At 31.9% G+C, this 55664-nt stretch overlaps 5 protein-coding genes and 1 non-coding gene across 6 annotated transcripts in view; 3 read left to right on the top strand and 3 right to left on the bottom strand.

Annotated features, from left to right (window-relative positions):
• Positions 1-3198: 3198 nt before the first annotated feature.
• Positions 3199-12451, bottom strand: LOC107839928 (importin-4). The gene is made up of 21 exons (XM_016683598.2): positions 11804-12451; positions 11046-11178; positions 10038-10174; positions 9892-9937; positions 9432-9644; positions 8793-9296; positions 8581-8715; positions 8275-8490; positions 8105-8194; positions 7779-8026; positions 7606-7694; positions 7252-7292; positions 6193-6223; positions 5986-6108; positions 5684-5901; positions 5471-5566; positions 5245-5357; positions 4977-5112; positions 4784-4888; positions 4206-4529; positions 3199-3592 (listed from the first exon to the last, which is right to left on the bottom strand). Exons 1-20 carry the CDS (start codon positions 12076-12078, stop codon positions 4329-4331), a joined length of 3150 nt encoding a protein of 1049 aa, XP_016539084.2. The 5' UTR covers positions 12079-12451; the 3' UTR covers positions 3199-3592; positions 4206-4328.
• Positions 12452-13254: 803 nt separating this feature from the next.
• LOC107839929 lies at positions 13255-23862 on the top strand. The gene is made up of 7 exons (XM_016683599.2): positions 13255-13623; positions 21393-21492; positions 21611-21731; positions 21829-21950; positions 23129-23250; positions 23336-23495; positions 23574-23862. Exons 1-7 carry the CDS (start codon positions 13497-13499, stop codon positions 23686-23688), a joined length of 867 nt encoding a protein of 288 aa, XP_016539085.1. The 5' UTR covers positions 13255-13496; the 3' UTR covers positions 23689-23862.
• A 5563-nt stretch (positions 23863-29425) lies between these two features.
• Positions 29426-29510, top strand: TRNAM-CAU. Its single transcript is given in 2 exon segments — positions 29426-29463; positions 29475-29510. It is a non-coding gene; the product is annotated as a tRNA-Met (tRNA).
• A 23-nt stretch (positions 29511-29533) lies between these two features.
• Positions 29534-32792, bottom strand: LOC107839930 (pentatricopeptide repeat-containing protein At1g20230). The gene has a single exon (XM_016683600.2). The coding sequence runs from the start codon at positions 31808-31810 to the stop codon at positions 29933-29935; it is 1878 nt and encodes a 625-aa protein (XP_016539086.1). The 5' UTR covers positions 31811-32792; the 3' UTR covers positions 29534-29932.
• Positions 32793-41461: 8669 nt separating this feature from the next.
• LOC107839931 (cocosin 1) lies at positions 41462-43816 on the bottom strand. Its single transcript, XM_016683601.2, has 3 exons — positions 43256-43816; positions 42154-42877; positions 41462-42007 (listed from the first exon to the last, which is right to left on the bottom strand). Exons 1-3 carry the CDS (start codon positions 43452-43454, stop codon positions 41857-41859), a joined length of 1074 nt encoding a protein of 357 aa, XP_016539087.1. The 5' UTR covers positions 43455-43816; the 3' UTR covers positions 41462-41856.
• Positions 43817-54887: 11071 nt separating this feature from the next.
• The window catches only part of LOC107839932 (RNA demethylase ALKBH9B), a 9035-nt gene continuing 8258 nt past the window's right edge, over positions 54888-55664 (top strand). The window contains exon 1 of the mRNA XM_016683602.2: positions 54888-55432. Coding sequence (XP_016539088.2) covers positions 55276-55432 — 157 coding nt within the window. The 5' untranslated portion in view covers positions 54888-55275. The remainder of the gene's footprint in view (positions 55433-55664) is intronic.

Here is a 55664-nt window from a genome sequence, read left to right as displayed (position 1 = left end):
CTTCGCCGGCCGGTAAGCTAAGTGAGGGAGTCTATCATTAGCAAGAATAGATGAAGAAGAAGAAGAAGAAGAAGAAGAAGGAAAGAAGATGTTTGCAGTGTAGCAATACGCCATCTCTCTTGAATCATTTGGGATTTGACAACACCCACTCCACTTCCTTTATATACCAACGGATACGGGTGTACTTATACTGTTCGATTTTTAACTAGGCTACTTTTTACTTTTCCTGTTTGGTTTCGTACCTTTCTGTTTGATTTTTTAAGTATAAGCTGAAATTGTATTTTGTAAGACTAACTTCAATTGTCTGGAATTTATTTCCAACACAAGAAAATGCCTAAAGAGTTATTGATAAAACTTTGATTCCTGATCACAATGTTAGCTTTTTTCATTAACCAATATCGATTCTCTTCTACGGATAACTTTACTACTTGTTAAAAGTAACCCCTTAGAATTTTAATGATAGTAGAATTTTTATTTGATACATAAAATTGGTGGGATATTATTTTAACTTTCTGATAAAATTTTTAAGAAATACACAATCTTTTAGATACTGCATCATATTTCTATATAATAGAAGCACTGACTTCGACCAGTGCTTCATCAATTACTTTGACCAGTGCTTCATCAATTACTATACTATCCCTAATTATTTCGTGATTTACTATATTACTCCTAATTAATTATTATAATTCATTTATATATTAGAAATAATAATATTTTTTTATTATATTACCCCTAATTAATTATTATAAGTCATTTATATATTAGAATTAATAATATTTAATTAAAAAAATAGATATTTATGACGTTTGTTTCAGCTGTTTTAACCATGATTTTACTATATCATTACTCATTAATTATTATAAGTCATTTATACATTAAAAAATTAATAATATTTAATTAAAAAATCAGCTGCTATGTCATTTACTATATTATCCCTAATTCCTCCGTAATTTACTATATTACCCCTAATTAACTACTATAAGTCATTTATATACTAAAATTAATAATATTTTTATTATATTACCCCTAATTAATTATTATAAGTCAGTTATATATTAGAATTAATATTATTTAATTAAAAAATAGATATTTATGACGTTTGTTTCAACTGCTTTAACTGTGATTTTACTATATCATTTCTAATTAATTATTATAAGTTGTATTAAAAAATAATAATATTTAATAAAAAAATAAATGACATGTTTATCTATGGTTTCGACCAGTGCTTCGTCTATATTACCCCTAATTAATTATTATAAGTCATTTATATATTAGAATTAATAATATTTTTTATTATATTACCCTAATTAATTATTATAAGTCATTTATATATTAGAATTAATAATATTTTTTTTTACTATATTATCTCTAATTAATTATTATAAGTCATTTATTTATTAGAATTAATAATATTTAATTAAAAATAGATATTTATGACGTTTGTTTCAGCTGCTTTAACCGTGATTTTACTATATCATTCCTAATTAATTATTATAAGTCATTTATATATTAAAAATTAACAATATTTAAATAAAAAATCAGCTACTTCATGATTTACTATATTACCCTAATTGCTCAATGATTTATTATACTACCCCTAATTAATTATTATAAGTCATTTATATATTATAATTAATAATATTTTTTCATTATATTACCCTTAATTAATTATTATAAGTCATTTATATATTAGAATTAATAATATTTAATTAAAAAATAGATATTTATGATGTTTGTTTCAGCTACTTTAACCATGATTTTACTATATCATCCCTAATTAATTATTATAAGTTATTTATGTATTAAAAAATTAATAATATTTAATTAAAAAATAGATGACATGTCTGCCTATATTATCCCTAATTGCTCCATGATTTACTATATTACTCTAAATTAATTATTATAAGTCATTTATATATTAGAATTAATAATTTTCTTACTATATTACCCCTAGTTAATTATTACAAGTCATTTATATATTAGAATTAATAATATTTAATTAATGATTATAAGTCATTGATATATTAGAATTAATAATATTTAATTATAAATAGATATTTATGACGTTTGTTTTAGCTGCTTTAACCGTGATTTTTCTGCATCATCCCTAATTAATCATTATAAGTAATTTATGTATTAAAAAATTAATAATACTTAATTAAAAAAATAGATGACATGTCTGCTGCAGCTGCTTCAACCATAATTTTGCTAAATATCACTTATAATTAAATATTATGAGTCATCTAAGTGTTAAAAATTTAATCATATTTTTTAAAAAATAAAATATACATAAAATGATAAATTAACTCTTGATGTATTAAATTAAGTTGACCTCCTTCAACCGTGATTTAACTGTATCATCCTAATTAATTATTATAAGTCATTTATGTATTAAAAAATTTATAATATTTAATTAAAACATTGGTTTCGACATGACTGCTTCAAGAGCTGCGCCGTTATTTTAATATATCACCCCTAATTAATTATTATAAGTTGTTTATGTATTAGAAATTTTTTAGTATTTAATTAAAACAAGAAAAATATGCGTTTATGACATGTTTGTTGCAGCTGCTTCAACCATAATCATCTTTGAGAAGATGATCCAAGACTTTATTGTTAATTGAAGTATCTTTTATTCCAGTTTTTATATGAAATAATCCTATGAATATTAGTTTTACATATTTTCTATATTCTGTAACAGGTCTCAATCTTATCATCAAACAATTAAAATAACCCGACTACACGACACATCACACTTTTTTATCATGTGGAAAAAAACTATGTTATAAAATTTCACTTCTTAGCAAGTACCGTCAAATAGTTATTATTTAAAAAATTATCGTTTTAAATCAATGTGCATTTATACTTGTATCTCATCAATATCGAATATTGGTGCTAAAAAATGTATAATATTAAACCCGTGCTGACACGGGCCATGCACCTCTAGTTACCAATATAAACAATGGTTTTGTTCGTCTTGGTTGGGTCTGGGTAAAGGAAAAGATATGTGTGAACTCTTTACTTACAATACCACACCCACCCGTGTCAGATTTTTCACAAAAAAACACTACTTCTAAAGAATCCAACACGCACCCATTTACATTTTTGAAGAATCCGAGCAGCATTTACACCAAGATTCATGATGATCTACTTGCAATTCAAACAAGAAAATAAAAGAAGACATTCCGAAAGATCTAAAAAAGATTGGCCTATAATGTGAACACATTCACTATGACAAAATTTTGTTCCAAACAATAGCAAATCATAAATTATACAGCAGCCCCATCTCAAACAACAAAGAATTGTGGATATACACGCTGAAGTTTTTCCAGAAAAAAACTATGTATAAGAAACCTCACACAAGAAAACTTCCAGCAGCTCTTTCTTTTTCTAATTTCCTTCTATGACACCTTATAACTAATAATAAATAAAACAATCTAAAAATGGCTAACAAACCACCACCCTTCTCCTCCATCACGTCACCTTGGAAGTAGAAAGAAGAGACACTCTTCTGTGGAATATGTCAAAATGGAAGATATTGCATCTCCATGGAAAACTTCGACATCTGACCAAAAAATAAAACGCAAACCTGCAAAGTAACAAATTTGCAGTAAATTACCTCTGATAGACGACGAAAGAAAAACTACGAATCCATTTACGACTTGTATGAAATATGGAACACTACTGGAGAAAAAGAGAATGCAACAATACACGTAAAGGCCTATTAAACTTTAACTCAAGGAATTATGAGGGTAACAACGCATAGAGGAGACACAATATCAAAGCAAACTTGCTTACAACCATTATTACAGCTTCAATTAGATATTTAGAGGCAGAGACTAAATTAAGCGTGACATTGCTTTGGGGGGAAGTTTAAGAGTACAAGAGGCAACCATGAGCAAAAACTGTTCATATATGCATACTTATATGAAACTTTTTTTTTTTTAATAAAGTGAACAAATCATGCACAACAAATCATAAATAGATCCACCGGACACAAATCAAAACAAATCACCAGTGCGGTAGATGACAATAGCAGAGTTGAGTAAGGAAATACGGATATCTTAGGTTTGTTTCTACATAAAGATACAGAATTAAAATAATGATATATGAATTGCCGGTTGAGATGGCATTACTTGACATTTATGTTGCATCTTTATTAGAAAGGAAGAATGACAACAATGGTCTAGAAAAGGCTATACCTGGAAGTGATAAGCCTAATTAGCTGCTCTTCCATCATGGATGCATGTCCAAAGAATATTATGATTTTCAATATTTCAAGAACATAGATATAAAACTAGCGCTTCTCAAAGGCACTTTACATATCAGCTTTGAGGTGCAATAGCCGCAAGGGCATTAGCATGTGCGGGTGAAAGATTACTCAGAAGGGGCTGCATTTGATGACCATAAATCGAAATTAGGTGAGTAAATGCTCTACCAACATGCGCCTTGACTTCAGGGGTTTCAACAGGTGACATGGCAACCTGCGCAAAAACATTTACCAACTCCGGAACCAAAGATAGGATCTGCATATTCACAAAACAAACAGAAGCAAAGATGCATTTAATATTACATTCCACAGAAGATGAAGACATAAAGGAAACAAGAATGAAATTAACGTGATTAATAAGATACAACAACATACCCAGTGTAATCCCACTAGAGTTGTGTGTAAGCAGCCTTACCCCTATCTTATGAAGGTAGAGAGGTTGTTTCCGATAGACCCTCAGCTCAAGAAAAGCATATCAGTGTGACAGATAAGATGGAGACATGAAAATACCTGAGAGTTAGACGACAAAACAAGATTGCCTATGCAACTGTAGACTGCCATGGATTCTTCATGATCTTCTTTTAGAGGAAGAACTTTCAAGAAAACAGGTAGCACCTAAAGAAAGTACAACAACATATAACGACCAAAGCAAATAGAGGGAAACCTTCAACGCCAAAAACAATAGGAAGGGCAGATCCTACACCTGATCCAGTGGGATTGTCTCTGGATGAACCATTATCATCCTTGCCACCGCACCAGCAGCATTGTCTCTCACCGCATTATCTGGCTCCGTTTCGCCAAATAATGGGTAAAGGGCCCGTAAGGCATCTCCATAATATCTAGATCAGATTTAGGTGTACCAACAAAGAAAGTAAATGGTAAATAAATCAGTGGCTACAACCCCACAGACTCAGAACATATATTAGGAACGGAAGTAGATAAATAAACAAGGTGTGCAAGAAAAAGCATACTTCAAAGCAGCATCACCGCCATTTTTGCACAACTCTCCAACACAAAATGCTGCATTCCTTCGGTTTGTAGCATCCGCTGAAGCTAATTCTTTAAGTACCAGGGACATCACAGTCTGAAGCATGATTAATATTCCCCAATTCAGGTGCAGAACTATCAAAAAGAGTGTGTGTGTGTGTATTGGAGAGGACAAAAAAATAACCAATTAACTAGGTTTCTAAATTTTACATCAATATAGCCACCAATAGGAGCACCCATGTGTTGAGCAACTTCTGCCAGGGTTGCAACCACCATGGTCCGATCTTGAGGTGGGCGCGATGCTTTCTGCAATTGCAGGGGTTATGACATGAAACACTGCAACTAAAGCTAATGCCTGAGTTTGAAGAACTTGAGAAAAAAAGTGTGTTTGGTGGGTGGGGGTGGGGGGATCCCCAAACTCACTGAAAATTTCATCAAAGGTTCGAACAGCTTTGAAAAGATGGGAGCAAAATGGGAACCCATGACCTTCGCAAAAGCAGGGAGGAGATCAGAAACAGCATCCATTAGCACTTCGTCATGTTCAGTGTCATCATCATCAGCTTCACTATCTGATTCTACGAGCTGACAACCAGACTGCTCACGTAACAAAACTATAGTTGCCTCAACAAGTTGAGTGATATCTATAAAGACGGGAAAAACAAGTTAATCCTGAATATATTTTTAATGACTGGAGAACCTGATGGTACCAAAATGTGCACACTTACAGGGCTCAACAGCCATGTAACCAAAATCCTTCATGATGTCGGCAACAGCCATACAAGCTTGCGCAACAACTTCTTTGTCGTCATCTTCAGTCATTGTCTTTATATAAATTTTCATCACAGTATCTGCAGAGTAAAACATTTTTAAACACTGAGATGATAGACTTGTGCCACAGATTACATGACTGACATGAAGAAAACAAATCATACCAAGAACTTCTTTTGTCTTTGTCATTCCTTCCTGCCACAGAGGAAAAACAAGAGATGAAGCAGTCATTAACATCATAGATATTATCATACATCACTAATTTCATTGAAAGCTCAAATATAGTAATTAAATCGTAAAATGTGTAAAACTTCAGCCTAAGGCAGCACAATTATTTCAACGGCTCAACCTATAATAAATGAGTTTTCAGATGCTCGTTTCTATCCAGGACTTACTGTGCATTACTACGGGCTTTAACAGTATCACTGCAGATTTAATAGCACCGCCGCAAAAAGTAGCGATGTAATACCTCAACTTCTATATTTCTTTGATGAGGAAAGCAGTTCTTGAAGTTTCATCTACTAAAAGAGAATTTGCATTTCTTATGTGGAAATCACTGTTTAGAAACTCCAGGAAGTCGCAAGATGCAATGGTCCCCCCTCTAAGGGAATGTAGCTTTCTATCTTTTTTTTTTTCAAGTTTAGGTCAAAGAGTGACGATGTTTATAAAAATAGCTTACATTAATATCTAGCTTCAAGACTGAACGAGACTACAGTCAAGGAATATGGTTACACTTCTGTAAATGAAAATATTCGGCAATCTATCTACATATGCGGATATTGAATCATATTTAAATGTGTTTTTGATGCAAAGGACTTGCAAGAGAGTGCTGTCAAGGAAATGGAGCATTCTAACAGTACAAACTAACCACATATAGATTGATTCATAGGATCTTTGGAGCCTCATGGGTTTCTCTACCAAAATTTTGTAACCTGGATAAACTCCTCAATCTAAATGCAGGACTAGCAAGAAGAAAGCTAAGAAAGTTTAAACTAACTCAACGAAGAGCTCGTCGAAAATAACTGATAATTCACCAAAATCTTTAGCAGATTGACCACAACAAACATGAAATTTATAAACTATCACAGCAGATGCATCATTAGAACTTTACAGCTGTCAAAAATCCATTGAGAAAGGCCGGTCGACAAAAAGCATCAACTGCTTGCAGTTATAAATGATTAACTAAACAAAACAATGATGGACAGAGATAGACCATTACTCACATTATGACCTTGCACTGCTGCTTGTGTAGCTATCAAAATATCTGCAATAAAAGAGATCCAGAAAAGAGCACTTACGGACTAGCTTTAGCTTGCACTAAATAATTTTCAAAATAAAATGGCATCATCCTATAAATTACCATAGTATTTAAAACTAGTATCAGATATTTATAAGCCATGTAAACTTCACCGTATATAGATATTCAAAATCAAGTTTCTAATAACAGATGAAATAGCTATATACAGATTGACATGTTATACTACATACAAACATATATACCCCAGGTCAAGCATTCAACCAGAAAAATGCTAACATTAAGATGAGATCTTCGGACAAAGAAGCCCATTACTACTCACATTTGAGAGAAATAATGGCCTGCATCCTAACGTCTTCATGGAAATAGCTAGAGTGTTCCACTAAAATCTTCAGTGACTCTTCCAAGTAACTTGAGTTACATTAAGGAATCCAGAAAACCGTTAGCATTAATGTCACAAAAGACAAGCTTTAGAATGTATATAGAGAAGGATACGGCGCATAAGAACTCTTTGCATGTAAAGCAAATAAGCCAAGGGCTTGAGTTGCAGCTGCCTTTTCATCTAACACACCAGTTCTTATACTGATATTACGAACCCTTGGTTCATCATGCGCTTCATCATCAGATGAGACACCGCCAAATCCATTAACATTTTCATCGTCATCGGAATCATCAATATCAACTGCAGAACCATCATCTAGGTTGCAGGAGGTGAACGCCAGAGGAACAACATGAGGAAGGTACTGTTTCAAAAAAAAAAAAAGAAGTTATAGAAGAGAAAACAGCATGCAATGTATAAAGATCCAAAACATCAGTGTTACCTGAGCAAATCCTTCATCTAAAATTTCTGCTATATTGCTAAAGAAACCATGAGTGTATTCCCGAAGCTCACTGAACTCCAAACCAAAACCCTGGTAGCATCAAAACCCATCAAAAATTGTTTGTAAATTTGAAAGAAACCCTAAATGTAAGAGGTTGTAAAGTTTCTCACTGAAATTGCAGCTTCAATGAAAGGCGGCAAAATTGGTTCCATCCTTGACCTGCCAACAGACATTGCAAGTATCCCAACCAATTCAGTAGCCCTAGCTCGTGAAAGGAGGTCTTCATCATTTGTAAGCACCATGAAAACTTTCATCAACTCTAGAACTCTTTCAGCATAGGGCACAAATGCTTGTTCAGCAGCAGATGCAACTGAACCAATAGCAGACTGCAATAAAAGGAGAAAATAGGTTGTCACAAGGTGACGCACCTTCAGACTAGAAAAAAACTATTTTTAAGCATCTGAAAAGACATTTACCATGCAAGTTTCCTGCAATTTACGAGGGCTACTTTGGAGAGCACCAAGTAATTTTCCCATCAAAGGATCCAGGAAAGGAAGAATTTCTTCACCCATGTTCTCACAAAATGCAGCCAATGCATAGTACGACTTCTCCTGCACAGGAACAGAAACCATTCTTTTAAGAAATAGGCACCAGTGGAAGGAATTAACTATTCTTAGCATGTTCGCACCTTAACCTCATCAGATACATCCTCTACAGCATTTAAAATGCATGGGAGGACACTTTCATAGTGAGAAACTATCTCGGGCTGCAGATACTCAGCAAATTGGCCCAAGGCAAATGAAGCAGCTCCTCTTACCATTTGTTCAGGATCTCTCAGAGAACCCAAGACAATGTGTAGAATGGGTTCCAGTTTATTCTTCATAAGTTCCAAACAACCCTCAGATATAACGCCTAAAGCAGTAACCGAAGCTTCCCGAAATTTCCCATTTAGGCTTTGACTGCTTAAAGAAGCAAACTCAAGAACAGGTGGGAATACATGTTTAGACAAATTCAAAGCCATGGTATCAATTACTTCTGCAGCAGCTCGGTCTGGAGCAAGATCATCATCTTCATTTCTGTCTGTAGACTCAGCAAGCAATGGACACATAACATGCAAAATTGGTGTTACTAGCTTGTACTTTTTAAGAGAATTAGACTTGTACTTTGCAAGCCATGAGATTATTTGAATAGCCTGAAAAATGAACCAATGATTCAGAGTAAAACACTTAAGAACCAATAACATACGTTGAACAGGAAAAATTATGCAAACATCACAACATCCAAGTACCAACAATTTCACTAAGCTGTAACCATGTCATGTTCCTACCTGATGGCGCGTGTTCGACTCCAAATTTGGACTTGAGCAAACTTCAAGAGAAAATTGCACTATTGCTTTAACTGAATCTCCGAGTAGAGGTGCTGGAGATTCTATTAGCTCATCAAATATTTCAAAAGCAAGCACGGCAACATCTTCATCGCCTGAAGCAAGACACTGCCTTGACACATTCAAAATGCTAGGGATAAACTCACGAAACTTGATCTGTGGACAGGAAATGGGAGCAGACACATTTTCAGAAGAAGATGGCAGCCAAGATATGTAAAAACTAACAGCATTGTTAATTATTCTCAAGACACAAAAACTTTTCACGTGATCCCAACAATTTCACCCAATGTCCCGTCTTTACCCCAAGTTTTCTCTAACGATATTTTTTAAAAAACTTAACAATAATTTGAAACATGGAAGCTGTATGAGCCATAAGATAGCATAATGAACAAAACATACTCACCACGTCTGTCTCATCATGAGTAAACTCTAGAAAAGATCCAACTGCCCTGTTAACATGATTTAATTCCACTTGTGGTTAAGAATTATAATATGTAGCTTCTGAATCAAGAAATTCAGCAGTTCTAAGGGTTTTCAAACAAACATTACTTGAGAGCTGCAACTCTGACACGATTACTTGTTTCATCTTGAAGGCACTTGAGCAGCAATGATTGCAAATCAGAAAAATATGGTTGAAAAGAATTCCCAATAGTTTCAGTCAAGGAACTGAAAAGAATTAAAGCCACCTTGCATCATCAAAACAATGAAACAACCCATTAGTCCTAAAATACATAATCCTACAGGTAACTGCAGCAGATGGAACAGAGGGCACCATTATACCAATCAAAAGGGAGGGGAAGATTGATGACAGCAAGATTTCTTTACCTGGATTGACAAATAACTGATGCTCATGTTTTCTAGTTGAGGACATTATTCACTCCAAAAGATATTACACAAACAGTTAAAATGGCTAATGCAAACAACTTTTAATTAAGAAACCTTGATCAGGCATATTGAATTCAAAACATCCAAACTTGCACTGAATCAATTCTTTCAGCCTGTTTAGAGATGTAGTGACAATACAACTCTTTACCTTCTAATAAAAAAGTTGAAAGTTTTATTTTGTTGGCATTTTCTCACTTCCCAATTTGAAACCCCTCTCCCTCTCAGCTCCACGGCATCAATACCTTTTTCCATTAGTTCCACCGAATGATCCCCACTAGGAAAGATAAAAGGAACTGATAAAGGTTTAACAGGCATCCTACCTCAGTGTTACTTGAATTCAGACAAAAGCTAACAGTATAATGGAACTGCCAAACACTTTGAATTTTCAGAATGAAGTTGCATACTCAGTCTGAGGGAAAAATTAAGTACTATTTTCCAAAGGGTAGGAGTGTTTACACGGACACTTGACATTTACAAATGGTTAATGGAAATTGAAACATAAGGGTATCATCACAATTCAATAAAGCTTTAAAATGATAAAATCTAACAATTGCAGGGAATTCATTTATGCCGACCCAGAAGCTACATTGTAGCACTAGTAACTGAAAAGAAACGGATCATATCAAGTGTTCATCTAACCAAAAAATGAGATGGAAATCAAGTATAGGATACCTCTCTGTGCTCTTCTTGTGCACTTTGACTGCACTGAAACAAATATGGCAACAAATCTGACCACTCTCCAGCCGGAACCGCATATTTTGCAACTATACTAATCACATTTGCACTAGCTCGCCTCACCGGAGGGCTGAAAAATAAGCATCACATTAGATCAGTATGATTTGCAGGCAAAATATCATCTTTCTAAGCTTCCATTAGAGGCCTAATAACAGCTTCTAACTAAAGCCATTTAATGCATCTCTGGAGGAAAAAAATGTAAAGGTCGTGTGATCTAATTTTTTTTTCCTCACACAGACACACACATATGTATCACTAAGTAAATTACTACAGAAACTACAACTCTATTTCAATTAGTTTACTCGACAAATCAGTGATTCTTCCATTCATTGTTATGAGAATATTCAGTTAACAAAATGGACTTCATCAGTCAAAATATTTTCTCTTTCAAAATGAATTAAAATCTCAACAAAAAAGTCTGTTAGTTCAGCAAAACCTTGTCTACCGTTACAATAGTTTACAGTGCATGCGTTGTACTCTACATTTTGATCAGAAACTCATTGGCAGACATAAAAGCAAACAAATTTACTCAAGAAGAATTGAATAATTGTACGAACTCTCAGTTCATTCTACAGTGTTTTCTGAAAAATGTGAATACAAAAAACGCTTGTAAACTCTCATAGAGCAGCTAGAAAATTAGCTGCGGCAAATAAAGCTACAATACTGATCAAAGTGAGAGAAATGAACCAAAGCACCTGTGTTCCATAGTGATGCTCTCAATTAACGACTGTTTCACGAGCTGACGGAGTTGAGGAGACAGTTTAGCCCAGTGCCCAGTGATCTTCTTACGGAGAAGTACCGCCGCAAGCTGCCGAACATTAGGCGTTTTAGCAGTACGGAGATGATGAATCAATGAGGGAACCACTTGAGGATCCTTAGCAAGACGCTTTATTTGGTCCTCAGCTTGTCTTCTAGCGTCATTGTCAGGCATCAGAAATTGAATCAATAATAGCTCAAGTGACTGAGCCATGATTAACCTCGCTCGCTCGCTCGCTCTTCGATTGCTTGGAGTGTTGGAGGAGGAAAGTGAAGGCGGCTGTGGAGGAGAGGAACCCTGCGGCGGGTGATGAGGGTTTTAGTTGGTTTATATATCGAAGAGAGGACGAAGGGGGAATATTGTGAGTTTTGGTGTTGTGGGGGCTATGTGCTGACGGGGCTTTGCTTTGTCTACATTGCCGGAAATGTCGTCGGCATGCGTCAACTTGATTTGGTACCGAAAATTTTTTTAAAAAATATTTACTATATTGTAATTATTTTATGTTTAAACTTCACATTAGTTATAATTCAGAATTTCATCAAAACTCTCTTTAGTAGGTGTTTTGAAATTTATTAGTATTTTTAATATCAATATCTATCTGTTTATATCTGCTGTTTATATTATCTGTTTATACTAAGAAATTATATATATTTTTTTTTTGGGTAATTAGGAGATTTTCTTAGCATGACTAAGAAAGAGAAGTTTGTATAGTGAGTGATAGTTGATATTGAAAAATTAGTGAATTTATGAATAAACTTAAAAAATCTTAAAGTTTTTGTGAATTTGTTAAAGATATTCAAATTTAAAAAGCGAAAATTTATTATTTTTTATAGTTAAAAATTTAAATTAATTGGAGAAGAATTTTCATCATTTGGAATGAATTTGATATTTTATTTGTGGGCAAAAATAAAACATGATTATTTTTTTTTCATTTTATAAAAGAAATTTATTTAATTAAATTTATTTTTAATATTTAATTTCTTATGTAGAATTTAAAAAATGACATGAAATTTAATGAAATATCTGAAAATGATGTGGCAGTGGACATAACAAGTGACGTTGGTGAGTGTCTTACACTTACCAAATTTTTTTTTAAAAATATTATTTTTTAGTGGGTTCAAGGATTCAGATGACAAACATGTAAGTAGAAATATTCAAGTTATAAAACGAACATAATATAAAGATTCATCGAATCATTTTTCCTTTATAATGTGAATTTGGATCCAAACTTATCACATACCTCTTATCTAATAAATTAATAATATTAAAAGGAGTATTAATCTTTAGAGCTTAAAAATTTTATGATAAATATGTTTTTTTCGTTGTCATTATTATTATTTTTACTCGCAATATTTGTTGTGACAAGTAATATATAGTTTTAGCGAAAATACTTTTTTCTCATTTACCAAGGTACGGGAGAACATTTTCCGAAAAAATGCATTTAATTGAACAGTTCTAATTGGATGATCTAAAAAGCTAGATGGATTTAGCGGAAAAATCCCGTTTCTGAAAGTGAAGCGGCTTAGCGGGGAAGTTTCCTTCCATTGGAGAAAGAGATAACAACAGCAAAAGTCAGAAGTTTTTTGTGTGAGCGGAGCTTTGAGCTTCATCAGAATTAGGGCACAAAAAAGATGAGGAAGAGAAGTGTGTGGGCATGGGGAGTTGCAATCTTCTGCTTCATAGTACTCATGATTGTTACTCCAGCTATTCCTCAGTCTCAAGAATATCATAATTTTGCCGATCAACGCAAGTTTCTAGGTATAACGCTTCATTAAATATGTAATTATATGATTTTTTTCTTTCTTTAATATTTTTGATCTGTAGCTTTCAGTTTGGGGTATTCTTAACTGTTCTAGGTCATGAATTCGTGATTGTTGCGTAGTTTTTGTTAGAACAATAATGATAATTGTACAAGAAATTCAAAATAAAACTTGTTTGGCTTAGAGGCACGATAATATGCTTCTTGAAGATAGTTGGAGTCTCTCCCACGAGCAAACGGGAGAACTAGTAACAACTCTATCTTTGTGATTCAACTAAGCCACAAAACAAGTAGCATTCAAGAATGTTGCTCTTCTATTCTTGAATTGGTGATTTCACCATTTGATCAATGTCTCTCAAGTGCTTTTCAAGGAAAAGTAGTTTTGAGTGCTGTCTTTTACAAACAAAAGAAACACTATTTATAGAGTAAAATTTTCATGCAAGTGAAAAGTATTAATTAAGCAATAGTTAATAGGTTTATGAACAAAAATTGTCTTTCTTTCAAGTTTCAAGAACCTAAAATGTAAATGAATTTACAATTGTTAATGCATTTGTAACTCAAGCTGCATTTGTTTCAATTGTAATTTCACATTCATTTTCTTTGTAACTCAAAATGCATTTGTTTCAATATTAATTGAAACATAAAAAAATTTTAACCGATGCACTTGTTCCAAACAATTGATTGAAACATAAACTTCAGTAATAACAACCCCCCACTTGTTTCAAGAAATTTTATCTTTAAGAAACAAAATTCTTTTGAGACATTAATCTAGCAACATGCTTCAATAATGGTGTCTTTTGGACTTGAACCATTAGCTAGTGAAGACTTTCTAAATCATTGACTACTTAGTGAACAAATCTTGAACTAAGTGATTCATTGAATGAAGTAGAAAAATAGTCCACGTATATTGCTATGTTCCGGTGAAAATCAAAATCTTTTGACACCTTATGGCCATGTGTGCCGAATCCTTTTAGCTAAGTGCTTTAAGATTTCCCTGTTAAAATCTTATTGAAGCGGCCTCCACTTTGCACTTAGTGCGGTGAATTCATCAAGAGTAACTTTGCATACTCCTACTAAATAGTCTATGAAATTCATTAAGAGAAATTAATCTCATCCTCCTTTACAACAAAGTATCAGTAAATCTATCAAGAGTGTTCCTACACACTCCAACCGAAATCGGTGTATAGACTTAATAAAAGAATATAATCTCATCCTTTTCTTTTGTAGGAATACTGTCAAATCTATCAAGAGTATTATTATTTACTCCAATCGATACCGGTCTTATAGATTTATCAAGAGAAAAAATCTCAACTTATGCACATCTACTCACTCTCTAGGGAAAAAGGAAATTTTATTGATGTGCTTCACAATTGTAACTTTACTTGTTTTTCCCTTTGAACCTAAGATTACATCATTAGGTAGGGTTACCATAAAGTACAATCAACCTACAACAGGCTTTATTCCCATCCCATTATAAGTTTGTACCACCAATTCCTTTCCTAACCCTTTAGACAAAGGATCTGCTAAATTGAGTTTGGATTTCACATATTGAAGCGATATTATGCCATCCTCCAATAATAGTCTCACACGATTATGTTTGAGACGAACTTGTGTTGACTTGCCATTGTAACAATCACTTGAAGCCCGAAATATAGCAGCTTTATTATCACAATATATAGTCAAAGGTGGTATTGGCTTACCCCATAATGGAATATCTATCAGCATACTCCGCAGCCAATCAGCTTCTTCTCCAGCAGAAGACATCGCGATAAATTCTGACTCCATGGTTAAGTGAGTAATACATGTCTGCTTCTTTGATCTCCAAGATATTGCTGCTCCAGCCAAAGTTAAAATCCAAGTAGTAATAGATTTAGAGTCATTCGGATCAGAATTCCAAGTAGCATCACTATAGCCTTCAAGAACTGCTGGAAAGGTAGAATAATGCAGGCCAACATTAATTGTACCCTTTAGATACCTTAAAACACGAATTAAGGCATTCCAATGCTCAACTCCAGGGCTACCAGTAAACTTGCTCAAAGTTCCTACTGCATAACCAATATCTGGCCTGGTACAATGCATGGCATACATAAGACTCCCAAAAATCTGAGAATATGTCAATTGATCAAGAATATCACCAGAGTTTCGTACTAGTTTGATGCTAGGATCAAATGGTGTAGGAGCAGGCTTGTCGTCAAAATGACCAAACCTCTTTAGAACCTTCTCAATATAACTTGATTGAGTAAGAGTCAAACCACTTGCCGATCTTACAATTTTGATGCCTAAAATTACATCAGCTTCTCCAAGATCTTTCATTTCAAACTGAGAAGCAAGACAATATTTTATTTCTGACTCTTTCGATATCAGTTCCAAAGATCAACACGTCATCTACATAAACACATATTATAACACCAGAATTTTCTTGAAATTTACTAAATATGCAGATATTTCCACCATTGATTAAGTAGCCATTAGAAATCATAACTTTTCTAAATTTATCATGCCATTGTTTTGGAGCTTGTTTTAATCCATAAAGAGATTTAAGAAGTTTACAAACTTTACGTTCTTGACCAGGATTGACAAATCCTTCTGGTTGTTTCATGTAGACTTCTTCGTCTAGATCTCCATTCAGGAATGCAGTTTTCACATCCATCTGATGAATCACAAGACCATGAATTGCCGCTAGAGCAATCAAGAGACGAATAGAGGTCATCCGAGCTACAGGTACAAAAGTATCAAAATAATCAATTTCTTTCAATTGAGTAAAGCCTTTAGCTACCAAACGGGCTTTGTACTTATCTAAAGTACCATCGGATTTCATTTTCTTCCTAAAAATCCATCGGCAACCAATTGGTTTACATCCAGGAGGAAGATCTGACAATATCCATGTATTATTAGATAATATAGAATGCATTTCATCATCAATGGCTTCACGCCAAAATGGAGCACCATGTGAAGACATAGCTTTAGCATAACTTCCAGGATCCTTTTCAACCAAATAAGCTTGAAAATTAGGTCCAAAGTCTTTTTATTTGGCTGATCTTGAACTACGTCTTGGTTGACTTTCTTCCAATGGCTCAACTATTTTCCTCTTTCCATGACGTGACAAATAATCCATCTCACAAATATCAGTATGGATTAATTGCAAAAGTGTGGAAGTCCTTTCAACTGTCTTAAAGGGCTTCTTCGTAATCTTGCATTTACTACAAGTAAGACACTTAGTAGTATGATTCTTACCACAATCTTTGATTAATCCATTATTCACCATAAGTTGAATAGATCTAAAATTCACATGTCCCAGACGTTCATTCCATAAGTTCAGAGACTCCACAAGATAAGCAGAAATATTTTCATTTTCAATATTGAGTTTAAACATTCCATTTGCAACATAACCTTTTCCAACAAACATGCCATTTTTAGATAAAATAAACTTATCTACCTGAAAAACCATTTTAAAACGATGCTTTGAAAAAAGCGTACTTGACACCAAGTTCTTTCGAATATCAGGAACATGCAAGACGTCCATCAATGTAACTATCTTTCCGGAAGTAAACTTCAGTTCAACAGTTCCTTTTCCCACAACTTTAGTAGAGGAGGAGTTTCCCATATATACAATTTTACCGCCCCCACTAAATCATAAGTCTTGAAAGAATTTTGGTTACCTGATATGTGACGAGTTGCGCCGGTATCTAGCCACCATTCCACTTGATCTTCCGCTACAAATGCTTCTGTGACCATTGCCACAAGATCATCTTTTTTATTTTTATTTATTTTTTCTTTCTTCTTTTTGGCTTTGAGAATTCTACAATCACGCGCATAGTGACCAACTTTGTGATAATGATAGCATTCACCAGATTTAAAATTGGCACCATTACGCTTGAAATTTGTAGTCTTTTTTACCTTTGAAAAATTCTTATTTTCTGGTTCTTTCTTGTTTGATTTTTCTTCAACCATTTGAGCTTTCATGACAGGTTCCTTCAAACTATTATTATCGCGCCATCGTGTCTCTTGTTCAATTTGCAAGTGTTGCAACAATTGTTCAAGAGTCAAATCTTCCTTTTTGTGTAAGAGTTTGCTTTGGTACTCTTTCCAAGATGGAGGAAGTTTTGATACTATAGCACCAACATGAAAGTTTTCATCAAGAGCAATTCCAGATATAGCAATTTTATTAGCTATAAGTTGGAATTCTTGTACTTGTTCAGTGATTGACTTGTCATCAACCATTTTGAAGTCCATATAATTTGAAGCGAGAAATTTCTTAGAACTCGCCTCTTCTGCTAAATAAATAGCTTGAAGAGTGTCCCATATCTCTTTAGCATATTTAAATTTAATATAATATTGATCATAATATTTGTTGGACATTCCTTCAAGAATATAATTCTTGCACAAATAATCATCATATTGCCATTTGGCAATTTGTTCTTTAATCAAAGTAGCCTCGTCAGATGCTACCTCAGAACCAGGAGCATTAGGACAAGGTTCTTCAAGCACATATGCCAACTTTAATCGTCTTAAAAAGAATTTCATCTTTCTACGCCATCTAGGAAAGTCTTTGCCATCAAATATTTCAAAATTAGGATTAGGCAAAGATGGAATACTATTTGATATTGATGTAGAAGCCATAGAGACAACTATCTTCAAATTGTTAGAACAATAATGATAATTGTTCAAGAAATTCAAAATAAAACTTGCTTAGCTTAGAGGCACGATAATATGCTTCTTGAAGATAGTTGGAGTCTCTTCCACGAGCAAACGGAAGAACTAGTGACAACTCTATCTTCGGGATTCAACTAAGCCACAAAACAAGTAGCATTCAAGAATGTTGCTCTTCTATTCTTGAATTGGTGATTTCACCATTTGATCAATGTCTCTCAAGTGTTTTTCAAGGGGAAAATAGTTTTGAGTGCTGTCTTTTCCAAACAAAAGAAACACTATTTATAGGGTAAAATTTTCATGCAAGTGAAAAGTATTAATTAAGCAATAGTTAATAGATTCATGAACAAAAATTGTCTTTCTTTCAAGTTTCAAGAACCTAAAACGTAAATGAATTTACAATTGTTAATGCATTTGTAACTCAAGCTGCATTTGTTTCAATTGTAATTTCACATTCATTTTCTTTGTAACTCAAAATGCATTTGTTTCAATATTAATTGAAACATAAAAAACTTTTAACCGATGCACTTGTTCCAAAAAATTGATTGAAACATAAACTTCAGTAATAACAGTTTTTTGGTTCAGTAGTTGCTTCAAAGTCCTCAACTTATCTCAGTGTCAAAGTATGGTAAATGTATGCGTTCTTAACAAAATATTAGCTCATTACTTTTTCCTGTATAGCAGGATTATTAGTTACTCGCACTAAGCGATTAATTGATTTTCCTTTCATGGAGATTCTCCTTTATTCATATAATTCTGTATTTCAAAAAAAAAAAAAGTTTTAGTTGTACATGTTTGACGATTAATCAACAATCCGAAGCGTTTATATATAGATGTGGGAGGGTCTGTTTGGGAAGTAAGAAGTGTCTGTATGCAACTTGTTTTAAATCTAGTTCTGCATGATGAATGCCAATAACATATTTTATCTTTTGAATTGGTTTTGTATTGGTTCCGTTCTGATCCAATCTCATCTTGAAAAAATGATGATTGTGATGATTTTCTTATTTGGAGTTGGGACTTCTGAGATTGACTTGCGACAACATGATTAAATCAGATTCAAAGAAAATAAGAACAAGAAAATATAGAAGTTTCTAGTAGATACTCGGGGTGACAAAGCACACAGTAGAATGCCTGTGTTCTTGTTGTTATATGCTGATTTTTTCTCATGATTTCTTACTGAAGCATAAGGTCTAGTGTACTCTTAGCTCCTGCTATTTTGCAATTGATGGTTGCCCATTCTCACTGGAAGTTCTATTGAAGATTTGTGTTGAAGGAAATGACAAGTAAAATATCATGGACACCTAATCCATATTTTTCTAATATCTCTGGGCTCAAAATATCAACAATCCTAATCGCTGTCATCCAGCGTCACAACTAGTTAATCTATAGGTTTTGTGTTTTGCCATATTATTGCCTTCACATCCCGAAAACACAATCCAATGGAGTATGAATATCCGTTTGCCATATGCACCTCTACATTTTGCTCAGTAGATTTGACAACAGGTTTGATACGGAACAAACAAGGGAACACCAAAATTAGTCCAAAAAATGGAAGAAATCCGTGAACCCTTTTGGAGACCAAGTCTCGGCTTCCTAAGAACACAATAACAAGAAGATAACAAGGTGTTTATTACACCAAATCAGCGGACAACAAACTAGATTAACAACATAAGATGATGAACAAGAAGACACAAGATTCGGATTTAACAATAACAACAAGAACACAAGATTCAGATTTAACAATAACAACAAGAACACAAGATTACAACACAAACACTAAACAAGATTACAAGAAGGTAAAATGATAGATAGATAGACCACATGAAGGTATAATCTTAAGAACCCAAGAATGGAAACTCTTGGACCCTTAACACTACACACAACAATAAATCTATCTCTTACGTGACACAAGATCGGATTCCACCTCTCTAGCATCAACGTTTCCAAGCAAGTAACAACAAAAGAGAATCCACCCTATTGTTGTATCCTAGTTTCGGTGGTCACTCTTCTCACTAGAGAGAGAGCTTGTTACAAGTCTTACAAGACTCCGAAATATCATCCAAAAACTAAACTAAAAACCCTACAATGTTCCTTTTATAGCTATAACAAAATATAAGTTAAAATGGGCAAAAGTCCCTTCAAAGAGTGGGCACCCCTCTAGTGTAGTTTATGGGCTGATTTGGGTGCATTTTGGGCCTCTTTTACACTTCAATTGCACGTGCCAAGGCTCGGGTCCAACACGCACTCTCCTAAGTTCATATCCGTTATTATTCCCATATCACGTTTTGAGACTATGATTGCAAAACTTCCATTTATCGACCTAAGTTTTTGTGTATAAATTTTGCAACTATGGACCCTAGCTGAATAGGAGAGTCTGAAGTTTCACTGGTATCATATTACGTTGGGTACTCTATAATAGTCTCGAGAAAACCCTTGTGTTGCTTCTTCGATTTCTTGATAAAGAGCAATATGACCAATAGTGGTTTGAATGTATGTAAAAAGGATTTGCGTTAGACTTCTTACTATTAGATAGAGTCCATAGTTCTCACCAAAAGTACCTAAAGGTTCATAGTGAACTTAAACGGGACTATCTAAATTGATTTGTTTCCGCTGATAAGCTCCAATTGTCTGCGTTTCAACTTATTGACAGATATGAACTATCCTTTGGTAAATCTCCTCCCTTGTCCCTACACTTATTTTCCTTTTTTTCTTTCCTCTGCGTCCACTATGTATCTCTGCAATAAACTGAAATCTAGTTTATCAATCATCAAAGACAGTGTCTAGGCTCTTGATAATATTTTCGGATTTATCTTACTACTTACTAGTGTCCTCTCTGATTTGGTAACTTTTTGAGCTAAAATAGCAAATATTCTGTCTCTTTGCTCATCAATGCAGTGAAATTTAACAAGTTTGAATTCCATGATGGCAGAAATTCACCATGGTTTAGATTACACAATATGTAAAATCCTTTAAATCCCTTTTACCTTTAAGTGTGAACTTAATGTTGGCAGTACTGTTTTCATGTCAGCGGTTCATTTCGCTTAGCTAGTGGGTGATATTGTATATGCATTTAGAATTTGCTGCTGTAATTTTTTTATGCCCTTGTTTTCTTATGTAGGGATTCCCAATGCACTGAATGTGGTCTCAAATTTCCCTTTCCTTGTGGTCGGTCTGATAGGTCTTGTACTTTGCCATCATGGTAACTATTTCAAGCTGAGGTAAACTGTTGAGATATATCTGGTTTGCTGATGGTTAAGGCTTTGAACTAGTGATTCTGCAATCTAGTGTAAGTGTCCCATACTTAAAGCTAATTCCATTTGGCATGTGCATCAAAAGCTTGCAAGGAGAGCTTTGGGGTTGGACGTGTTTCTATATTGGTGTGGCAGCTGTTGCTTTTGGGTCCTCATACTATCATCTCAAGCCAAATGATGCTCGTCTTGTGTGGGACAGATTGCCAGTAGGTTATCTAAGTACTAAATGTTAGATGCAAGCTGTTCTTTATTAAATTTTCTTCTGTGTGCCTATTTCTGACACCTCATCTCTTACTGTTGCAGATGACTGTTGCATTTACGTCTATTATCGGTATCTTTATTATTGAAAGAATAGATGAGAGAAAGGGAACGGTGTCTCTCATTCCATTGCTTCTCGCCGGTGTAATTAGTATCATGTATTGGAGGTAAGCTTCTTATTTCAACAATGGCTAAGAAACTCCTCTCTGCCCCAACAACTACTTCCCACACCACAAGAGTCACTTTTTAAAGAAAAAGAAAAAGAAAAAGAAATAGGTGAAGAATTGCAAAGTGGTGTATCCTTCGATATACAATATGCTTGTAGGGTCCTCTCCTTCCACGTTGCTACTTTTCGTTCTTTCTTTAGATAAGTTAGACAATTACATTACGTAAAAAAGCAACACCAAGTGGGTGTATTACAAAATTTCATAATAGTCGACGACCGAATATGTTAGGAGTTATGAAATTCATCAGACTGTCAAAGTCGTATATGCGTTGCATTTAAACCGAATACCAAATATGTAAGCCTGTATACTTTACTCTTTGTTTAGCTTCAGATCTTCCTTCAAAACACTTGTATCTTCCAGATGATCCATAGAGTGCATAGGGGTACTGTTATCCATGTTGATTTCAATGGTTTCCTTTTTCTGTCCATGCCAACTTACTGGAGTACCGAACAGCCTTAGTCATCACTCCCATGACACCAAAAAGGTTCAGAAACAAACGCCATAACTACCACTTGAAAGAACAATGCCTAATATTTGCTTAAAGTTCTCATCACAGCTATTGCATAATTGTATCTACTGCTCATACCGAAGTCCCTTTTTCAATAGGTGCATAAGAGTAGTATAAGATAAGGCATCATGCATGATTATCCAAGTAAGCAAGCCACTTTCAGAGGCTTCCCTTTCCATATTTGTTTCCAAGTTCCTTGTAACTGAGTTGGTCAGGACATTGTAGCATTCCTTTACTGAGAATTTCCCTGCTTTTTCTGCTTTCCTTAAGGGAGAATCATCTACTCCCCTGTTCAACTCATTTCCTCTGCCAGCTTTCCCAAAAAACTGAACCACCATCTGCAATCATGTTGTCTTTACAGACTGTAAGATTATGGAGCTAATGAGGTTGTCTTTAAGAGGAAGATTATTGAATTGAGTCCCTTTTTTTATTTATCCAAAATTGTAATATATTGGATTTGATTTTGCTTTTTCTTGCATCTTCATTTTCTAAGCGTGCTAGAGGGAAGTGGATGGTGTAGATCCGTAGTAAATAACTGGAGCTTTTTCCTTGAGATCATGTGGTTTTTTCAGCTAAAACTGCTGTGTGATTGTACATTTTCCTTCTGAAGGTTCTTTGATGATCTCCGTCCCTATGCGGCAGTGCAATTTGTACCATGCCTAGCCATCCCACTCATGGCTATTTTGTTACCTCCGATGTACACACATTCCACTTATTGGCTCTGGGCTGCAGGTTTGATATTTTTTTTTTCTCGTCATTTGGGCTCAATGATCTCATTTCTGCAGGATATAAAATGAGATTTTTCTGCATAATGCAGGATTTTATCTTTTAGCAAAGATTGAAGAAGCAGCTGATAAGCCAATTTACAACTGGACCCATCATATTGTGAGTGGCCACACGCTCAAACATTTATGTGCTGCAATGGTGCCCGTCTTCTTGACATTAATGCTTGCGAAAAGGGACATTGAAACAAATAGGTACAGTTTGCACCATTCTCTCTTTCGGAATCCTTGCTTTCAGCTTGCCATACATGATTCCATTTCACTCTCCTACAGGATCAGCTTATATCGAAGTTGGAGAATATCTTGGAGTAAAACAAAAGAAAATGGAGCCGAAATGGATAGTCACACTTGTACTTATTCAAGTGTCGCAGTTGAGGAATCTCATTGAGAAGGGGGTATTGCTTCTTGTAATTTCATTGACGCGAACTCTTTTAGTTTACTATAAACAGGTAAAAGAAAAGGCTGAAACAAGTGTTGGGAACAACTACTCTGGTACTTCCCAGTGCATCAGAAAGAAAGATTTCTACTTTTTTCATCAATGTATAAAAGAAGTTTAGTGCCATATAGATATGTCTGGTCCGTGAGCCAGCTGCATACATACATCAGATTGGCTTGCTGCAAAGCCATTTAAACGTGAGGGAGGCCAAAAGAATACATGCGGATCAATACCAGAAAATCATCCGAAGTTTATGAAATATGAACTATTTACTAAATGGTGGGTGTGTGCGTGCGTGCTCGCCAACACGTAGTAACGCTCAATGCAAAATTTGTCAAAAGAGGAAAATCACGGGAGTTGAATACTCTTTACTACTAAATTCATTTTTTTTTTGGGAGTATGAACTCAAACATATCATTGAAATTCATACTTTTAAGAGCCTTATTGGGCTGGAACTGTGTTGTCTTTGGTACTTCGATTCAAAGTCTCGTTTGGCAATTTTCCGAAAAGAAAAAAGAAGTGAGCAAAAATATTATGAAAAAATTACCTAAATAAACAACATAAGTTTCTAAACTTCTAAAAATTCCCTCACTTCTAAAAAATTACTTAAATCCCAACATTTCATACTTTTTGATAAAGTTGAGATACAAGTTAAAATCTACAACTAAGAAATTGATTCTTTACCAAAAAAAACTTATTTTCTCCTTTTTGTATGCCTCCAGGATTCGAACTCACCGGGTGCCAAGTAATTCAATCGGATTATTCATCTTTTTGATCTATAGGATAATTAACGAATCAATCAATAATAAAATGAACAAACTTAAACTTTTAATAATATTACTAATATCATAATATCCATAATTCATTACAATTGCCCACAACATTTCATATTTTGAAAACGATCAACGATGACATCATTACTTACATTTTAAATATATAACGTTCTATGTAACATATTAAACAATATTTAAATATTGATCACCAATACTATTTCGCACTTCATTTTTTATGTGCTTCATGAAAAAGAATGTTCTCTCAACAGTTGTCGTAGCGACGGGTAAAACCAAAGTCAACTTCACAAGTAAATAAACAAGTGAATAAGTCTCTACAAGATTTGCCTCAACTAATACGTTTGCCAAATCATATTTACCTCAACTAATGTTTCAAGATAGGTTGACAAGACCTTTTTTCAATATAATATTTCCTCACTTCATCTGTATTTGAGGATCATAATCAGAAATAGGTCTTCTTTCTCCCGGATCGGCTTTAAGTGAACCCAAATCGAGGTCAGTTATAAGACAAGAACGATTGACATTGACATTACTAGAACTTGATTGTGAATAATTAACCTTCTTGAAAAAATTCTCCATCTCAAATTCTCAATCACAAAATTAGAACACTTTCTCCTAAATCAAGTTATCAAGATACATAGATAATTTTAAATTTGAGTTTCTAGGCTCCAGACAGAGAAACAAAATAATTTTTCAATATAACTTACGGAGAGCAAACAAAGAGTGAGAGCAAGAAGCAGCAGCACCTTAGCAGCAACAGGAAACCTCAAGAACAAGAGCCTCAGTCGATGTTTTGATTTGGAATTTGAAAATGGTTTTTTTTTTATTGCCGGTGCCTTACTTTTTTAATGAAAAATTATTAACAAAAATGGTTTTAAAAAACAAATGCTACCAGCAGGTTTCGAACAAAAGACCTTGGAGCTACAAAATCAGCTCTTTGCCACCCGCACTAGACAATGTCTTGTTATTGTAGGCGGCAGACTTAATTTTTAACTATATCTGTATATATATACAACTATATATATAGAATTTCCTACGAAGTTTGCGGGTGGCGTGCCACCCCCATGGGCCTTTATAGATCCTCCCCTGACCTTAATTCAAGCAACAATTTTTATCCAACTCTTTAAACATTAATGGCTACATTAACGCCAAAATTTTGGTCACAATTTTATCCCACAATTTTTTTCTCTTCTTCTTCTTCATATTTTTTAATTAAGGTATTTTTTTCTCCTAAATTTATCTTCACTTTCCTCTTATTATGTTCAATGGTTTTTCTCAAAAATCAAATTAAACAACATCATATCCCTTTAGCTCACCCAATCGATCGTTTGGAGTTTCGCGTTAAAGATGATGATGTTTTTGGTGCTCGAGTTATGGGTAAAGCTACTATTTCGGTAAAGAAAATTATCCATGGTGAGGTTATTTCCGACTGATTTTTCGTTATTGATACTTCAAGTAAACCTTCTAATTCAATAATATTTTACTGCGCGAAGCAAAAAATAAATTAAAACCTCCGACAAAGTCATATCTGAAAAATATCTGGAACCTCCGACATGTTCAGATCTAAAAAATAATTGACCGTGATACATATTTATATATGCGTGATACATTTTTTCAATTTCTTGTATATTTGATTTTTTATATGTATCTAATGTTTTGTAAGTATTATTTAAATTAACTCAACAATAGATACATGTTTACAACCTTATAGATATATTTTCTCTTATATTGTATCACTGTTTTACTATTTATGAATAGTATGTATCTCGTACTATTTCACATTAATTGATTTGAGCATATCAATAGATACATACATTTCAACCAAGATACATATTTGTATTATCTTGTATCTATAGTATTATGCTCATACAATTTTTCTATATATTGTTCTGTGTTATTGTAGCGTTATTGCATCTAATGATATTTTTTTAATTTGATGTTTTTTTTAGGATCCATTCCGAGTGGAATATATTATCAGGATATCACAACGAGATAGTGGAAGTTTGTAAGTATTACATTACCTTTCCATTATTTTCATTATCTTACACAAATATATATATGTATTTTTAATTCAATTAGAAATCGCTATGTAGGAATTGTGGTGTATTTGTAACTATTTATGCTGAGTACTTGAGCGACGGATTAGGCATTCCCTCATCTGGTATTGATGCTCAATACCATCGCATGAGATATGCCATTTTTTTGTGCAAGTATGACTCTGTGAAGGCGGAGAAAGGATACTTCAGTGAGAATGATGATCAACCAAGGTCAATGAGCAGCTTCACACAAAAAGAAAAAATCTGTGTTTTGCATATTGAATAGTTGTTTACTTGTTGGCTAGTTGATTGTTATATAGTTTGATGATGTTAGTACATGTTGTTATTGTGTTTTTTAGATTTTTTCAACATCATGGATTCTACCTTATCACCAATGATTGCCATATGGCTATTCCAGATTATGATAATTTTGTTGTACGTTTTTGTTACACGTTACAAAATCATCATATTTAACATTTTTTGTTACATTGTATTAGATGCATATTTATAATTATACGTATCAACTTTATTGAAACATATATAACTAAGTCCAGTAATGAAAGTAACTAACACAACATTACATTATGCAACATAACGATACATCGTACAATTAAATCTCATATTCAATCATAACATAATTTTCTTTTTCTTAATTTTTTTTCTCTATAAGACATTTTGTCTCTAAATTGAATAACAACTTCGAGCTGAACGTAATTATTCATACGCTTTCATACTGTTCACAAAATATATTTTTCAATAGATACAAATTTTTAACGATTGTATCAATTGTTAATTACGTAACGATAGTCTTGTGCAATATGTAAGCAATTTATCAATGAACGTTCAGATAAATCTTTTTATATCATTTAGTTACTTTGAATTAAATATTGAATTCACAAATACATAAGAAATTCATTAAGCTTCTTAATGTGAATATTTTTTTATTTTTCATTTGATACATTTTTTTATTTTTATATGTATCTAATGTTTTGTAACAATTATTCAAATTAACACAACAATAGATACATGTTACAAGCTTATAGATACATTTTTCTTATTTTGGATTATTGCTTCACCGTTTATAAATTATATGTATCTCGTATTGTTTAACATTTATTGATTTAAGCATATCAATAGATACATGTATTTCAACCAAGATACATATTTGTATCATATTTTATCTATAATAATATTATGTTCACACAGTTTTTCTATATATTGTTTTGTGTTATATTTTTGGCTTAAACATAAAAATAACTTTGTATTTTTGGCTAAATTCAATCAACAAGAGATACATGTTTTTGTTTATCAAAACGTTTGGCTTTAAAATTGAAACAATGATGAATTATACAATTTGACAGACTATAATCCAATAAACTAAAAATGAGTAATTTGACAACTTAAAACTAGTAATTTGACCCACAAACTTAAAACTTAAAATTCTAAGAAAAGGACCTTAAAATTCAGATTATAAACGGGTTGACAAACAAATCATGAGTACATCTCTTGATGATAATCTGACTTTTTAATCTGTATTCATTGTGACATCCGACAGTGAAACAACTAGTGAGGAAAAATCTTCATTGACTTTTCTTGAGATAGCGATTGAGATCAACATTGGTACATCTCCGACTACAACCATCAATCTTGTATTCTTCGTGCTTGATATCAGACAATCAAACACCGAAATGTACTAATAAGAGACGATATTCATTATTACTAATCGTCGAAAAAAAAATAAGAAGAACAACAAATAACAAAAAAGAAGGGATAACGAATTGAGATCGACACTGGTACATCTCCAACTACAACCATCAATCTTGTATTCTTTGTGCTTGATATCAGACAGCCAAACATCAGAATGTACTAATAAGAATCGATATTCATTATTACGAATCGTCGAAAAAAAGAAGAACAACAACAAATAACAGAGAAGAAGGGATAGCGAATTGAGATCAACACTGGTACATCTCCGACTACAACCATCAATCTTGTATTCTTCGTGCTTGACATCAGACAGCCAAACATCAGAATGTACTAATAAGAATCGATATTCATTATTACGAATCGGCGAAAAAAAGAAGAAGAACAACAAATAACAGAGAAGAAGGAATAACGAATTCTTTTTCAAAAATAATGAATTTCCTTTCTTTTGAATGAACCCATTAAAACTATTTATTCATTTCAAATAACTAAACAAAATTAACAAATCAGGAAAAAAAAAGGACGTCTAAAAGACTGAAACTTTTGAAGAAGTCGTGAAATTTTTTGGATATTTCCAAACAGATTATGAATGTTGTTTTGGATTAGAATGGTGGAATAACAAGATAATTGTCATAAATCGTGGGATTTAATTTTGTTTTCACCATAATTAGTTAGATTAATTGCACTTTTAATGCTAATTTATTTGTTACATCCCTTAAAAAGTGTAAGTTAGTTAACTTCAAACATGTATCCCTTATATGTATCTAAGTTAATTAACATGTATCATCAATGGCCAAATATTAGGATTTTATGAGATTTTTAAAAAAGTTGGGACTTGTAGTAATTCCTAATAAACATGTCGTTATATATATAATTTTTAATAATATGATTTGTTCATGATATTTGGTCAGTTTCTTAAAGTTTCAAAAAAACGACCCAAATTAGTTTTTTTTGGTGAAATTTCACTTTCACTCACAAAAATTCAAATTCTTTCCAAGTAGAATATATAGCCAAACACAAACTTCAAAAACTCTTTTTTTTCCTTTTTCCAAGTTTCAATGAAATGTCTAGTTAAATCGTTTTGTTCCATAGAATAGCAGAAGGTAGAGAGGGGAAAGATTTAGTAATATTATTGTTAATCGATTCAGATACAACGACGGGGTGGTGGCGCAGTTGGCTAGCGCGTAGGTCTCATAGCTTCTGAGTTATCCTGAGGTCGAGAGTTCGAGCCTCTCTCACCCCACAGTTTTTTCTTCTATTTTTCCCTTACCGTTTTTTCATTGACAAACAACATTTTTCTTTCCAAAGTTAATTTACGTTAGGCCATGATGAAGCTTCTCTTTTCTCAACAGTTACATCGTGAGATTTTAAAAGGCTTCTCCAAAAGTGATTATAATAAAGTCTTCATAGAGGCTTGTCATTCACCAATCGGGTGGATTGTTCAATGAGAAGACAGCTAGCTTGTGTACACATAAACATTCAATGCCACTGGAGGTTAATAATTTCCACCCAAGCGTGGACAGTGAACAATGCTGATGTTACAGCTGGTAGTCTCAGAGATGGTTATGCACAGCGACTTCAAGAATTCTCAATCTGAGTTTGTCGGTTGATCTAGCCATGAACAGATAAATCAGAGGTATCAATTATCTACATCTTCATTTTTAGTCACCAGTAGTCTCTGCAGGAACAGGTACCATCTTTGAAATGATGATACCGATTCACATCCCTTACAATGATCTCTCTTTCATATATTTTTGAGATAAACTTTATAGCAGTATGACAGTCTCCACAAATTCTAAGATTCTTTGTCACTCGGAGAACTGTACCTGGGCTTGTATTAAGAATGCCAAATGCAATTGCCAGCCTCTCACTATGACTACTTAGGTTTTGCTCTTTCTCCTCTTCACTCACATCATGCAAAGCAAAAGTAGTATCCGGCACGTAACCAGCTGCTTTTATTTTGGCGGGCAGTGCCTCCAGAAACATGTATATTCGCTCTGCCTGTGGATGAGATGTATCTCCTCCAAGGAACAAATGAGCCTTCCCGTCAAATTCAATCCAACTACATCCAGGACTCTTCATAATACGTTGTGATTTCAGTTGGATCCTTAACTCATTCACCTCCTCCCACATTCCAGCTTCTGCATACATATTTGAGAGCACAATGTAATTTCCGCTGTTGTCTGGTTCCAAGATAAATAACTTTTTAGCTGCTAATTCTGCAATTTCTAAGTTGCGGTGGCTTCTACCAGCAGCTAATAAGGAACCCCAAATGCTTGGTCCTGCTGCCATTGGCATTTGAGAAATGAGGTTATATGCTTCCACCAATCGTCCAGCACGACCAAGAAGATCAACCACGCAAGCATAATGGTCATGTCTCCTCTCAACAAAGTAAATTGAACTCATACAATCGAAATATCTCAGTCCAACATCCACAAGACCTGAGTGGCTGCAGCCTGATAACAAGCCTGTAAATGTGATTCCATCAGGCTGTACACCAGCTCGCATCATATCCTCAAACTTTGAAACAGCTTCCTGCCCACAGCCATGAGATGCATAAGCGGTAATCATCGTATTCCAAGCAACCAGCTTCTTCTCCTTCGGATTCATCTGATCGAAACACAAACGAGCATCAACCAAGCTTCCACATTTAGCATACATGGCTATAAGAGCGGTCTGCACCGAAGGATTCTTCTCCAATCCCGTCTCTCTAGCAAAACTATGTATCTTCCTCCCACGATCCAGTTCAGCAGAGTGCGCACAAGCAGGCAGCACACTCATAATCGTCACCCAATTAGGCATCACTTCCGAATCACAATCCGACATCTTATCAAACAATCGCAACGCCTTATCAGCTAAACCATTCTGAGCATATCCAGAAATCATAGCCGTCCACGACACTATATTCCTAATCGGCATTTCCTCAAACAACTCCTCAGCATACTTGAACAACCCATCCTTCATATACCCAGCAATCAATACATTCCACGCCGATACATCTCTCACAGACATTTCATCAAACAGCTTACGTCCCTCAATCAACTCACCACACTTAACATACATATCAATCGAAGAAGTACCTACATAGATATCAAACACCAACCCACACCTCAAAATCAATCCATGAACAGACTTCCCAAACCAAACATCACACAAATCACCACACGACTTGAAAACAAACGGATACGTAAAATTGTCGCCACGCAAACCTAACGAACGCATTTGCAAGAAAAGCTGTATAGTTCTTTCAGTAACTCCATGTAGCGTCAGTGCTCGAATCATTGCATTGTAAAGAAGCGCAGAGGGTACAGTGGCATTATCGAAAATACGTGAAGCGGAGTCGAGTTCACCGGAGCTGGCATACATGGCGACCATTTTAGCTGCGATTATTCCATTAGGAGAAATCCCACGAACCGCCATGTGAGCGTGAAGTTGTTGGCCGAGTTTGAGTAGATTCTTGCCAATCAAGAACTGGAAAATGGGTGCGTAAGTAGACGGTGAAAATGAGGTTTGGTAGAATGGTTGTAAGAGGATTTTCAACATTGTTTTTCTGGAAACTGTTCTCTGTCATGGGACAGAAAACAGAGGGACTTATGATGTTTAAACTTGGCAAAAATAGTTCAATCATCCTCCTGCTATGTAATGTGTATACTTTATATGTTTATTATCTAAACTCTTGAATCACTAAAAATTAATATTTTAAATATTTTTTTTTTGACTCATTTAAAATACTATATTAAATTTTACGTCATTTTAAAAATATCACATAAAAAATCAAATATTAAAAAAATATAAAAAATTGAAATTGAGAATTAAAAAAAAAACGAGGTGAAAACCATCTAGTCTCTCTTATCCATCTCTCTAACTCTCTTCACCATCTTTTCTTCGGTCAAGGCACATATCAAGTTCTGATACCAAGAACATCTTTCAAGAGACATTTCTAGAAATGTCTTTTCATTCATTGTCAAAATTCAAAAAAGAAATATCTTTTCATAATTGAATGAGCCTGGCATGAGCATGAACATCTCAACGATCAGTGCTTTGCAGATGAACAACTTTAAGAGTTCATCTAAAGCAAGTTGACTCATTTTTTCGATTGCCAGAGTTTGGAATATCGGAGAAATACTACGTTGAGTTTGATTTTGACGATTTTGCCCTTAAAGCTCGGTAGTAGACGTAGGGTAAATGGTGGGGGGTGGGGGAATTAATGGTGGTTCTGCGGCTCTAATGCCATGGCAACCTTGGATTGTGAAAAAAATGGAATTTTGGTGTTTTTCTACACTTTGTTTAAGGTTGTTTTTTGATACTCATATCTTCTTGTTGACAGTTTTGAAGTTGGATTGTGAAAAAGATTGAAATTTTGATGTTTTTATGTACTTTGTTTAAGGTTGTTTGGCGGTGATAGATAAAAAAAATATGAATTTGGACTGAAGTTGAGGTTGAGGAGAAGATAGGGGTGGGTGAGTTATGGACGGCGGTAGGGGTGGGGGACTGGTGGATGGCAATAGGCGTGGGCTGGGGGTGCTGAACTGGCGGATGGGTTGGGGAAGGGCCTTTTTTTAATTTCTTTTAAAATAATTATTATTTTTAATTTTTTTAAAATATTTTTAAATTTTAAAAAATTGAAAAAAGTTGAATGCCTTTTTTAATTTAATATTATTTTAATATAAATATATTACTTCACTCGTTCATACGCACATGACTGCACGCATTTTGTCCTAGTCAGCAATTTTAATGCCACATAGATCAGGTCAACGGTAAAAGGTTTAAAATGTTGAGTTTTATTGAGTTGAAGTATCCACATGACAAACATATAAGTAGGAGTATTCACATTATAAAACGGACATAATATAAGGGTCCACCGAGTCATTTTGCCTGTTTGATCTAATGAACTAATGTACTTGGAAGGTGTTTGAATTTGGCTTATTTTTGTTGGGTTCAAAATTAAGAGGACGTTTTATTAGTTGCAAACCATCGTGGTAATAATTCAAACGATAAAGAAAAACATATTGAAAAACATATATTATTTTATAGGATTTGATGAAGCGACGTATATATTGAAAACTAATATAGAAAATATTAGAAAAAAACTATTTGGAGAAAATTCCCTTCTAAACAAGACTCATACGACTCATGACGAATACATTGTGGGATACTATTGTATTATGATTTGAGAAGGGAGATATTCTATTTATAGAGAGAAAACACATAAAGTCCCCCTGATGTTGGTCGACTTTTTCAAAAAGATACCTAAACTATACTTTCGATCTATTACCCCACAAATCTTACTTAAATGATAAATCGTTGCAAATACACAATTTTGACCCTCTATGTGTATACACGCACAACATGCTCGTAAAAGACTCAAAATTGAATTTATTTACCAATTAAAAACTGTCACATGTAAATAATTTGATATATAATTTATCTTTTTTTAAAAAAATTAATATTTGCTTACTTTTAAAAATTATTCCATACCCCCCTCCCCCGCAACACCCCCCACCCACCATTGTTTTCTTCCCTATTGACAGTTTCTTCTCTATCATCATAACTCAACAACAATATCAATTACAGTGACAACAACATCATCATTACCATAACTCTCTTTCTCCTCAATCCTCTCAATCATCACCATAACTCTACTCACCTTTTACCATTACCATATTTACTTTCTTCAATTTCAAATTCTTATTTCAATTTTTTTTTTAACATTTTGAACAATTTGATAAAACCCAATATATATCCTCGTAGAGGAACTATAAAGCTCCATTTTAAAGAAGTTTTGATCTCATCATTAGACAATCAACAAACACATAAATCAATACAAAATTAGGAAGCAAGACAAAATTAATATAAACACGAAATTTGAACCATTGAATCACAAAATTAACACTGAAATCCAAAGAGAAAGAAGAATGGAGAAATCACCAACTAGATAGGAGTGGGGGTGGAAGGAAGTGCTGGACGGGGATGGGGAAGGAGATGTTGGACGGGGTGGGGTGATAAATAAAATAAAAAAGAAAATTTTATTCAAAAATATAAATAAAATCTGAAATTAAATTATTTAACACGTGACAGCATCTGATTGGTGCGTGCATTCACTTTTTTTTTTGTGACTGAAATTCAGTGATAAATGGTGTATTTACAACACATTAAAGAAGAATAGTGGGATAATAGCTCGAAAGTAAAGTTTAAGTGTTTTTTTGAAAAACTTGAACAAGATCAGAGTTTTTTTTTTTTTTTTATGTATTTTCTCATTTATAGAACCACAAACCCGAAAGAATAAACCTAATAGAAATCTAATTGGAAAGATTTTTTTCTAACTAGTAAACCTTTTTTCTATCAAGAAAGTAATTCAGAAAATCAGGTAAAGTAGGAAATTCGGATAAATCCTAACAAATCTCCCATTGGCCTGAATTTTCTGACAAATCAATCTTAATGTTCTTCTCTTCACATGCATGATCTTCGTTCTTCACATAATCTGCATCACTACTGTTTGTCATGATTGAAAATAAAATTTAAAATATTATGATTAAAAATAGGTTAAAAATTAATATTTTATTTTTATTTTTAAAGATGCAACAACAACAATATTGAAATATGTTTAAACTTCATCTCCACATATAACTAGACAAAATCATCATTATTGTCAAACTGGTTGCAACTTGATTTGAAACCGCTTTCGAATCTATTTAATCTCGTTTCATCACACCATTGGACCATTGAACCATAAACTCTGATACCACTTGTTGGGTTCGAAATCGAGAGAGAGTCATGCGGAAGCTAATAATTAAGACGACAAAGAAAAACATACTAGAAAAACATATTATTATTAAGATTTGGTCAAGCGACCTACATAGTGTAAATTAATATAAAAAATCATATAAAAACTATTTGAGAAAATTTCCTCCTAAACAAGACTCATGATAACTAAATTGTGGATGTTATTTTGTTATGACTTGAGAAGAGAGATATTTTATTTGTAGAACCACAAAACCCGAAAGAATAAACCTAATAAAAATCTAATAGGAAAGAAATCTTTTCCTACTAGGAAACCTTTTTTCTATCAAGAAAGTAATTCTAATTATGATAGAAAATCAGGTAAAGTAAAATTCAGGGCAAATTCTAACAAATTTTAGGTGGTTTTAATCTTTAATTTTAGGCACTTATTTTATCTATCATTTTGACTTTAAAATCAGAGGCTTATGATTACAACAATAACAACATAGCACCAGTGTATTTTCACAAAGTGTGTTTGAAAAGCATAAAGTGTATACAACTTATACCACTAACTTAGATAAAGTAGAGAGGTTTTTTCCGATAAACCCCTGTTTAGAACATATAACAATATAACCACAAAAAATATAAAAAATAAATAACAAAATGGGATGACACACTGATAGACAATAAAAAAGATAAGACACCGACTAAGTAATAGTATATATAAACTATCTATTCGAGATCACAAATATCCTCATCAGAACACTACGAACAAGAAACTTAAGCGCAAATACAAACAACGCACTCCTCCCTATTATAACAAGCGCACTCCTATCCACTAACCCTCTACCCTACTTCGCGTCCTCCACACCTTCTTATCAAGAGACATGTCATTGGAAACTTATGAGTAGTTTTTCGTTTGATCTACACAGTACAAAAGTATTTAATTAAAATTTGTTTAAACTAAAAAATACTTTAAACAAGTCAATTTAAACTGATCTATTATCAACAAAAACGTACAAATTGGAGTACTTATTAAAAACCCCCAACAAAATCTCAAATATGATGGTATGTACTAGCTTTTGTTAATCATTCATACAGGCTTTCGTGTTCTAGTGACTGAGTTTAGCAGGACCCCTACCATAATAATTATTGTAGTATATTCTTGAATACCTTTAATTGTAGCTCTAAAAGGACTTATCTGATTGTAGTTAACTATTCTAAGCTGCACATGAACAATAATTCTAGAAGCTCTTAAGTTTGTCATCAATGCGTAATGTGAAGGCTAATTAAATTTATTTAATCCGTAAATCTTCCCTTTCCTTCACAAGAATTGTAGAGATTTGTTTATATTATTAGTATATTCTAATATATTATAGTTATCCTTTTTATCAGGTTAATTACAATTAATGACTTTCATAAAACTATAGAATCACTACTAAAAAACCTGTAAAAAGAGACTTAAAAAAGATACTGAGGTCTCTTTTTCTGAAAAAGAGACTTCAAAAGCGACCTCAGTGGATGGTATCTAAAATATAGGATGATTTTTGTAATAGACCTCATGAGGTCACTTAAAAGTAACCTCACGAGGTCACTAAGTTATTTTTTGAATTTTTCAAAAAGAGACCTCAAGAGGTCTCTAAATTATTTTTTATAATTATTATTATTATTTTATTAAGAGAGACCTCGTGAGGTCTCTAAATTATTTTTTATAATTATTATTATTCTATTAAAAGAGACCTCGTAAGGTCTCTAATTGATTTGATTTATTTATATTTTAATTAAAAGACACCTCATTGGGTGACTATTATTTCCCTATTTTTATCATAAACAATCTATTTAAAACATATGTGACCTCTTGCAGTCTCTTATTTAAGTGCCTAAAAAATGAAATTGCAAAAAAGAGACCTCCTGTGGTGGCTTTTGTTCATCTGCTGGAAAATAAAAATGCAAAATATCAACCTCATGAAGTCTCTTTTTTGTAAAAAACAAATTGTCAGATACATGTCATTTTAATTCAATTCAACATAATATATATATATATATATATATATATATATATATACATACATATACAATCTAATCAACTAAATCGAGATCCAAGAGCTCATAATAATCAATCAAACAACAAATATAATACTAAATATCTCATCCAATGAACACTAAATGAAAATCAACTTAAAGTATCTTGAAATTGAACCAAAAAACATAGTAGTTAAGTTATTTATATAATAGTAATATTGATTAGACTACTTCAAAGCTCTAATACATTCAAAAACACTTAATAGTTCAAATAATCCACCATAAAGTATATAGCTTAGATTATCTAACAAAATACTCGACTTGAACAACGCGGTGGTGTATTGTCCACATAATAATCCTTATCATCTTCATCATTGTTTGGCTCCTCAATCACATCTTTGTATTGACTATATACTCTATGTGAAATAGGTAGAGATTGGGGTGATCGAGGATGGCGAACTGCAGCACCAGGACAGTGGGAATCCCCCTCGAAGCTAGTAATGCATTGAATTGGGCCTTCATTCCCACATACTGTATATCGTTTTGCCTTTCCCTTGCATGTGAGGCCTTAGCTTTATTAGATAGCTCAGTTATCGACTGCAAAGCCAAAATCGTCTTCATTGACTCATCATCCTGGGAGCTACCGAGGCCTTCTAGTTTCGAATAAAATTCACGAAAGGTTCGTTGCAGCAAGTCATAAGCATACTCATACCTACTCGGACCACTGACCATATCTAACTATATCCTCTCATTTTGTTCTTGGTTAAGTGACAGGTCTTGACTATCATCCAGCAGACTCCAGCGAAAATCCTTTATGGATTGCAAATATCGATTCTGAATTTAAGGATAATAATATTAGAATGTAAATGGAGAAAATAAAGTGATTACTACTAGAAATAGAGGCTTACGTGGTCAGTTGAGCTCGTGGGTCAACCCAAACATCAGATAGCCTTGAAAGTCTCAGCCTGCGTTATCGGCCTCCCAAGCTCCTTTTACTGCAGTTGAGGAGTAATTGGCATATTATGCCAACAATGAAGGGGAATAAAACTGGTGCACTAAAGAGGCAGGGAACGGAAAGAGTAAAGAGCCATTGAGTTGTTGCACACCATCTCAAGGCAAATTAATACATATAATATGATAAACTAATATTAAAATGCTTAAACCCATCAACAGGGTACTTGACGAGTTTGCAAATTTAGTCAATTTAGCAAATTTTTCATTTTCAGTTTAATAAGAACAATTGTAACTTAAAGTTTAAGACCTTGGGAGCATTACAAGTTCAAAGCAAGCATAGTTACAGACATGAGAATATATATAAAATATTAGACTCTTACAAAGATCAACAATAGTACTTTCAATAACAGGCATCTCACTAGCTGTTGTATATTTCTTTTCTAAGAACGTACTGGTCGAGCTTGGTGAATCAAATAGTTAAAAATTGCTTGGGAGAAGATTAAGAATGTACCAGCTTCCTCCTTACATTTCCCCGACTCTAAGCTCCACTCGTATGTAAAGAGCTACCCTTATTGGATAGCTTTCTTGAAGTTTGTAGTAATTTGAGCTTCATGTTCTGGACGTCAAAAACACTTTCCCTGTGGTGACAAGATAAATTAAGGTAAATTAATTTTCTAATGCAGCAAAACAACATGAACATTTATCAAATTAATTGATTGTAAAATAGTATTTATGTAAAAGCTTAACCCTTTTTGACTAGTAATACTGTTATATAAAAGCTTAACCCTACATTGTCTGTTGATTCATACCAACTCAAAAGCAGAAATTTTGTTTAGCCCGTTGTTGATCAAGTATTCAATATTGATACTCACCAAATTTAAAATGTCCAAAGATCAAGACTCACAGGAAGCTAGCAAGCAAGCAAAGAGTAGCAGATGCAATGATGCTAGGGAATGAGGTTGATGTGTCTAAAACAGAAATCTTGAAGAAGGTAGAAGAAGCTACAGAAAAAATTAAAGTTAGTTCGAAGGCATTAGAAGAAGCACTGAGCAAAGTGGAGGCTACAAATGAAGGAGAATTAGCCGTAGATAGCTCTTTACAAATGGAAGTCTAGAAATGGACAGAGAAGAAGTTCAACACAGAATCCAACCAAGTTTAAAAATCCATCCACATCTCATATAGGAAAGATTCTATCTTCATTGATGTCAATGGCCTAACTCTTGTAAATGATGAGGTAAAACCAATTTTATAGCCAAACCAATAGGGCAAATATTGAACAAGCAGTAATTGCTTTTGAGGGAAGAGTTTTGAGAATGAAATTTAGGCTGGAAAAAAAGTTGGAAAGCTTATATGTTGAAATTGTTAAGTCAGTTAATCGGTTATGTCTTTGCCCATAAAATTTCTTTTGTTATCTTGTTATCTCGACAAGTCCAGTTTGGGAAATGTGTTTTTCTACTCCCAAAATGGAAATACATTTGGCTAATGTTATTTAGGTAGATTATATTTCCTGAAATTAACTTTCCATACATTCGGCAATGCGATTTACTATTAGTTTAACCTTCAAAACATTTACGGCAGATTACTTCGTATTATTTTTAACTTCTTCAGAGGTACCATAACCTTTGTCCTAATTTACGTGACACTTTTCATTTTTTACGTGTGCTATCTATTTTTAAAATTAGTGTGATGATTTGTAGGTAAAGTTGTTGTATTACCAGATAAGAAATCGGTGGCCTTCTTGTCATTTGTTGGTAGTTTGGATAAAAGCTTTGAGTTGGATATTAAGAGTGTTGAAGTTGGAAGTAGAAGATATGATGAGACAATCAGCATCATTGCTGCAAAAGCAGCTAATGAGAACAAAGAATTTATTGAAACTACTGTCAAGGATCATTGGAAGATAAACTAGATAGCATTAGGTGTCTGGTATGAATGAAAAATGTTTTCTTTACTTCTTTTTGTGTGTTTAATACGTAAGCAAAAACTGGTATTCTAAGAGTATATATATAATCTAAGCAAAAGTTATGAGAGTTGCGCATTGGAGCTTTGAGGATGGGATGAAATGGAAAGACCCTACTTCTACTAGGAAAGTTATTTTCCTCAATTTCAAGAAACTTATTTAAATTATTTACAAATCAAACATGAAAAAAATAAGAAAAGGTTTTAGACATGCACCCATTAATAGAGAAACCCCTAGGACAACATATTCCCTCTTTAATGAGTCATGCGCAGCACGAATCTGAATTACTTGGGGCCAGTGGACTAAAATAAAGAGTTGTCGAGAAAATACAGAAACAAGCTGAGAAACAGTTTACAGTTTACATTTCTAAGTCAAAATATAGAGTTTATGTTTCACTGTCAAACAATTGAAAGTCACAAGCTGAGAAACATAAAAAAGTGTTTAAGGGGGAAATACTAAATAAAAAGAGAGCAAATCCACTACTGTACATAACAACGAAACTTATATATCTCGGAGAACCCCATAAATAATGGCCCAAAACTCAGTATCACTACACAGAATCTCCAGCCTCTAACTCATTAATCTTATCCCTCTGGATGTGATTACTAATTAGCTACAAATCATGTAAAATCCACACTTTCAGTTTCTAGAAAACAACAAAGACAGGTTTGAAGATGAAAATTTCAAACACTGTTGCCCAAATTCAACCACCCAATACGCTGAAAATCCCTCAAACGTCTATTCATTATACTTGAATATTTTTCAGTTTTCAACATTGAGAATATCCAAATAAAATCTACTTCCAACTAAAAATAAATCACAGGGAATGTTGAAATTTTTACAACTCTTATTCGGTAACAAGAAGTAGCAACACATATTCAATCGGAATGCATAAATCTGAAACTCAATTCTAAAACAAGAAAACAAAACCCCAACTATTCATTACAATATTCACATTTGGGGGAAATTAAAGGAGGCACAACAGATTCATAGATTTACATTCTATTTTATACATAAAAAGAAAAAATCAAAGCTTGCAACATGGAATGAAAGAGCTGATGGCTGATTTGAGAGAGACTCGAATTTGAGAGAGGGCAAAAATGGATTTGAGAGAGGGAGTTTTTTTTAGAGAGAAATGAGCTAACCCTCGTGAATTGGGATTTTTTTCAACAAAACTATAATAATAATAGTAATAATTATTTAAAAAATAAATAAATTTTGTCTTCACACTTCTTCAAATAGCGGTAAATAATTATTTTTACTACTTAATAAATATCAATTAATTAATATAATAGCGACCTCACGAGGTCCCAATGTTAAAAAAATAAAAAATTATTGACCTACTTTATATTTTACAATTTTTTTTTTAAAAAAAAATAATATTCTGGTGCTAAATTTTTTCGCACTTTATTTTCGACCTACTTTTGAGGTCTCTTATTTTAGGTTTCTTTGTATAACTTTTTTAGCAGTGAATATGACTCAAAGACAATAATTCAACAAGATGTAAACATAAACCAACAATTGAAAAGACAAGATAGAAGTACCAAATTCATTTTCCTTTTATTCTTAAGAATTAAAAACCATACATATACACATACCAGCACACCGCACACAACAACATATAAGCTTACGACAACAACAATGACAACATATCCAGTGTATTCTCACAAAGTAGGATCTAGAGTGGACAAAATATAAGCCGTCCATACCAACCTCAGATAAAATAAAGAGGTTGTTTTCGATAGACCCCGACAATCAGAAAAAACTGTACAATAATCTTGGAATAACTGAAGTAGGACTAGTGCATATCTACTCCTTCGTCATCGATCTTATTTTTTCAAACATAGAATTATTACATATCATATTATTGCTATACACTTGTTAAACATATGTGTATATCAATGTCTAACAAGTAACTATTGGAACAATTTATTACTTAAGGTGGGGCAATGACTGCACCCTTTGCAATCTTGGACTTGAAGGACTTGGTAAAATCTGGAGTCATATTTAGAGAGGCCTCTAAAATTGATGGAGATTCTGCTACAAAAACAGACTTTGGCCCACCAGATAGTGCTCCATATATTTGCCTGCATATATATATATATATAATATAGTGCAACATTAATCACATTATATTTTATTTTTGATGTATATTATTAGTTTTTAAGTGAACTGTCTAAAGGTCCTTGAACTAATCTATTGGATTTTACTTAAATTATGAAATAGTACTTACTTTGACGATGTTTTCACAGAGAAGAATTCAATTCCTCCTTCATCAGCTTCAACAACAAATGGAAAGAATTTTGGTACAAAGAACAAGTCACCTTCATCCACTTTAGTGTCCAACACAACCTTACCAAATAGTCCAACAATTACAACACGGCCACTTCCTTTCGTCACATAACTCAAATGAACTGACGAATCTGCTGTAAAAAGCGGACCAAGCATGCCACCACCTTCCAAAACTACGCGATTCGCGCTTAATCCAATGTCTCCAAGCAATGGTAAATCCCTAACACTTACCGAAGTTAAAAGTCCACCATTTTTCATCTCAACACTAGGCTTTGCACCATCCAAGTTGAAAACCAACTTGTGTATCCCACTGTTGCATGGGTCTGGAGTTTTTATACCTTCACTTATCTTTATTATGATATTTAAACTACTTTGGTCTTTTTTAAGTTTTTCAGATTCCGTTTTGGTCATGTGAAAAGTTTGAGCAAGTAACTCATTAGAGAATCCATTTAGAATACCAGCAGCTCCAGTTAAAAAGAAATAGCAAAATTCACCAGGTGTGTATTCACCAGATTCTCCCAAAAAAATTATTGACAGTCTAGTGTCACCTCCATTGTACCACCATGACGTTGCTCCTATTGGAACTGGTACAGAATCCCCTTTTTGTATTTTTATAACTTCTTCTTTTGAATCTTCTGGTGATATTAGTCCAGCAATGCATTCACCTGTTCAAAAAAAAAAAAGTTTAAGCGTAGATATGGTTGCAGCAATATAACAGGGAAATTCATGTACGATACCGTAAAGATATATATATATATATATATATATATATATATAAATATTGGGTTTAGCTCAGCCCCGTAAGGAAAAGTTCCTCTAAGGAGACCACCACATCCTTTCTCATTCGATGTGATACCCATATATCTCTTTGAACACCACGACTAACAAAGAAATGAACTTTGAATCTATAACTCAAACTCAAAAAGTTGCATGTAAAGAAAGGATTGTCTAAGACCAGATAAGACTCTGATCTGACCGATGTGCACGTGATTTCGATGACTAAAATGAAAAAATATATATGCATGTATGTATATATGTCATACCTTCAATAACATAAGCAATTTTTGAGGAATCAGCATAGTGAGGTAAAGCAAATCCACGAGGCTGAAGAACTAATAATCCAGCAGCAAGTTTTTTCTGGCTAAGAACAGGAAACTTTCTTGACCATGTGTAGTATCCACCAACTCCTTCAACTTCAACTATAGTTTTGTCAGCTTTTTTCGATGCCAATATTAAATCCATCGATATATTTTTTATTTTTTTTCTGAAAACACAAGCTCAAACTATATACCAAAATAGTAATATTTTACTGTAAATGTTGTTCTATGTTCATGAATTCTTCAGAGGCTGTCTCGTCCTATTTATAGAGACAAAAGACTTAATAGGAGTTATGACTAATTGATGGGAAAACGAAAAAAATGCTCTAGCCTAATAAACTTTCAGTCCGTCAATAAAAGTAGTTGGGTTTTATGTTTTTCATTTCATGATTTCACATTTTGTTCGTCATTTCACATACATTTTCCGGCTAAGAATATATTTGGTGTTATATAACTATAAAAAAAAGTCATTTTTATGTTATAAATTTTTTTAAAAAAAATAGTTATACCTCATTTTCAAAAATTGTGTGATAATATAATCAATCAATTCCATTTACATCATGATGCAAATAATTGTTGTACGTATACTCGACGTGTCTTATATTCATTAATTTAATACAAAGTGCTGATTTATTCACATTCCATTGTATCCATGAAATTATTATGCGTGTACTCAATTAAAATCACACATATATGATATATAACATAACAAGTTGTACACTTACGCAGCAATATATTGTATATACTATGTCAAAAAAAGATATCGTCTATTGTAAATTAGTATGAATTTATTGTGATACTTGAGCTGCTTCTTTTTTCCAAAGTGCCAATATCTTTTTTATTCATCATCTAAATAAAAAATTACATGAGATAATAGGTTTTGTAGGACACTTACAATTCCTTTTTAAAGTTTTATGTCATTTTTACAAAAAATCTTCATTATTACGCATAAAAATGTCACTCCATCCGTCTTAAAAAGAATGACCTTTCTTTTTAGTTCCTTAAAAAAAAAGACCCTTTCTTTCTTTTTTTACAACACTTTAATTCTACAAGATTAATGATATTTTAGTATATTTGACATAATTTTAACCACAAGATTTAATATCCTTTTTTATTTTCTTAAAGTATCTTTTTCTATATATTCGATTGCTAATTGGCCAAAAATTCTTCTTCTCGAAGTATAAATTGATGATAAGTGGACATGATATCATTTGTCGAGACTCCAGATATACGATGTGATATTTGATAAATTTAATTTAAATCTAAGTCGTGACATATAATGGGGCTTGAAGATTGGTCAGTGTAAACACGTGTATAATTAATATAATTTATATTAGTAAAAGATTTTAGTTGATGAAAGTCGGTGTAAGATGGTTAGATAGATGAATTATCTATATCCGGTAAATATGTGATAAAATGTAATTAATTATAATGGGTTAAAATTTGCAAACGGGTAAAGTGATCATAATATAACGGATTAATTAATAATAATATATACAAAAAGACTCATTGCTACAACAAAATTACTGTAAAATAAAAGAGAGAGACAAGTGTAATTTCATGAAGCACAAAAAAAAAAAGTAGTGTTAAAAATTAAAACCAAAAAAAATATTTCTGAAATTATGAGCAATACACGTTAGGATTATACATTTAGCAATATGATGTAAAGTCGAATATTTCTGTATAATATAGTGTACTATTATTTATGTGATAGATACAGGGTTAAATCGAGTTGCTATCAATGTTATGTATTTGTATTCGTCAACCTGCCCTATCCCATCCGATTAAGTGTTTTGTTTTGTATTTACTTTTCCCATTTTGTTAGTATTTCTTCCGTTTCAATTTGTTTGACATAGTTAATTTGCTATGAATCTTTTTCTTTTTTTTTGAAAATTTCAAAGACAAAGTTTTTAGATTTTGTGATTTTAAATTAAAAATATGCCAAATATATCAAAATATTTTTTAATCTTGTAATCTTAAACATGACGTGTAAAAAGTTGAACTAAAGAGTTACTAAAAAGAAAAATGATTGTTTATTTTAAAATTAATTTTTTTTTTTTTTTAAAAAAAAAGAACAAATGAATTGAAACGGGGAAAGTGTTAACTATTGCTATCATGGCTGGTCAGATTGCTTAAATGTGGCTGTGCTAGGGAAATAAAAGCAAGAGCCATATATAGAAGAAGAAAATATTACTCGTATTTTATTTTGTTTGGTTATGTCAAATTGGATGATAGAGCTGTAGAGAGGTGATCTTCGGGATTGTTGTAATATAAAGATGTATATCTTGTAATTATTGAATGCGGAAAGGAATCCTATGTCAAGTCTAATCTTTTTTATGATGTCCAAGTTGAAAAAGGCAAACTTTCATGATTTTTTTGGTACCAACCTACCCAATTAAATATGGAGTCTCGTTAAATATGGATTGTGAAGAGGGTATTGTCCTTAGGCCTTACTCTTAATATTTCTGAATACAGATCTTAATCATTCAAATCTGAAACTAAGTCTTAATGTATTCTTATGATGAAAAATATTCATCACTACTAATCACCATTGTCAACCATCAACCATCATTACCACCGACAACAATCCACCATTCACAATTATAATTGCTACTAACCTCCACTATTTTAATTATCTATCGCCAATATCAATGTTAACACCACTACCATTATCAGCCACTATCAATCAATTCCAATTACTAACCAACTCATCTATTACAATTAGTGTCGCCGCTAATTACCACTAATACATCATCAACATTCATACATTCTTCGGCCACCATCGCAATGGTTATCGGTGTCGCCACTTCTACCACCACTTCAATCACCATCATCAATAACCATCTCCACCATCACAGCTGACAAGCATCTTCAACTACCACGAACACATCGTCAAACATACATCATGCATTCATTTTTAAGTTATTACAATCAACACCTCTAACTATTAACATCAATCAACTTCACATCGCCACCACCACCACTATCAATCGTCATCATTATAACAGTCACTATAATACCAAACATCTCTATCATCACCAACATCAATCATCACCACTACATTACAAACCATCTCCATTATTACTAACAAATATAAATATTTTTTTCGGTTAAATAATATTTTTATTATATTAAATTAAATATTTTTAAATATATAATTATTTTTTATTATATATGTAAATAAATAAATTTTGCATTTTCAGATATTGAAAAACAAATAGTCTTAACTATTCAGATTTCAGATCTGAAGACAACATCTTAATCACTCAGATGCGCATTCAGATTGAGATGTCTGAATCTTAATAAAGACAAATGTAACCTTAGTCTTGTCTCTGCGTTAAACTAATTTCTAGCTAAATTTATCCAGATATGTATATCAAGTCAATATACGCATATTATGTGTTTGAATGTAAAGCTTATTTTATTTAATTATAATTAATTAATTGATATATTTTAATTCATTAAATTATTTAATCATACTCCCTCCATTTCATTTAATGTATCATTATTTTTTTTTATCAGTTCTAAAAAGAATGTCATCTTTCCTTATTTGATAACTATTTAATAGCGGCATCTTAATTTTATCTTTAGTGAATCCTACTTTATAAGAAAAGATAATTAAAAGGTAAACTTTAAGAGAGATAATTTTATTAACTTTATAAATTCATTATTTATTTTTTTAAATTCAGTATTTGATCAAATAGCAACACATAAATTGGTTTGAGTGAGTTGGTACACTCATTCAATGACATCAAAAGGAGGGGGAAAAGAGATTGGTTATTTTTGTAAAAAAAAGTACTACTACTAAATAGTCTACCTAATCTAAAGTAGAGCAGTAATTATTTATTGCCGGCCCTACCCTATCCTATTCCTAAACCTGTCCGTTCTTTATGTGTCTAATTAAAATCAATCCAATCGCCACTTCCCATTATTTATGAGTCCACTCTTACAATTATTTTTGAAAAAATTGGTCAAATACAATTTGCTACTTATAAATTTATAAGTATTTTTTAAAATTAATAATTGACTAAATATAAAAGATTTTTTGATAAAACACCTATCAAATAATCGGATAATTAAAATTTAGCCAAACATGCTATGATCCTATGTTAACCTGGCACGTTCTTAAAAAAAAAAATTAATTAAAAGTATATTTTTTAAATTTACTTTATGAATAATGTTTTAGAATTCTAAATTAATTATGTAGTTATCTAATCCAGTTGCCATTAAATTAATAATTATTGAGAGGTGAAAACACAATACTGTTCGAAAAGTAAAAGTTGATGAGCATTTCGGCTCAATAATTGACATTAGAATATCTTTTGTTATTTTAACCATACAAGTCTTTGTTGATCTATTAATCTTTATTGCTTTAGTTACACTTCAAATTAATACCATATTAGTAGTATTCAATAGTTAAATCTTACAAAGTAGAAAATTATGATTTCTTTCTCACAATTTATTTAATAGAATAAGATCAAGAAGTTATGATGTTCGTAAATTCAGACATGCTCTTTATTTTTTAAGTCTCGTGTATATAATAAGAACCGATACCTTCTTATATCACTGGTATTGTAAATTGTTCAAAGTAACTCATATTAATTTGTAGCATATCATTTGATGTGAATAGAAATTAATATGAAAGTAACATCTAAATAATTAAAAGTATATTTTTAGAAAATATTAAAAAAAACTTTTTCAAGTTAACCAAGTATGAAAAATTATTTTAACCAGATATTATCAAATTAGTACACATTAATAGAAAGGATATATAGTATTTGTGTTGGACTTACATAGATTGTTGTCTCCAAGAGTAAATTTCTTTCATTTCAATTTTGTTTTACTTTCTTTTTCATAAATAACACATTTGATTCCAAACAAAAATATAAAATTGAGATAATTAGAAAGTTACAAACAATCAAATTACAAGACTCTCATAAAGAGAATATATAATAAAAATAAAAATAAAAATAATAATTCATCAAATCCATCGCCTTTTTTAAGAGTCTAGACCTTAATAGTGTGAAAAGAGATGTCAAAAGAAACACAAAATTAGGTCAAAATTTGCCAAGCTTTTAACGATATTTTTCTCCGATAAATCAATCAGCATTCAAGAGCCTTCTTTATCTAGTCAAACTAAAACATAATACACGTAGTGATAATATAAGAACATCATTTTAAATATGAAATGAAAATGATCACATTAGATAGGTGTGTCGTAAAACAAAAAGTGTAAATGTATATAGATAAAAAAGTAAAATATAATAAAATATCTTAAATTAAATATTTGAGAGTTAAAGAATATGAAAAACATGTGAGTTATGCATGCTATTAAAAGTAAAAATTAATTAGGTAACTAAGTATGAGTTATGAAAATAAAAATATTTAAGCAAATAAAGAAGAGAGAAAAATATATATATATATATATATATATATAAAAGAAAAAGATAAACTGATTTATATCTAAATGACAAAAAAAATAGAAAAACAACAACATGCAAATGAGGGACACAATTTCTTCATTTAACTAATAAAACTTCGTGATGATTCAAATTTTTTTTTAGAATGTTTGTATAAGTAATATGAATATATATGGTCATTGTATAACACATGCATTTCATATATAAGAATTAATCACATGAAAATAGAACATTGAGCAATTAATTTGAGTAAAATTACATGATAATGGAATATTAAGAAATTTGAATATAATTTTTTCAATTACCGGACTCCTTCAAAGTAGGAAAAAGAATCATTTTCCCCAATAAAATAAAGTATAAATAACATAAATATCAACTCTTTTGGAAGTAATTACACTTTCTCCCATTTTTTTTAATTACTTTATTCTCTCTCTATTAATATACATAACATAGTCTACATATAAATAGCATTACTTTACCATATATTGTGTATGTCTATTTATGAAAAAGTTACAAACGTCAAGATTAGTTTTCCCCTATAAATAAAAAGGTTTTGTTTTATTGTAAATCACCCCATCAAGAGATCGTAAAGAGAAATAAAAATTATTCTCTCTATTTTTTCCACTGTTCTTCTTTATTTTTAGTTATTTTATAACAATGATATAGTTTTCTTTTCTCTCTTTCTTTTTACAAGAATAGAAAATCATTTTTTCTTTTTTATTTTAATTAGAGGTTACATGTAAGTACTTGTGTTTTGGCAACATGGCCGTCTGACCTTTATTAAAAGACGTAGGATGGTGGCCATGACTTTTTTCTCAATTGTCAGATGTGCTCTTTATGCTGACCACGTGGATGTCATTTTCTACCCTTTTTTTAAAAAAATAAAAAAAAAAAAACTTTTTTCTGGCCTTCCAATCATTCACAAATTGGAGCTCTACGGCTTTTTTTTATTAGAGGAATTAGGGACAATTAATTGTAGTATTGTTTATTTTACAGGATAAAATATTTAATTTCTGAATAGCTAATTTTGAAATAATTTATTTTCAATCAAACAACCCTGACTTGTTTGGTACAGGAGATAGAAATGACTATTTTTGACATTAGCTTATTTTATGTTTAGTTACTATAAAATAGTGAAATAACTCATCCTAAAATTATAGAGTTATTAATTATGAATTTTCGTTAAAAAAAGTGTTATGTAAAGTAGAATAATTATTTTTTCATAAGCTGAAAAAAAGAGTAATTTTTTTCACCGAATGCTCTTTAATTTTGCTTTTTGAATGTTGAATACGCCGATATCATTTTCTAGATTTCTTTCTATTTTTTTTTTATAAAAAAATTCTTGCGGGCTTCCTATCCTTCATAAATTGGACTTATATGGCTCGTTTCAAAAAGGAATTACGGACAATTAATTTAGAGGTGAATTTATCAATATTTGATTGAAATAAAATGTATGATATAATTAATTTGGAATTAGTTATATCAGAAATATAGTGTTGTTTTTATTTCATAGTGAGAGTTGGATAATTAGTTTATGAACAATTAATTTTGAAATACTTGTTTCCAACCAAACGATCCCTAAGGACTCGTTTGGTACAAGGCACAGAAATGACTAATTTTAGGATTAGTTTAGCATGTTTAGTTAGGATAAAATATAGGAGGAAAGAACAAAAATGACATCTAAAACTAAAATAATATCACAAAAATAGCACCCACAATTAAATACCCACTAAATAGTCACTCCCAGTATAAAGAGTGTATCATTTCATCTTCTTCTCTACGCTTTTCTCCATTCCAACCATATAATGAATTTCACATAGAAATTAGAAAAAAAATAAAACTCAACCCACCAAAATTCCACCAATTTCACCCCTATTCCCAATCTCAAATACCAAAATTTAAATCTTCAGCAAATTCAACATAAAATTAACAGAAAATTCCATTACCAAAATCTACAGATATACGTATTTTTTAGCAAAAAATATGTGATAACACTGGAATGTTCTTTCAAGAATTTGCTACTATTGAAGATTACACATTATCTGTTTTTTCAATTCGGTCTACTTGGTTGATTTCCAATTCAATTGGTGCAATTTTTCCACTCTATACAATTAAAGAAACGACTCAATTTTCTTTTTATCCTTTTTGCGATCACTGTAAATTCACTGGTAAAGCAAAATGAACACTCAATTTTTATGGTACTTTTGTTTGTTTATTGTTATGGAGTATTTTTTTTTGTTGTTGTTGTTGGGGGCATCATTATGTGTCAAAAAGAAAGTACCATTTGATAATACCGGCAAATGAGAACTGAAAAAAGCCATTGGGAAGTGATTCATTTGAAATTGACAATCATGTTTTGCATGGTTTGATTCATTGTAATGGTTATGGTCGTTTGCTTTCCATTAATGGGGATTTCAAATTTTGTATATGATTGCTCAAATTTTCACAAAATTTTAGGTTAACTCAACAAATTCACGAATAACGAATTATTGTATATGCTTGCACAAATTTTCTCTGTAAAAGATGTATTTATATGGTATATATACTGTATCAACATGGTATAAAATTGTATCAATGTAGTATAAAAGTGTATCAATGCGGTAACAAAGTGTATCAATGTAGTATAAAAGTGTATCAATGTAGTATAAAAGTGTATTAATGTGATATAAAAGAGTATCAATTGGGTATAGAGATTGCATGTGCTTGTATAAATTTCTTTTCTCTTTTTTAAAAAGTGTATCAATATAGTATAAAAGTGTATCAATTGGGTATAGAGACTGCTTGTGCCCAATTAGGCCAAATGGATAAAAAGGAAAATTAATTTAATCGATTGACTACAGCATGTCCACCTTTTTACATGTGGGCTATTTTTTTAAAAAAAAATGACCATACCATATCCATTTCCCTAAAATATATGAAATAACTCATCCCAAAATTATAGTGTTACTAATTATGAATTTTCTTTAGCAATGTATTGTAGTATGTTTGGCCAAACTTAATTTTCTCAAAAAGTGCTTTTTTTTTTTTTTTTGAAAGTGCTTATTTTAGAAAATTGAGATTTTTGCTCAAACTTATGAAAGAAAAGAAGTGGTCATGCGGGGTAGAACAATTACCTTTTCATAAGTTAAAGAAAAAAAATCTCACCAAATGCTCTTTACTTTTGCTTTTTGAATGTTGAGTATGAGGATGTCATTTTCTAGTTTTCTTTCTTCTTTTAAAAAATAAAAAACTTTTTGTGGGCTTCCTATCCAGCATAATATAGCGTGTGTATATATTGTAATATATTTTATTGAAAGTAGTATGTATATACTGAATAATGTATATATGTGCGTGTATATTTTGTATAGACGTATATATTTACGTATATATGTGTATATATTTTATAAATTAGTATATAACTATATGTATAGTGTGTGTATATATTGTAGTATATTTTATTTAAAGTAGTATGTATATATTGAATGGTACGTATATATGTTTGTATATCTTCTATAGACGTATATATTTAACGTATAAATCTGTATATGTTTTATAAATTAGTATATAACTATATATTTAGTGTGTGTGTATATTTTAGTATATGTGTTGTAGTATATTTTATTTAAAGTAGTATGTATTTATTGAATGGTACGTATATATGTGTGTATATTTTCTTTAGACGTATATATTTAACGTATAAATGTGTATATGTTTTATAAATTAATATATAACTATATATTTAGTGTGTGTATATATTGTAGTATATTTTATTTAAAGTAGTATATATATGTTGAATGGTACGTATATATGTGTGTATATCTTCTATAGACGTATATATTTAACGTATACATGTGTATATGTTTTAGAAATTAGTATATAACTATATATATAGTGTGTGTATATATTGTAGTATATGTTTTATTTATAGTATTATATATATTTAACTAACGTATAGTCATATACACGATTACACGTGTAATTGTGTATATGTATTATGTGAATATATTTTTTAAATTCTAATGTGGTATATACTATGTATATAGTTTGTATATATATTGTTTAACGTATTTAAAATGTATATAGGTGGGTATATATAGTGTATATTAGAGATTTTTCTTTTGACCGGATTTAAGTGGGTTGGATCGAGTTGGATTAAGTGGGACGGTTCAGGGTTGTTTTTAATTTTTTTTACTGTTGGATCCAAAACCAAACTGGCCCGTTTAACTAGGCCCGAATCAGAACTGACCCACAACCCGATTAAATTTTACGGGTCGATTCCGGGTTAACCCGTCCAGGCCCACTTAACTCCCATATATTAAAGGAAAAAGTACATAACATATCCCCATAAAGCAAACTAATTACACTAGTTTCTTTAAATATTTAAAATATTTTAAAAATTCCATCACTTAATTTTTTCTCTAAATTTAACATTTTAATCTCCTAAAAAAACTTGATAATGGAATATTAAGAAATTTGAATATAATTTTTTCAATTACCCGACTCCTTCAAAGCAGGGAAAAGAATCATTTTCCCAATAAAATAAAGTATAAATAACATAAATATCAACTCTTTTGAAAGTAATTACACCCTCTCCCATTTTTTTTAATTACTTTACTCTCTCCCTATTAATATACATAACATAGCCGACATATACATAGCATTCTGTGTATATGTTGGGATTTTTGTAATATATTTAGGGAGTTGGGATTTTTTATAATATTGAAAATATAAGTTGTATATTTATGTAATTTTTTCTAAAATAAATAAATAATTAAAATTTGGGTTTGGTTCTCTAAATTGAGCTTGGGCCATCATCTGCATTCACTTCTTTATATGGCTTCACTTTCAAACAGATATACCTCTCAATATTCAATATAACAGATTTCACCAGTGGTTTGCACATCCACTCTATATTGACTTGACTTATGGGCCGTTTGATCAAGTTTTATTTTTATTTATTATTTTTTTTAAAGTGTTTATTTTAAAAAATTAAGATGTTTGATCAAATTTTTTGGGAGAAAATAAGTATTTTTGGAGAGTAGTAGGAGCTGTTTTGAGAGTAGTAGGAGCTGCTTTTCATAAGCTAAAAAAAGTAGCTTCACCCTTAGGACACTTTTTTTAAAAAATATTTTTGAGAAAAATATACTTAAAAATACTTTTAAAAGTTCGGTCAAACATTAATTATTGCTCAAAAGTGTTTTTAAAAACTTTTCACTAAAAGCATTTTTATGAACATCACTCTTAAAAAAAAATACTTTAAAAAATAAACTGAGTTTATAAGTTTGATTAAACAGACTATTAATAAAGGGATGGTTGAATTCGAAATTCGAATATGCAATCTACACTCCGCATATCTCGATATATCCGGTTGTATGTAGCTCTTTTCATGAATGATTTGTTCCACTTCAACTGACTTCACACTTCTTCGAGTTATTTTTATCTTTAATTTGATCTAATTTTTACTTAGTTTTTTCATGTTATTTCTCTGATACTCTTATCAATCATAAAAATTCTATAAAATAAAAGTAAACCACACTAGATGCACTATTTTCTCAATACAACATAATAAAACAATTAAGATTTAAGAAGAGATAAATCGATAAAACATTAAACCGACCTACCTAAATTTTCACAAAAGAATAAATAAAAACATCACATTGCTGCTCTTTGTATGATTACGTTTTAAATCCAAGCACAAAAACAATCGCCGAGCTTATAATTTCATTCTTTGTTGACCTTAATAAAATTTTATCATTGTAATTTTTTATTTTTATTTTATAAAATCCATCAATAAGGAAAGAAATACATTAGTACCCTTCAATAATTCATTATTATAAACATGTCATTAAACGACCCACGCCATTATACAACATATAATATTATACACAATATTTGATCATGCATATATATATGAATATAACCATGTAAAATAATGTGTATACACCTATTATATACATTTATATTACAAAAAGCATTGTTCAATTATCAACACATCTCTATTTTAACATTATAAACGCACATCAATAAAATGTAGTACTAATATATAAGAAGATATAATTATGGATAAGTGATTCTAGGCTATAATTAATTCATACACCTATTATGTACTGCATTAGCTTATTAGCTCGGACTCCTCAAAAACTAGTAAAATTAAGAAGGAGATATTAATAAAGCAAATTGAAAGTAAAGTAAAGAAATGTCAATAATTTTTTTTTTTTCGCTTAGCAAACTTGCTAAATTCAGCTTGTAGCAGATAAAATATCCTACTACTATATACTTATTTTTTAAAACAGTGGGCTGTTAACATAGATTTTGTGTAAGAAGCCCACATACAGTTGGCAAGTACAGTACTTTATTTACTCAAAACATAATCCCAACTCACTACGTTTCAGGTTTTTTTGTTTTGTCCAAAAGAGGCAAAGTCTAATAACTTCCTCATAATCCATAGATTCCTTAAATTTATACCTTCAACCCCATTGTTTTTTTTTTTTCTGAAAAAAAAAAAAAAACTTGTCAATTTGACAAGGTAAAATTATTGGTCGGAGAAACAAGAATTGGGTCAAATTCATGGCCGGAGATTATGGCCGGTGGTCACCGGTGAAGAGGGATTTTAAGGCTATGTTAAAGAATTTATCCCATGAAGAAATTCTTGAAGTTTTGTCTGAAGGGTTATGTGCCTACTGCGAAGAGGTTATAGAAGGTCGTATAAACAGTCTTAATCAAAGTAAGTAAATTTCAATTATTTTGTTTTGAGATTATATTAGTGTTTGTGTCTTTACATTTGTGTTTCAGTTTGACTTTAATTTCAAGAATGGAATTTCCCCCCTTTGTACTTGAACTCAATTTGAAAGCCATATTTCGACCCGGACGTTTTCGGGATGCCGCTAATAACCAACGAATGGCAAGTGCTTTTCCTTGTGTGGATCCTATTTCAATGGGAACTTGATGAGTCGATC

The sequence above is a fragment of the Capsicum annuum genome, chromosome 8, assembly GCF_002878395.1.
Source record: "Capsicum annuum cultivar UCD-10X-F1 chromosome 8, UCD10Xv1.1, whole genome shotgun sequence".
Taxonomy (NCBI): Eukaryota; Viridiplantae; Streptophyta; class Magnoliopsida; order Solanales; family Solanaceae; genus Capsicum; species Capsicum annuum.
Note: the sequence above shows the minus strand (reverse complement) of the source record. Positions and strands in the feature narration are given on the sequence as shown.

Bases quoted from the DNA above. Each gene is read 5' to 3' on its own strand.
- LOC107839928 (XM_016683598.2), bottom strand. From the start codon at position 12,078: ATGGCTCAGTCACTTGAGCTATTATTGATTCAATTTCTGATGCCTGAC. The intron at 9,938-10,037 runs GTAATGTTTGTT...TCATGTTAACAG, and splicing joins GTCAGAGTTGCAGCTCTCAA to GGCAGTTGGATCTTTTCTAG. The intron at 6,109-6,192 runs GTATGATTTGTT...TTTACTCTGCAG, and splicing joins AAAGACAAAAGAAGTTCTTG to ATACTGTGATGAAAATTTAT.
- LOC107839929 (XM_016683599.2), top strand. From the start codon at position 13,497: ATGAGGAAGAGAAGTGTGTGGGCATGGGGAGTTGCAATCTTCTGCTTC. The intron at 21,493-21,610 runs GTAAACTGTTGA...GTGCATCAAAAG, and splicing joins GGTAACTATTTCAAGCTGAG to CTTGCAAGGAGAGCTTTGGG. The intron at 21,732-21,828 runs GTAGGTTATCTA...TTACTGTTGCAG, and splicing joins TTGTGTGGGACAGATTGCCA to ATGACTGTTGCATTTACGTC.
- LOC107839930 (XM_016683600.2), bottom strand. From the start codon at position 31,810: ATGTTGAAAATCCTCTTACAACCATTCTACCAAACCTCATTTTCACCG.
- LOC107839931 (XM_016683601.2), bottom strand. From the start codon at position 43,454: ATGGATTTAATATTGGCATCGAAAAAAGCTGACAAAACTATAGTTGAA. The intron at 42,878-43,255 runs GTATGACATATA...TTTTTTGAACAG, and splicing joins AATTGCTTATGTTATTGAAG to GTGAATGCATTGCTGGACTA. The intron at 42,008-42,153 runs GTAAGTACTATT...ATATATATGCAG, and splicing joins TCTGTGAAAACATCGTCAAA to GCAAATATATGGAGCACTAT.